The 72,089-nt window shown below is 35.4% G+C and overlaps 1 protein-coding gene across 1 annotated transcript; it reads right to left on the bottom strand.

The window, feature by feature from the left end:
* Positions 1 to 25,834: 25,834 nt before the first annotated feature.
* LOC149571058 (uncharacterized) lies at positions 25,835 to 27,790 on the bottom strand. The gene is made up of 2 exons (XM_089812629.1): positions 27,456 to 27,790; positions 25,835 to 26,643 (listed from the first exon to the last, which is right to left on the bottom strand). The coding sequence occupies exons 1-2, from the start codon at positions 27,637 to 27,639 to the stop codon at positions 26,114 to 26,116; spliced, it is 714 nt and encodes a 237-aa protein (XP_089668755.1). The 5' UTR covers positions 27,640 to 27,790; the 3' UTR covers positions 25,835 to 26,113.
* Positions 27,791 to 72,089: the final 44,299 nt, after the last annotated feature.

Raw genomic sequence — 72,089 nt, forward strand, 5'->3', positions numbered from 1 at the left:
TCTCCAAGACTCATGTGTGATGCTTGGGAAATCCTTGCGTGCCTATTTGAGTCAATCCTATGGAATTTTGGGGAAAAGGCCTTGATGTTCTTAGTAACCTTGGCAGATCCCTAACAATCCTATATCAAATAAAGTGCTCACACTACATAGTGGTACTTACTCATGAAGTACCCCATGCTCAAGCTTCTCCTACACCTCACTTTTATTTTTAGAACCCCTCTCCCTTGAACTATCACTTTTTCCGCCCTCAGAATCATTTGATTCAAAACCTTGAACATCAATTCTTATTCATTCTCATCATGATGTGATCCCTATCATAAGTTACTATCCTAGCTCTAAAATCTCTGCTATCCTCCTGACTGCAAGTTTTTTGGTCACTCTTTTTCCAACATTATTCTCCTTAGTGTCGGTATCTCCTATGATCACTTTTCATATCATAAAACACTATCATAAGTCAAGCATTAGTTATCCTATTCCACCATCATTGTTTGTCTTGCATCTTCTAGAATTTAGTATGTTGTACTATCATAGCTTGTATCCTTTTATCATATCTCGGAATATCATTGCATTCAATTTTTTATTATATATGTTATTCTCACATGCTTATCATAAATCTTAGGTGTATCTTTTAGTTTGTGTTCTTTTTAGCATATCATAAGTTTACTGTTCTTTCTTTTAGTTTACTTAAGCTTTAACATTATAGTCATTTATCATTAGATTATGATTCATTTTTGCATTATATTCATTCATCATTAGATTATTATTCATTTTAGTATTTTAGTCATTCATCATTAGATTATGATTCATTTCAGCATTATAGTCATTCATCATTAGATTATGGTTCATTTTAGCATAGTCATTCATCATTAAATTATGATTCATTTTAGCATTATAGTCATTCATCATTAGATTATGATTCATTTTAGCATTATAGTCATTCATCATTAGATTATGATTCATTTTAGCATTATAGTCATTCATCATTAGATTATGGTTTATTTTAGCATAGTAATTCATCATTAGATTATAATTCATTTTAGCATAGTCATTCATCATTAGATTATGATTCATTTTAGCATTATAGTCATTCATCATTAGATTAGGTTTCATTTTAGCATTGTAGTTCATCATTAAGTTATACTTCTTTTTTTGTATTCTCATCTTTTATTTTTGTAAATTCATTTATTTTAATCTTTCATCCATCTTTAGTTTGTGTTAACATATCCTAAATGTCTTGACATTATATTCATTTTCCATATCACAAATCTGTTGTTTATCCTTTAGTTGGTGATTCATTTTACATTTATCACTTATTTTATAGTTTGTACTTATCATCATACAATAGCATATTAGATAATCTCCAAAGAAATCAATTCTCCAAGATCACATCACATCCATCATAAGCCACATCACATCATCAGGATCATATCAAAACATATCATATCACATAAAATCTATCATATAACAAATCTCATCATCATCACTTCTACAATATCATAAGGAAAATCATGTCATCAAGGATCACATCAAATTACATCACTTTTGTGATATCATAGATAAAAATCACATCACATCATATCTGCACTATCATAGCCAAAATCACATCAAAATCATATTGTATCATGTATACAATATCATCAAAAATCACATCTTGCATCAAAAACTATCAGCACAATCATAAAATCATAGCACATATCACATCCTGCATCACCAATCGTCAGCAATATCATCAAAACATCACTGTCTATCCAATGCATATCAACCACTATACATAACATCACCAGTCCATAAACACATCTCACCAAAATTATCAAATCTATATATCAATGAAAGAATGAAAGAATAACAGTCCATCAGTGTACAATGTCCATATCATACAAATGGGCCTGAGCCCACACAAAATCTCCACGTGTCTCAAAAAAGTTGATATATACAGAGTACATAGTATCCCAAAAAGTCACCTGCTCATTGATGGTCAACCCATTATCCCTGCATCATCAGTCTCCTCCTCTACCCCTCTCCCAGCCCCTGGTGGTGGTGGTGGTGGAGGTGGTGGCCTCATCAGTCCTCCCCCTATCTCGAAGCTCTCTGCCTCCTCCCTCATCCCCTGCCACTGGCTTGGCCTTGCCCTCTGACTGTGCCCTATGCACTAGGACCTGCTAGTAGTCTCCTCCCTAGTGCTCCATCCACTCTCCCCTCTTCCCTACATCCCTGTGTGGGTACCTGCTGTCCCTGATCGCGTCGGCCACCTGTAATGCTCAATCTGCGATGCTGGCACTACGGCATGGTACCTCCCCTGATAGAATCTAGCCCTCTCCCTCAAATCCTCTATCTCTATTCACAGTCTCCGTAGCTCATCCAAACCCCCTCCCACTCCCACCTGCGCCCATAAGGTCACCACCTCCACCACCAGCATATCCCACTCCTGCTGCAGGGCATCTAGTCTCGTCTGCACCCCTTGCCGCTCCAAAGTCAAGGCATCCAACCTCCCCTCCACCCAACCCACCTCCATCTGTAGCCTCCCCACCTCCACACCTTCCCTATCTTCTTGCCTCTGGGCTGTATCCTACTCCTGTCTAAACTGGTCCCACTCTACTCAGAGCTGATCTCTCTCCTGCTGTGTGTCATAGAGCAGCTGGCTCATCACTACATGTGCCTGCTCTAGCGAGGTGTACCAGGCTGCCAATCCATCATCTCCTCTCTTGATAGATGATCCCCCTACATCTCCCCCTGCTACACTCTGTCACCCCTGTGCCTCCTCTCCTCCTCTCTCTGGCTAGGCTCCCCTCTCCTCTGCTCTCCTCTCTGGTTGAGCTCTCCTCTCCTCCCCCCCCCCTCCCCCACCCTCCTCCTCTGCCAAGCTAGCTCCTCCTCCTGTGCAATCACTATTGCTCGCTGCCGCAACCCCCTCGCCACATACCACCCCTGTCAGGTTGCTCGGGCTAGCTCCCTTGCCACCACTGCTGACCTCATTCCCTGTGCTCTCCCCACTAGTCTCGGCTGCACAAAAGTATCTCGGTACTCCTATGTGGAGCCCGCATCTACTTCCCTGCTGATCCAATCCCATTGCTATGGTTTTAGCTCTAGCCATGCCCTCAACAAACCATCCCTTCTAAAGGCTAGCCCGTACATCAATACTGGCTCAGGTGTGACCCACTGATACCAGTACGAATCTCCTAATGCCACCTACTGCCACCCAAACTATTGTAGTGCCCTGTCCGGCCTATATTGCTCTACCACATAATCTCACCTCCCGAACACAAAACATGGGGAAATAGTGTATGGGAGCTACTCTCCCTCCTCTGCCCATAGTCCTAGGTCCATGTATGGCCTCCACACCACTCTCACTATCTCATCAATGCACACTCTCCAGTAGTCCACTGAATTCGTGTGGTGGTATGTCAATGGCTCAACCCAGCTGTATGCCACTAGCTCCTCTGGCTGCCTATTTTTGCACCCCAATGGCCTAAGTACTGCAATATGCTCCCATGCCCATACCTGTAGCAGTGTAGGGAACCCAATACTCCTCCCCTGTCGGCCACCACCTTGGTATACTATCTGATGTAGGTCCTAGTATAGCTTAGCCAACATTAGAGACCCCCATGTCGCTGGGCGTCCCGCATCCACAATCTGCATCACTACTGGAATTAATGCTAGCATAACCCCTGTACCCCCTGTATTTGGGGCAATGTATCTCGAAACTAGCCCAGGCACATAGAAATAGATCCGCCTCTCCACTATCATGCGATCCAGATGCTCGTCTAGTGCAAACTGTCCCCTCTGAATCCTATGCTCCACTCCAAGCCCCACTAGTCTCTGTACGGCCACCTCTACTGTCATCTCTTTGGTCGCCATGACTGGCATCCCTTGCACTGGCAATTTGAATATGTAGTGCACATCCTCCAAAATCACCATCATCTCCCCCGTCGGTAAGTAGAACGTCGTTGTCTCATTGTGCCATCTCTAGCACAGTGCTGTGACCATCGCCATGTAGGTGCAGGTATGGGGCAACCTCGCCAGGTAGCCTAATCTGATTACCTCAATCCACGCCCAATCGGCCAGTGTCAACGTCTCTCTCGCGCAAAACACTGTTGCTCGCCACTTCCGTGACACTAATGCATCTAAGGACCACTGAACGCCACTAAAAAAAATCCAAACATCAATTTTCTATCTCCTTGTTTATCCTTGCACCCTCCCTTTCCTCAACCTTAGATTTTTCTGACTTTATTCTGCAAAACCCTTGTTCCTGCGAAATCACATTCCTGCAAAGCCTCCATACTCGCATTCCCACGAAACTATTTTTCGGTGGGATCACGGTGTTTCTTTTGGTATTACCCTTGACCTTTTACCCCAATCCCACTAGTGTGTTCCTATGGTCTCTCCAACTGTCGATCTCGTTGATCCTTTGTCTTGCGGGATTGCGTTCCTACCTTGTGCCCATAATCCCACTTTCCTGTTGTGCAAAGACCTTAACACGTGGGATCACATTCCCGATACATGAATTGTGTTCCCCTTTGCGGGGACGTGATCTTGCCTACTCTACCTCATTCTCGCATACTTTTCCACCCCGGGATCACTTTCTCGCAATTCCTTGTTTGGCTCCCTGCACACCTCTCACTTGACACTTATTTTACGGGATCACGATCTTGCTGATCCCACTCGCGTTCCCACTAGACCTGTGCCTACAGGATCGTGTTTTCGATTTTGCGAGAATGATCTACCAAATGCATACACACAAATCACAAAGAGATTTTAGACCCTATCGATCGATCGGGCGTCCCTCGTAATCGTTCTCCACCACCTTCTTGAGCGGGCATCTCATAGTCTAGTCTCTCCTTTTCTTCTCTGAAATTGGGGCAACTTTGTTGCTAAAACATCTTCTTCATGTCGTTTAGATTCAAACTTCTTTGAAATAGTGTTGTTTCAACACTATGTCAAAGAGGGGCAAAATGTAGACACCTAAATCTGATTACACCGCTTCGGTAATCCTATTTAGTTATCTTTGAAGGCATCATTAATTAAATTCTTATGTAATTAGTCCATTTCCATCCCCTAGTTGATTAATTTAATTAATCATCTATAGTCCTAATTGATAAATCAAATAAACCATTATTTATCAATTAATCCTATTCTCCTATCTAATTCCAAAAATCCCCGTTTATTAGATAAATCTATTTAATAAATCTATCCCTCAAACCTTATAACCCCTAAGCCTATCCCTAATCCCTCCATTAGTCTAATCCACCCCATCCACCCATACTAACCTAGCTTAGTCACTAACTTACCCACCCTCATAAATTCCATCCACTTGCCCATCTCTAATCTAATCCTAACCCAAGCCTAATCTATTCCCTAATAATTTGCACATTCCTAAGCAAGCTTAAGACTTTCCTAAACCAAGCCAAAGTCTCCTCTCAAAAATATCCCACCCACCTAGTCATAAAGGAAGTCCACTATCCCTTAAATGTCCTTAAATGCTCTTACAAGCACTTATGAGGGCCATTTAAAGCCTTGAGCCTCCTTTGTTGACTCATCCATGCCCTTTCCTCCACCCACTCTCCCTGTGACATGTGTCACTCTTTGATTGGCTGTAAGGAAGCACAATCCATGTGCTTTCCTCTCATTCAATCTAAGCCCTCCTTAACCATTTCCCCATCCTTGCATCTTAGCCCTCCATCCCTCAAGCCTCTTGCCTATAAATAGGATCCTCTCCCAAGCCAAATGATCACAATCCATAACCTTAAAGTTACTATGCCATTTTGAGAAGCCAAATTCATACCAATTTCAAATATCCACACCAAAACTCACCTAAATTCCACCATTGAAGCAATTTGAAGCTTGAGCATACATCCCAAATCCACAAATAGACACATCCCTACATCAAGTAATCATCCTCATTGAGAGAGCCTATCCATGGCTCATATTCTCATTTAAGGACCTCACTTTGTCTCTCTTGAAGTTTATAATGATTTTGTTGGTTAATGCTTTGGTTTTTAAATAGATTAGTATTTCTTGCTAACATATCAGTGTATACACTAATAAACCAAAGTCGGTTTCCCTCTAATGAGTTTTTTAATATTAATATTATTATAGCAAAGGAGGGAAATTATAGCAAATTTTTCCCACCAAAAGTCATTCTAGAATATCAGATATCTGATTTTACTGGCACCAATTTCTGGCATATCCCTATCCTTACAGACCCGACAACATCAATTTTTCAGTTCTTTTTTCATAGATTTTGCAAAAAGTCGCATTTTTGGGCCCAACTAATCGAAATTTTTTTGAAAATATAACCTTAGGTGTTCAAATTTTTCATATGAATGGGGAGTAGCAGTCGTCGAAAGGATAAACACAAAAAGAAGATATCCAATGAAGACATTGCGGCATATAGGGAAATGGACAAAATGGAACTCTGAAGAAAAAGACAAGGTATGCTAAATATCAGTCAAGTTGATGATGAATTAATCGAAGGTGAAATCATAGAGTCAAATAATGAATATGTACAATTGGGGAATTAAAATGTACCTATTGAAAATGATAATGCCGAAATTGAAAATTTAGAGAATGAAAATTTTGAAGACGAAATGCTACCAAGTCATAATCCAAATTGCATAATTGACCATGTCGAACATGGAAATGCATAGGAACCTAATGCACAAGAACCTTACATATCTCCTAATTATAATCGACATGAAGGTTCTAAAACACCAAAATGGATAATTGAAATTGAAGAAATGATTATTACTAGTTTGGAAGGAAAAAAATTAGAAAGAAACATTCAGTTATGGGTTTCAAGACTATATCAAATGTTTTTTGGCAACAAGACAGTGGTAGAGCAATGTCAACTTTTCATGCACTTATTAAAGATGCAAAAGATGAGACCTATACTTTCCAAATTGAAGATTCGTGTCAATAAAAAGTTGAAAAGAAATGCCATTATTGTGAAGAATCTTTTCAATGCTCTCAATAGCATTGGGAAAAATAGTAGAGAGAAGGATAACATAGCTGCTCGAAGGGTTATTACAACCTCTTTGGTAAGTCATCATCTCAGAAAGGGTAGATATATGAGACAAAATGGAACTCTGAAGAAAAAGACAAGGTATGCTAAATATCAGTCAAGTTGATGATGAATTAATCGAAGGTGAAATCATAGAGTCAAATAATGAATATGTACAGCTGGGGAATGAAAATGTACCTATTGAAAATGATAATGCCGAAATTGAAAATTTAGAGAATGAAAATTTTGAAGATGAAATGCTACCAAGTCATAATCCAAATTGCATAATTGACCATGTCGAACATGGCAATGCATAGGAACCTAATGCACAAGAACCTTACATATTTTCTAATTATAATCAACATGAAGGTTCTAAAACACCAAAATGGATAATTGAAATTGAAGAAATGATTATTACTAGTTTGGAAGGAAAAAAATTAGAAAGAACCATTCGGTTATGGGTCTCAAGACTATATCAGACATTTTTCGGCAACAAGACAGTGGTAGAGCAATGTCAACTTTTCATGCACTTATTAAAGATGCAAAAGATGAGACCTATACTTTCCAAATTGAAGATTCGTGTCAATAAAAAGTTGAAAAGAAATGCCATTATTGTGAAGAATCTTTTCAATGCTCTCAATAGCATTGGGAAAAATAGTAGAGAGAAGGATAACAAAGCTGCTCGAAGGGTTATTACAACCTCTTTGGTAAGTCATCATCTCAGAAAGGGTAGATATATGAGACAAACTTGTATTGATTTGAAACTAAATCGTAGTACTTTGAGAAGAGCACTTAGTCAACGAGAGAAAATTGATGATCCTCTTCAAAATGAAACATGGGCATTTGGTGGGAGACTTCCACGTTTTGATAAGAAGCTATCTGACGATGTGAAGGAATAAATTACACAATTTTGGCACTCTTACTCACGAGTATCACCCAATGCTAAAGATGTGTTAAAGTTGAGAATTGGCATCAGAGACTACACGCCACATCCTAAACACTATTTGGAGGTAAGTCAAACTATGTTGTTCAAACAATTTAGAGAGAGTCATTCAAGTCTTCATATATCATAAAGGGCTTTTGAATCTTTGAAGCCATTTTATTGTGTGCCACTCAAAATTTGAAATACATGTTGCAAATATCATGTTGAGTTATCTATGCACCATGAACTATTATGCTCCATCCATTCTACTTTGCATAGTAAAGAAATGTTGGAGGATTGTTGGCCTAGTGGGCTTCCAAAATCATCAAGAAACTTGCTAGATCAACTCTTATGTCATAGAGTTGATTGTTGTTCCTTTTATAAAAATGCTTGCTTAAATGAGAAGTGTTCAGAATGTGGTGGCTTATCCAAGTTTGACACATGTTTCCATGAAGGGTGCGAACAAGATCTTGGAAAGACAATAGTGAAAAAAAGGTATATGAAATGGTGAAATACACATTGAAGAGTGGGGGTGAGAGCTCTAGATGTGAATTGGTTGGAAAAGATATCAATGTGGCTAGTTTTATTTTAGATTTCAAGGCGAATCTTTTTTACAAGTATGCAAGACATAGTCACAGGTCTTAGTGGTTGGATCAACAATTTAGAATGTGTAAGGAGACTTTTCCCATTGGCACTATTATATCAGTTGTTGATTTGCTAAGAACTACACATTGAAACTTCAAAATGAGACACAATCTTAGTATTACAACTCCATTTAGATTGCTATTTTTGTTCACATAACATATAGACATGCCCCTGATAGTGCAGAAGATAGTCGAAAGATTATTAGACAGTATCATTTTTATATGAGTGATGATAGATCTCACTCTCATGAGTTTGTGCAACATTGTTTTGAGAATTATTTTGATTTCTTACATGAGCATGCAATTGCTATGGATAGACATATCATTTGGTCAGATAACTGTACAGGTCAATTCAAGAATGCTTGCATGTTTTATTGGTTGTGTAGGATGCACGTAGAGAGAGGGGTGCCTCATATTTGGAGGTTTTTTGAGTCTGGCCATGGAAAAGGGGAACATGATGGAGCAGGGGCATGTGTGAAGAGAGCTCTAGTTAAGGAGCAACTGAAGATTTCAACAACAGAGCTTATTGATGCTCGTCGCATTGTTGATTGGTGTAGTTTAGCATTATCATAGGGGGGGCTCTTGATTCAGTGGTACGCAAGTTTTTTTGGTTGGTTGAGGAAGGGTCCACATCTGATAGATCAGATTGTTCTATAGTGAGAGACTCATCAAAAATGCATTCATTCTGGAGCTCTGATTCTAGTACATGGACCATTTGGACATGACAGCTAGCTTATAAATTGTCCTCATTGTTTTCAGTGTGATTGCGATCACTGTGAGTCAAGTGAGTGGGTGGACACATGGGCTCCACATTATCTTACTCCATTGTCTATCATACCCTCTATAAAAAATAATGACATGGAAAGTTTACTTGAGCATAACCATCTATTAGATCTACTTCAGCCAAGACATGTCTTTGCATTGGTTGCACCACATGAGAATGATGAGAAATTTGATTATTGGTTAGCCCATTGTGTAAAAGGTAAACAAAAACTTGCACAACTAATCACAGATGATGATGGATTCACATATCCTACTGGTTCAGTGGTTGTTGCTGGAACATGGCTGCGGACATACATGCTTAGAAGGAATGGAATTCTTACATTCGAAGACTATCAGAAGTACAAAGTAATTCTCATATATTCGCATCTTATTATAGCAACAAATGTAAAGTTAATGAAGCATCAAGGAAGACCAAAAATAAAAGAACTTTTTACTATTGCTAATGCTGATCATAAAGCCTTGTTGGAGACCCTAAAACAAAGAGAGGACCCTATTGGAACACTCGACTAGGTATATTTACTTATTATGTTATTTTCTTCATAATGATTTAATGAATTGATGATTATCTTGTTTAATACATTAAGTTGCTAATGTTTTTATGATATTGGAATGTAGGTACATCATGAAGAGTTGGAGGGGGGTGGTATTGGGGAGAATTTCAAAGATTTATGATGTATTATGATGTAAAATGGGAAATTTTTTTGTATAGATTATTTTTGTAATAATGAAAAAGGCAGGTTAAATTAGTTGCACATTCTAATTTGTATTTTGGTAGGTTCTTTGTAAGGAATTATAAGAGGAAGATATTGAACAAGTTCTTGCAAATCATATTTGCATGTGATACAAGGCTATAAGGACAATTTTAAGAGCATTTATAACTATATCAAAGATAATTGCTTGTGAATATCTTATTACAAGTTTGGCTTTTTCTTTATTTGACATAAAGCTAACATTATGATTATTAAAACTATTTTTATCAAACTAATCAAATAAGAAAAATCTAGAAAGTAAGGATGAACAATTAGAATACTATGTGATTTGATTTTTAAAAAAATTTGATGTAATTCTTCCCAAATTTAATTTGAAAAAGATTCATTATTGCAATTGTCTATAGTTTTTTGGGCCTTATTGAAATGACCATGTCCATTACATGTATGACACCAAACATTCAATACTCTCTTGATATAAGGTTATCTCTCATGCTAAGATTGCTAAGTAAGATCATGAAATGATTTTAAGGTTCCTTTAATTGTGGATATTCACTTAGTGAAATAATGTGATTTTCTAGTAATCACTTGGGTGACTTACACTATTGAGTTGAGTACTTTCACTAACTCACCACACAAGGCACTCCTACCATCAACAAGGGGCTAATGATCTAGTTTATATTCGAATTGAGAAAGTGCATCCATAATTCTTTCATCCAACAAAACTAATACTAAACAACATGAAATGAAATTTAAAGCTAAGTGAGGAAATAAGGATCATTATGCAATAATGCAAACTTGATGCATGACATCTTGGGTTCTTTGGCAATCCTGCATTCTAGCAAGGTGGTTGGTGAGTGCTCCCACGAAATCATTCACCCATCCTAACTTGTGTCAAAACTTCATTACAACAATTTTCCATGCAATACACAATAATAAAAAGTAGAGCAAATTTGGCATTTAATTGACAACAATTCTCCAACAGCATTGGTTTACAAATGAGAGGGTTAGGGATTTAAATAGGAGCCCCAATTACAATGAACTAACAAGATTGATTCGAAAAAAATGATCTAGATTAATCCATTACAAGCTCTAATTAGGGGAACCAAAAATAGCTCTTAGGAATTTGTTATCATTCTAGGACTTCTTTCTTTTGGATAGGTGGACTTCACAATGCTTGAACCCTTGATATTTCCACCTTCATCGTTTGTAATTCTTCTTTTTCATCTTCATCTTTGGGTTTGATCCTTGGAGCAATCTCTTGCATGCATTAACATCTTCCATGGCATATTAAATCCATTTCCTTGCACAACTTGATCGTCATTGGCATCACTCCATTGATGGAAATCTTATCTTTGCATTGTTTTGTGCCCTCAACCTCAAACTTTGCTTTATGTCCTTGTTCATGCTCCTAAGCTCACTTTGGTGGTAGATCCTTGAATATTCTTGGTGTACTTGTTTGATCCTTATAGAAAATTGATGTAAATAGAGACAAGTTGATCTCCTTGTAAGATAGTTTTTGTTCTTCAAACATTTAAGTTTTTGACCAAGTGTAAAGTTGACTTGCATTGGAAGACATGAATTCCTATGAATTGAATCCTTGAACTTGTCCATGGACCTCTTTAAATCCAAACTTGGCCCATATTTGTGACTAGTGAAGGTTTGGTCTTGGGATAATTCCTTCAGCTTGATCCTTGAATTTTCTTTCCTTTGTTCCACTTTCAAAGTGTATTATCTTGAAGTATTTTCCTTTGAACTCAAATGCTTTTGACGAGTCCCCTTTCATTGCTTTCCTTGGCCTTGAGCTTGAGCTCGTGTTTCACCTTGCTTCGTTCTCTTCCTTATGGCTATCCTTGATTTTCCTTAAAGAGGGTAGTGTTTGTGAGTTGATTCATGTTTATGGTGATAAAACATAGATGTCTGAATTTTGAATTAGTCAAACATTAATGAAATACAGGGAACACTAATGCAAAGCACCTAATCATTTTTCTTTTCTTGATGTAATAAGGTCTAGGGATATATCTAATGATCTCCCTGTGACCATCCACATTTGTAACGGACACACGACCCCATGGTGCAACTATAAGCCTTGGCCATCAATTGGTCCAATAAAGTGGATTTTTGGTAAATTCCATGTTTTTTAGGTAAGTCTAGATGTTTATAACATTATTAGGGTACCTAGGAGTTTTTAGAGTCCATTTGCAACAAAACTTGTCTTCGCGCAAAAATTTCAAAAAGTTGCTTAGCAACTTTTGCAATTTTCTTAACAACTTTTCAAAATCTAACTTCTAATGGCTAGAACTATTCAAATCGTCAGTGCTATTAGCTCTAGGTGGGTGGGTGAACCTTAGTGAGACCCTTGTTCTGGCCACAGAGACCATCCATCGTCCGCAGCCACCCCGTACCAAGGAGTCCTTAAGGTTCTCTAAGTGCATTTTGAGGTCGATCTTCCGAGGGTCATAACTCGGAGCTCATGAGGGCTATCGATGAACTTTCAAATGCTATAGGACAGTGATGTTGAGGCCTAAAATAACCTATCTCATTTTCAAGAGATCACATTCCATTTGGATTCGGCATAGCAATCTCGCTCGATGCCAAAACTCACAGTGTGCCTCAATTCATAGGTGCACCATAGAATAACTTTGAAACCGCTGATCTTGGCATCGAATCGTCAGTGCCATTAACTCTGGGTGGGTGGGTGAACCCTAGTCACACCCTTGTTCCAACCACAGAGACCATCCGTCATTCGCGGCCACCCCGTACCAAGAGTCTCCAAGGTGCTCTAAGTGCATTTTGAGGTCGATCTTCCGAGGGTCTTAACTTGGAGCTCACGAGGACTATTAATGAACTGTCAAATTCTATAGGATGGTGATGCTAAGACCTAAAATTACCTATCTCATTTTTGAGAGATCACATTTCGTTTGAATTCGGCACAATGATCTCGCTCGATGCCAAAACTCACAGTGTGCCTCAGTTCATAGGTGCACCACAGTGCAACTCTGAAATCGCTGATCTTGGCATCGAATCATCAATGCCATTAGCTCCAGGTGAGCAGGTGAACCCTAGTGACACCCTTGTTTCATCCACGGAGACCATCCATTGTCCGCGGCCACCCCGTACTAAGGAGTCCCCAAGGTTCTCTAAGTGTGTTTTGAGGTCGATCTTTCAAGGGTCATAACTCAGAGCTCATGAGGGCTATCGATGAATTATCGAATGCTACAGGACGGTGATGTTGAGGCCTAAAATAACCTATCTCATTTTCAAGAGAGCACATTCCATTTGGATTCGGCACAACGATCTTGCTCGATGCCAAAATTTACAGTGTGCCTCAGTTCATAGGTGCACCATAGCATAACTTAGAAACCGCTAATCTTGGCATTGAATCGTCAGTGCCATTAGCTCCAGGTGGGTGGGTGAACCCTAGTCACACCCTTGGTCCAGCCATGGAGACCATCCATCATCCCCATCCACCTTGTACCAAGGAGTCTCCAAGGTGCTCTAAGTGCATTTCGAGGTCAATCTTTCGAGGGTCATAACTTAGAGCTCATGAGGACTATCCATGAATTGTCGAATGCTATAGGATGATGATGCTGAGACCTAAAATTACCTATCTCATTTTTGATAGATCACATTTCATTTGGATTTGGCACAGTGATCTCGCTCGATGCCAAAACTCAGAGTGTGCCTCAGTTCATAGGTGCACCACAACGCAACTTTGAAACCGCTGATCTTGGCATTGAATCGTCAATGCCATTAGCTCCAGGTGGGCGGGTGAACCCTAGTGACACCCTTGTTCTAGCCATGGAGACCATCCATCATCTGCAGCCACCCCGTACCGAGGAGTCCCCAAGGTTCTCTAAGTGCATTTTGAGGTCGATCTTCCAAGGGTCATAACTCGAAGCTCGTGAGGGCTATCAATGAACTATCAAATGCTACAGGACGGTGATGTTGAGGCCTAAAATAACCTATCTCATTTTCAAGATATCACATTCTGTTTGGATTCGGCACAACGATCTCGCTTAATGCCGAAACTCACAGTATGCCTCAGTTCATAGGTGCACCACAGCATAACTTTGAAACTGCTAATCTTGGCATCGAATCATTAGCGCCATTAGCTCTGGGTGGATGGGTGAACCCTATTCATAACCTTGTTCTAGCCATAGAGACCATCCATCATCTGCGACCACCTCGTACCAAGGAGTCTCTAAGGGGCTCTTAGTGCATTTCGAGGTCAATCTTCTGAGGGTCAAACTAGGAGCTCATGAGGACTATCGATGAACTGTCAAATGCTACAAGATGATGATGCTCAGACCTAAAATTATCTATCTCATTTTTGAGAGATCACATTCCATTTGGATTCAGCACAATGATCTCGCTCGATGCCAAAACTCACAGTGTGCGTCAGTTCATGGGTGCACCACAGTGCAACTTTGAAATCGTTGATCTTGGCATCGAATCATCAGTACCATTAGCTCTGGGTGGACAGGTGAGCCCTAGTGACACCCTTGTTTCATCCATAGAGACCATCCATCGTCCGCGACCATCCCGTATCGAGGAGTCCCTAAGGTTCTCTAAGTGTGTTTTGAGGTTGATCTTCCGAGGGTAATAACTCAGAGCTCGTGAAGGCTATCGATGAATTGTTGAATGCTATAGGACAGTGATGTTGAGGCCTAAAATAACCTATCTCATTTTTGAGAGATCAAATTTTGTTTAGATTCGGCAAAGCGATCTCACTCAATGCCAAAACTCACAGTGTGCCTCAGTTCATAGGTACACCACAGCGTAACTTTGAAACTGCTAATCTTGGCATCGAATCATCAATGCCATTAGCTCCAGGTGGATGGGTGAACCCTAGTCATACCCTTGTTCTAGCCATAGAGACCATCCATCATCCGCGGCCACCCCGTACCAAGGAGTCTCCAAGGTGCTCTAAGTGCATTTCGAGGTCAATCTTTCGAGGGTCATAACTGGGAGTTCGTGAGGACTATCGATAAACTATCGAATGCTATAGGACAATGATGCTGAGACCTAAAATGACCTATCTCATTTTTGAGAGATCACATTCTATTTGGATTCGGCACAATGATCTTGCTCGATGCCAAAACTCACAGTGTGCCTTAGTTCATAGGTGCACCACAATGCAACTTTGAAACTGCTGATCTTGGCATCGAATCATCAGCACCATTAGCTCTGTTTGGGTGGGTGAACCCTATTCACACTCTTGTTTTGGCCATGGAGACCATTCATCATCCACAGCCACCCCGTACCGAGGAGTCCCCAAGGTTCTTTAAGTGCATTTTGAGGTCGATCTTCCGAGGGTCATAACTTGAAACTCGTGAGGGCTATCAATGAACTGTTGAATGCTATAAGATTATGACGTTGAAGCCTAAAATAACCTATCTCATTTTTGAGAGATCACATTCTGTTTGGATTCGGCACAACGATCTCGCTCGATGCCAAAAATTGCAGTGTGCCTCAGTTCATAGGTGCACCACAGCGTAAATATGAAACCGCTGATCTTGGCATCGAATCGTTAGCGCCATTAGCTCCGAGTGGGTGGGTGAACCCTAGTCACATCCTTGTTCCAGCCATGGAGACCATCCATCATCCGCGGCCACCCCGTACCAAGGAGTCTCCAAGGTGCTCTAAGTGCATTTCGAGGTCGATCTTTCAAGGTACTTATATGTCTTCAGTTCCTATTATTATCTGTATAAGTCATACATCTTTTTTATGTTATTACAGTTTATGTTTAAAAGAAAAAATATATGTTAAAAGCATTTGGTTAGCTTAACCACTCAGAATAAGACTTTTCCAATGCCAAGGACGTTGAGAATAAATATTGAATTCATATGATATGAATTCATATGGAATGTGTTGTGTATAATTGGAAGTTATTTAATTCATTGTGTCATTGTTTTGGGTTACTTATATGATTATTTTTAGAAAGCTCTTAAATTAGCACTAATATGCATTGAAGAATGATTAAAGGAATATGAATTGAGGAATACTCACTATAAGAATTTTATGAACGATAAAGGGAGAAACTCTTACCCACATTCATAGTGATGAAGATCTCTCAGATTCGGGAATAAATGAACATTCATTCCTACTACTTTAGTTAATCTCGAGAGTTTTGTTTTTAATGTTCAACTAAATCATCTCATATATTAAAACTTTCAATTTCTCCACTTGCTAAGATTTTCAAATAAATCCTTGAAATATGGGCATCAATAATATGAATCATATAATATTTACAAACCATTACTCATATAATATGAATCAATAATAAAATTTTGAACTGTAATATACAATTTATTAATAATGAACATATCAAAATAGACCAGCGTATCCATAGACAAAGAACTCAAATATATATCAAAATACATGGATCCATATACAAAGTGTGGCTGATCATGCCATCAAAATGTGTATAATATCAATGTTTCTATATACAATGTGGCATATGCCATCTCAAAATGTCTCATGATGCATCCTACAATAACTATACTATCCTAGGGTGCTGGTGGATGATCAAAATGCAACCTCTTCACCGCACTAGGTAGATCAGATGCCTCCTACATAAAAAAAAAAAAAGAAAACCCAAAGTTAGACTACTAAATTTATATGATTCTTTGTATCTAACATTGAATTACTCAAATGCATAATGATCTTTTTTGTAATAAAAATTTATACTAACAAAATTTCATAATAAATACCTCTCTTGTCGACCTCCTACGCCGGTCAAGAGTCCTCTCATATGCCCTCAGCAAAGTTTCTACCTCTCTGCTTGTGGGTTGTATATGTTCAAATTATACATTTGTCAAATGAATCTACAATTTAAACTATAACATTATAATTCATAGCATGCTAAATTTATAACATATTTAATCATGAATTCAAACTACAACTTACTATTGTAGGCTCCTCCTCAAGAGAGAGTGCCTGCATCATCAAATCTACATAACTCTCTCGTCGGACCTCATGTGCACTAGGAGTCTCCTATGAGATACAAAATAGCAGTTGTTAATATCATGGAAATTAGTTTTGAATTTATTTATGAAGATAAGGATAATAAAAAATAAATGATACTTATACATATAGTGGGGCTCCCAGTATGAATGGAAATCCCTGATGGTCTACGATGCAGAATCTTTACATGCTCATCGCCAGTAGCCATGCCCTATATACAATAAAGAATGTAATTAAATGAGATTACCACAAACATGTTACAAGAATGCATCGATATTTAATCAAATAGAAAACACCTAATTACCTTTCCTTTGTCAATGCGCGTTGGCTCACCATCCGCACTTTGTCCTCCTGGGACAGCTGCTACTTGCAAGATAAAAGAAAGTTTAGCAACCATATATGCTACAATATCAAATAAATAAAAAATGCGAACACAACATAATGTACTGTAGATGTCTCAAGGCCAAATGAAATGGTCGAGAGCGTGGCATCATCAATCTATCTGAGCTCCTCCTCGGTCATCAACTAAACATGAATGAAGATCACATACATATAAAAGTCAATATGGCTTAAAAATTAAAATTACTCTATTATAAAAATTAACTTTAAATCGCATATGTCATAACAAAAAAATGTATACATGTACCGACACTGAAGGAGTCCATGCCTCTACATTCCCCTCCTCTCTCACATTAGGGTCTATAGCCTTTGCACGTGTGTCTGGTGTATCCTCGCCTAATACAAAATGATACTCAAGAAGATCACCTATGGGACCCAGGAAAATATTCTTGCATGTAATTCAAGTGTGAGGCACACAAACATGTGATGAGCTAGTCGATGATGAACTGGCACCATCATCATCAACACAAGGAGGCAGGATTGACCTAGCCTGAGATATCATTAGGCTACTCAGCCTATGAATGGCTCTGATGGTTTGAGAGCTAGCCTCTATCATAATATCTGGATGCTGCACTCGAGGAGGAGGGGAGATATCAGTGGGGGGGACAAAAGTGCCAGCTTTCTTCCACTGGGAAGAGGTTCTATCTTGAGGAGCTCCTAGTCCTAAGCCCATGTTGGGCTTCATGCTCCAATAGTTCACTTTAAGTTTGAACACAAATTTTGCATATAATTTTCTAAGGAAATAAAATGGTATGTCTAAATTGCCATGTGGAGGGATATCAAAGACCATCCACCAACAATCCCAAAAGTTTTCATGTATGGCATCATTTGTGAACCATTTAATGGATAGTTTGGATTTTTTTGGGTTGACTGGTAAACCTGTTTTTGGGTTTGCAAAAAGGCTAGCCAAAACTTCTTTGGTTATGTTGAGGGTCACAATCTCATCATAGTCCAAACCATCATCAAACATCGCATGCATTTCATCATGCCAACAAAGAGCGGCATTTTGTTGGTTTGTAAGGGTTTTAATGTTATCCACTATAGTGTTTAACGTGGATAACATAGGAGCCAATGCAGGTACATTATTATATGTTTTATGCAAACCTCTCAGCTCGGTGAGATTCTCATTTATCAATTGCTCAATTCGAGGAGGGCTTTGAGGGGGTAGAGGATCATTTGGTGGACAGTTTTGTGGGGGTACTGGATCGTTTGGTGGGGGGTTACGAGGAATATTATTCTATGCCTCAGTGTCATCATTCTGATCAGCCATTCCTATTGAATTGCAAAACGTAATATGTATTAAAAAAACCCCTTAATTTTAACCATTTTTTTCAAAAAAACCCTAGATTCAACTAAAACAAACAAAATTATGCTAAAATCTATTCAATATAGATTAAAAATGAATTAAAAAAAAAAAAAAAAAAAAAAACTTACTTGGATATCTAATATCCGATATAGAATCCAATATCTGATGTAGAACCCAATATCGGTCGCGCCTGGCCTCAAAATCCCAAAAATACAAGGTCGCGGGTCTGTGTTTTTTTTAAAAAAATATATGTGATGGCAGGGATCAGATATCTGATATTATATCGGATATCTGATTCAATATCAAATATTCGATATAATATCGGATATCCAATACATTGGATATGATATTTTATAACGCAAATCTCATATTTTATAGCGCAAATCATTTTACATAACATATGATATTTTATATTACATTATATTATATTTTACATTATGTTATATTATTATATTATTATAATATAATATTATTATTATAGTATAATAATTATATTATATTATATTATATTATAATGTATTATATTATATTATACTATAATAAGGTAATATTTTTATATTATTATAATATAATAATAATAATATTATATTAGGCTCCCTAGCATATCAAATTTTTGATATGTTTTTGGATATCCGATAATATCAGATATCTGATAAGGCTTGGCCTTACCTTCCAAGTTTGGTACTTGGATAGGTGGAAAAAAGTCAGAGCGGATTTTGAAGCGCTTTTAGACATCTTCAAACTCTATTTTTTTCACATCTCCACTTTTTGGCACACCATGATCTCGCACATACCTTGTCCAACTTCATTACATATATAGCATCTATCTTTGAATTCATGTCTTATCTCTTTGGATGAATCATCTTGCTTAGGTTCTTCAACTTGCTCTATTGTTTTAATTTTATCAAATTTCTTTGTCAATTCAATTTTCTCAACTTCATCAGACCACTTGAACTTTTCTTTAGGGATTTTTGCTACAGGATCTGGTTTTATCCTAATCTCATCTTTCTTTGTTGACTTCTCTCCAAGAAGATATCCAAGGCATTTCTTGTCATTAGAAGGTCTTTGATGAAATATTTGTTCATCAATTTTCTCAGAGCTTACGTAGAGTTTCTCTAACTATTATTTTTCTTTTGTCAACCCTCCTTTCATAATGTTGTTCTATTTTTCCAACTCTATAGAATCTAATTCAAATTTCACTTGACTCAACTAGGATTCAAGGTGTGCATTCTCATATTTTAGATCAAGTTCACTCTTGTTATCACTAGTCTTGAGACTCAACTTTAGTTCAACAATTTTCAACTCATGTTTCAAGATCTCATTCTCTTCCTTGAGATTTTTTGCATCATCAATAACACCAATCTACTATAAAGGTTCCTTGTCAGATTTCATATCATCAATTTCATCTTTTAGTTTACTAATGTAAACTTTTGCATCTTTGTATCTATCTTTCAAGTTATCTTTCTCTTCAGTAAGAAGGTCAATCTATTCAAGAACTTCTTCAAGATTCTTCTTCAACTATTCCATATTCACCAAGATCTTACTTAAGTTGTTAAGCCTTTTCAAAGTAACTAAGCTCTAATACCAATTGTTAGAAATAGATAATACTGAGAGGGGGGGGGAATCAGTATTCTACAAAATTTTTCCCACAACTGATTATTGTTAATTACTTTATAACTTGTATATGAAAGTAAACCAACAATGTTTAATAGTAAATATAACCATACACATAGAGAACTCATAACACTATTATTTGTTAACTAGGGAAACCTTGGCCAAGGGAAAACCCCAGTGGGGATGACACCCACTAGATGATTCACTAAGCAATAGGATCCGATTAAGGATATTGACCTTGTTAAGAGTCTATGAAGTACATATAGTGTCTTGAGTCCTTGTTAGAGGACTAGGCCTTATTAGAAGCCTCAACCTTGTTAGGAGTTGGTAGATCAATTAAAATGTATGCAAGAAGAGCCCACTGCCCTAACATGCAATTATACAATTTAGTTCCTTCACAAAATAGATATGCAAACAATACTTGCTTCTTGTTATAATTTGCACTTGTTCTGATCTAACATTAGATTTCACATTACATAAGACTTACAGATGATTCTCACAATAGTTTTCATGTCACATCTACTCATGCAACTTCCACAGTCTCTACACATCACATACATTCACTATAGAACTCACTTTCACCACTTATCTGCACAACATAAGATCTTTACTTATATCTTGTGCATTCACAAATTATTGCTCAATCGGCTTCCATGTCTTCACATGCTTGACATAATATAAAATAATATCCATATAGTTGGCTTAACATGAATTAGCAACTATTTTGAAACCAAAACAATTCCTAAAGCTGTATAACACTATTTTGTGCTATACTCTATTTTGCACTGTTAAATACCAACATAGTTAAACTTAATGTAACTTATGTTGTACTGATTGTACATACATGCACACTGGTACTCATTTCCATGAACTTATCACAAAGATTTCCTCAACTGTGCATAAGCTAATTCTTTGTGTATCATTTGCATTGTTAAGATCTATTCATTGTACTACTACAAACTATCTAATACTTAGACAATTTTCTATCTCTAAATTCATAATTGAAATGTTGAGTATATGTTTCCATAAATGACAACCATCAAGACATCTAACTGACCATATTGCCAACAGTTGTCAAGTTTGTGTGTGTTGTCAATCATGAAGTGGTTTGTTGTCAATCTAATTAGCAATCATTTAAGAATGTTGTTGGGTCAAGTTGTTGTATAAATTTGAATCTATTATTCAATAAAATTAAGCTAGAAGTTCATTCTTTCTTTCTCTGTTTTGTTTCTATTGTTTTATTTTTCCAATATGGTACCAGAGCTATCATCCTTTTAAGTTTTTTCTGTTAGAGAATAAGTTGTTAAGAAGATGAGGCTTGGAGAAGAACCATTAGATGATTATGTTTTCATTGAAAAAATTATTTGGTTTTGAAGAGATTAATGCTTTGAAAAATAGGAAAATATGTGGTAGAGGCTAAATGTATGCTCACATAGTTTGAGGTGCTATAGGATTGGAGAAGCTATACCTTTACGAGGGTTATGAGGCATTCCATGTGGATATGGTGTGTCCAATAGTTTGAGGAGATTTAAAAGTCTAGAATCTTGGAATCGTACCTTTACAAGGGTTATGAGACATTTTATGTGGAGATGGTGTGTCCAATGGTGTTTCAAAGTTGGATGATAGTCACATAACTATGAGAAAGTCTTACTCCTCTATGAAATATTTTTAAAGTATAATTTCTACATAACGTTTCTTTTAGTTGTCACATTAAGTGGGGGTGTTGGAGATAATGTTCCAATAGTAGTCAATAATAATTGTTGCACATGTGGTAAACCTTGTTGAGTTGCTACAACACAAGTTTAGTTTAGGTATGAGTCAAAGAGTTCTAGTTTGAATCAAGTTCTTATTGTAGATGTGCTTGAGTTAGGTATCCATAAGTTTTAGTTAGTTGTCAAGTTTGTGTGTGTTGTCAATAATGAAGTTGTTTGTTATCAATATAATTAGCAGCCATTTAGGAATGTTGTTGGTTCAAGCTATTGTATAAATTTGCATCTAACATTCAATAAAATTAAGCTGGAAGTTCTTTGTTTGTTTATTTTGTTTTCATTGTTCTATTTTTTCAATAGGGGCATGGCACCTTAAAGAAATAATCCAAAGTTGATGGATATTCAGAGCACTTCTCAAGGCAACATGATAGTGTGGACAATGCAAAACACTTTTGGTATAGAAATTTCAAACACCCTGAAACACTTTTCATTCATGACTGGGGCCAAGATTGAAGAAACTGAGACTATACTAGCTAGAACCTTCCATGATTACATTGATATCAAGAAACTATATGAGGATGAGCTAAAAAAGAGTTATGTATATAGTCAGAAAATAACTGAGATGGAGTCAAAGGATAGGGAGCAATAAGCTGAAGTGGAATCCTTAAAAGAATAGCTTAGTGCAGCAAAACATAGCAAAATAGAAATCAGGTGTGAGCAACTAGCAAAGACCACTCAAGAGATATCAACTCAAACAATTGAGCAAGTGTAGAGTGATATTGAGCCATAGAGAAAGAGTATAGATGTTAAAGCTCCACATCAAGGTGGTGAAATAAGAACTAGTGTTCTAAAGGGTATGATAAGCCATAGGATAGACACATTAAAAAAGATCTTTCAACATGCACAGATCTTTCAACATGCACATAACCTTTTCATTTCTCTACAAAGTGTTGAGCATTTATGCAATGAAGCACTATCATGGCTATCGTCTATTTTTAATCAATGGGGGCCATACATTCAAATTCTTTGAAAGATTAATTTTGTTGATGGAAAAGAAGCCCGACCTACTAGATAAAGTTTTCACAGTAAAGGAAAGTTTAGAGACAATAAAAGAATTAATAGGTTTCTTTACTGGTAAGCTGTAAATTGTACATAATAATGAAAATTCTGGCAAGGGGGATTGATTCTTACATACCACCAATTTTGGATGCTGAAAGTAAATTGAAAGATTGGCAGGAGTAATCAAATTCTTTTGACTCAATACCAACTCTAATAGGAGTAACAACCACATTTTATAGCGATATAGATGATATTGCTTTCAATGATTTGATTGATTCTCTTTTCAAAGTAGAAATTGACATGAATAGGTTTGTACCGTATCAAAAGACATAACAAATGCTAGATGGAATAAGGCACTTAGTGATCAAGATGATGAGAAGCACTAAATGGCCAATGAAAAGAGAGATTTATGTGTGTGAAGCAGCTGGAGAAATTAAAGCTTTGCACATGGGAAGCAGTTAGAGATCATAACTGGATGGCAGAAGAGACAAGACAAGAGAAAGATAGTGAGTGTGGTAGGTTGTTAAAGTTGCACACATGCTTATCTTGGAGACACCTGAAGAGAAATTACCATCTACCAGTTTTGCAACTACTTCCTATCTTTTGTCCAAGTACAAATAATGTTTGTAAAAACAAAATATCTGAATTATCTTTATATTTATTTTTAATGAAATTTTGACAAGTGTCCTCCCATCTGAAGCTTGTTCCAATCATTGTCTTATAAAAGGATTTCCAAGACGTGGAGTAGCGGTTTGAATTCTATTTTCTTTTAGTGCTTATGCTATTTTACAGTTGGTCCACATTTTGTGTTAATTGTATGTTGTTTCAAATTTATATTTTAAAAGATCATAGTGATAAGAATGAACCATCTATTATATTCTGAGTTACATTTTGAGTTTTGTATAAGATAAATCTATCATTCTCAAGGAAATTAATATAAAGAGAGGAATTACTAAGTATCTGTGACTTGAGTTTATGTCTCCTTTTTCATATTCTAGATGAGACTAAATGAGCAAGGTTCATTTTAGTTTAATGCAGCTTGGATAGGTTGTATGTCAATTAATTGTTGCTTTTAATTCAAGCAATCAAGTAAATGCTTCTATGAATTGACAGGCTTTCTAAGTATGTGGGAAAGATATCATAAGAATGGGGATTAGGGTTAACAGTTGATATATTTAATTACAAGTCAATTGAATAGAGCAAAATTTACTGATATGACCATGTGTAGCAATGGATAAGCCATTGGTCATCAATTCAGATACAAATTGAAGTAGTCATTTAGTTGCATAATTCAATTTTAAATCAAAATCAATTATCTTAAAGTTTGTGAGAATGAATTAGATGTTGGTCTTTCACTTATTGTGATAACTTTTGAGCTTATGGTTGGCTACTATAAATCAATAGTTGATTTCAATTTTAAGAAGATATTAGACCATTTTCTGCTGTGAGGGATGAATAATGGGTAAAGTGAGTCAATGAATGATATAATCCCTAGGTATACCCTCCTTGGCCTATAGAGCCTAAAGTGTGGAAAGGTCATATGCTTTGTTAAGTTGGTCTAGATCCATAATAGGTTTTGTTGAAGATGGGAAAAAGCTAATCCCTAGGTTTCTACCTTTATTTTGTATCCGAGAGCTATTTTAGATCTATAACTTTAAAACACCAACAAAATGGTGACTCCGCTGGGGAGTTGCATGAAGAAGCTCATTATTTGAAATACTGGAGTTTCTAGTATAAAGTTGTACATCTACAGTCACTTTTTTAGTCATGTTGTGCCCATGCTTGTATGGATTTCTTTTTAGTGACAAACCTTAAGAATCTAAAAAAATTCAGTATAGCAGAGAGTGAATGACATGAGTTGTGTTTGAGTAGTGCCTTGTTTTCAAATCAAAGTCTAACCCAAGTGAGGATAGACTTAACAAACTCCATTAGGGAGTTGAAGGAGGGTGTCAAAGGGCAAAGAGACAAGGTGTGTAAATCTCATTTCCACACCCATGGACAAAACAACATCTTTATTATAACTAAAAGCAAAGAAAATCATGATGAGGTTGCAAGCAAAAAGATAAATCTCCACCATACTAAAACAAGCAAGTTCTAGTGCTTAGAGGTTTAGGAGTGTAATGTTGGAAGAGAAAACCACAAGCAATTAAATCTTCCAATAAGTGTCAACTTCTCAAAATAAGAAATGTAATCTAGATCATCATTTTCTAATCCACCTTTGGAACAAAAGTGGCACAAGGGAGGCATTCTTCCAACTGAGTAGGAAGTTCCTTAAAGGGCTTGCAAAGAAAAACAACGAAGAAATGTTTTAGCATAGAGTTAACAGACACATTCCTAGTAAGAGGAAATTGGTGGGGTTTTTGGGGAAGGAGGAAATCTTAAGTTTGAGATATCCATAACAAGTTTTTATATGGTAGATCCATTAGCAAGAGGGAGCATTCAAAGCAAGCCAATACTCTCAATATGCTGGACGAAAGACTTAAAAAGCATTCGAAGAGAGCCAATACTCCCAATATACTGAACGAAAGACTTACATTTTACAATACATTGTATTTAAGAATTATTATTATCGAATAGATATTTCATCAACAATTTACTTTTTTTTGAAACTACAAGACACACAAATTCTTTTATTTCCCTAAATTAAAGTTAAGATGCAAGCCCATTCCATCCGATTTTCCCTAAAACAAGTAATAAATTACTTGGGCTACAATATACAAAACTATTTCTGAGAAAAAGCACAAATTTGATGCTTTAATCATTAGAGTTTATTTTATATAGGGGAATCTCAGGAGTTTTTCTGCCAGTGCTAATCTGTTTATAGTAATATGAAATCACTAGGGGTAACTGCAAAAGCCTAGAATTCAGGCCCCTTTTTCTCGGAAGCTCAATCACTTTCTCTAATTCCAAATTCGAATAGTGGAATCATTGACCACTACATGTTAATTTCTATGGGTTACACTACAAGATTTTCTCTTCTTAACCGCCATATATTCCGCATAACTTAATCTGCGAAATTGTGAGTAAAAGTGGGTTTTTGGGCTCCCAATGTGAGCTCCAATTCCACCTCAACCTTCACCTCACTATTCTGCATATACAAAGCTTCGACTTTTGGATTGAACGACTGTAACGTATTAGAATTCATCTCGTCATCTGGTTGTTGAGATGAAGAACAGCATTTCTCTTTTCCATTCAGCGTTTTCATCATATCAATACCCCCACTTGAAGTCATCTGAATCTGATCAAGAAGTTGAGCTTCTTTTGATTTGGGTTTTCTTCGAGGATTAATACACTTGAATTTGCAGCTCGCCTTCACTTTGTTCAGCCCGCTGGCTGTGCCGTGCATTGTTTGTTGCTCCTCGTTTGTCATAACACAAGAATTCATATGGAGTGGATTTGGAATGTTTCCCTGCAAAATACTCTCCACTCCTGCCTGGCATAGCGCCCAATTGCCAGACCAGAGGAGACCCACTGATCCATGGATCGGATTCATTATTCTTCCACAAGCTTCGTATAGTAGAGACCTGAATAAAGCTGAACATACCCACAAACACACAAAGTCTCAGCTAAAGAAAAACTTGGGCAATTAACATTTTAAAGAACAGATGATGATGTAGTTATAATTCATTTCCATTTGATTGTGGGTGAGTTTTTTTTATTAATGTTTCACAATGGATCACAAAATTTTAGGTTAAGATAAACACACAATCAAATCTAGAAATGATAACTATTGTAAAATCTTAAGATATGATTCTTATAACTAATCAGATCTTGATAACAAATGTTAAAAATATGATGACCGTGTTGGCTTCTCTATTCATGATGTATGAATTTTTCTATCAATATTTTGAATCACATTCTATAAACTATTTATATTTTTGTTATCCTTGAATTGTCTAACATTCAAATGACATCAATTTACTTCCTTTATCTTGATCATTCATCACTAATCAGAAACATAAAAATGAGAAAAGATCTCAAACACTAACATGTGTCTTATTCAACAAGAACCTTTCAGGATGCCACTGCATGTGTATTTTTTACCATCAATGTATATTTCCCATCATACTCCATGAATTCAAGGATACAATAGATAATCATGATGTTGGATCATGGAGTTGATCCAAAATGTTGATGGTAAAACACATACACACAATCACATCCAAAAATATTATGAATTGTCGAAATCAGAATTTATTGATTTTTCTTATTCTTAGACTATTTAACATGTTGATGATAGAATTTCATGATCAAAAAATTCTTTGATTCTAAAAGATCTCGCACACAATCAAATCTAGAAACAACAACTATTAGAAGAAATGTAAGAGATGATGATTGCAACTAACCAGGCCTTGAACATTGAGGGCCGTTGCTGATGAGGTTGATTAGGCCCGTTCGGCCATAGAATTTGGCGAGGAAGGCAGTGGCATTTGCCTGAGATTGTGCGGTGTTGATCCATTCAAGGCATGGCCTCAGTACGCACGACTCACTGCAGCCTTTTCTCAATACTCGGCAGCCATTGCAGCTCATTCTGCTTCACTGGTTCTATTTGTATGATCATAAGAAGAATACCAAAACAACACAACCATGAACAAAAACACTATCTTATTATTGTTGACTTAGAGGTAGTTTGGAGCACATGAAATGAGAATTTTAGTATGAGATATTTCAGAGGGAATGCGAATATATGTGATGTAGAGCTCTGTTTTGTAGTTTGTCGTTATTCCCCGCATGTTGTGATATTTATTTGGGTATATTAGAAATAGAAAGCACGAGAAATGTACGAAGGGTGTTTGAAGACACGAAATGATTGTGGCCGTGTATCTGGGCATGGTGGTGGTGGTGGTGGTAATGAATGATGTTTGTTGTTTATGTTGGGTTCCTCAAACAGCACGATGATCCCACTTGTAGCTTGGATCGGATCCTTCACATTTCTTGCCGCGTTTTCCCCTTACCAAATCCCGCATGGAATTCACTTTCCCTTTAAAGCAACCGGACAACAGATCTCTCTTTCACAGTCTTTACGTTTTTCCATGAGGAAATCGTTTTGTTCGAGAGTAAATTTAAATCACCCTCGACAAGCCATTCTACTTTACTATGATTCATCAAACATGTACCGATTCCGTCAAAGTCATCTAGGGGTCGAACCTGGCCCAAACACGTCTCCGGGGGTTTGAACTTTGGTGGATGGCAATTTCACCAATCAATTGAGCTACAACCAATTGAGATATATGCTACCTCATAATGTTGTAATCAGCTTGTAAAGGCAGAGATGCCGATATCTATGTAATCCGGTTGTTTCCATCAGAAAAAAAAGAAGAAGAAGCATGAATCGATTCTCCCACATTACGTTTTAGGATCACAAACATTGTTTTTTTTTTTTTGTTTTACATCCATATATCCCAATTTTTATTCAAGTGAGAATCAAATCCAAGATTGTGGAGAACTAGGGGAAGAGACTAGACTAATTTTGCGCATCTAAAACTTCTAATTAACATGTTGAAATTTGTTGATCTTTTTGGTTAGTTTCTATAAGTGATTGAAAAGCTTAAAGCTAAGGTTTAGGTGTTTCCACATTTACAACGCCCTCTAAACAAGTCGTAGAGAGCAAAGTGGTCGAATAGTGTCATTTCAAAACGTTTGTCCGACAGAAACTATTATGTTCACCCCTGATAGTCGCTCACCAAAAATTAACAGTACTTTTTGCACAAATGGACCAATCAGCAACCAAGAAAGCTAAAAAATGATCAACTATTAGTATATGTGTTGTTGGCTATTAGTAAGGTTTGGGTGTTTCCACATTTACAAAGCTCTCTATAGAAGTCGTAGAGTGCATAGTGGTCGAAAAGTGTCATTTCAAAATGTTCCCCTGACAGAACCCATAATGTTCACCTCCAATAGTCACTCACCCAAACAAAATAATACTTTTTGCACAAATGGACCAATTAGCAACCAAGAAAGTTAGAAATTGGCCAACTATAAGTACATTTGTGATATCGTATGGCTAATGGGTCTCTTCCCCTACCCACATTCTAAAGCCAACTCATCTACCCATGCAGATAAGGATTATAAACATTATTGTTAGGGTGAGATTGTTTGTGTTTTTATGTAAATGACTTTTAATTAGATTCAATTTATCAAAGTTCATGATCTTTAGTAAAAGAGACATAGGTGTCATTTATGTTTCAATGGTTATTCATTAGAACACTTTTTTATTAAAAATATGCCAAGGGTTATTTACTATACTAATAGTCATTCACTTGTATATCTAATAGTTAGAAGAAAAAAATATTAATTAGAGGAATTATATACAACTTTATTTGACTAGATTTGTGCCTACGTATAAGATCAATTGCACAAATTTTGTGGTGGTCTAATTGAATCGTTAATAAGGCAAATAGAGATTATGTATCAAATGTTACCCTCAAATAACTATTTGACCCTTAGCACACAAAATATATTCTCATATGGGCTTAGCCTCTCTCCTAGTGTATGTGATTTTTGATCTAAATTATGCAAAATTGTTTTACATCAACATTTTGAAACACACTTGATCATCTAACATCTTTCTTATACAATTCTCTTTATCGACTAGACCTTAGACGATAATGTTGATGCAAAAGATCCTACATAATTCTAATAGAAGACAATTCATTAAAAACATAAAAGTCCATAGTCCTTGAAGTTCAAAGTAATTATTTATTTTAGCTTGGACTACATTATTTTTAGTGTTTAGTGTTGAGGATTAAATTCTATCATTCATCGTCAAGGAATGTAAGCACAAGGAAATAGAAGTAAGAGATAATACTTGTACAATAAGGAAAAAATAAGGAAGAGAGGTGGAAGAGAAGAAAGATATTATATTTCTAGTATAATTTATTTTCAATTTATTTACAAATAATTTGAACTTCAAATTTTTAATCAATGAGATATTCTTTCAATCCTTAACAATTAATTCAACTTCACTAATAAATTATTCATTTAACTTTTTTGAAGAAGAAATGAGATTGTGATATTGCTATCACAATTCAATTGTGTAGTTTTTTATTCAAACTCATTGACCCATATTGATGGGTTTGAGTGAACCATTGCTCATAAAACATGGTTCAATAAGTTTGACTCAAAAAATCACGTTGTTGAATTGTGGTAGTAGTATCACAATTTGACGTGATGTGAAAAGTATCTTCCACTTATCAACTAATGAACTTAAGAGACTTTCTAATGAATGGTCCATAAGGAACAACACTTTGTTGAAGGTTTCACAAATGGAGTTGCAAGTAGAGTGAGTTTAACCATGGAGGAAGCACTCGAGCTTGAGTAGTATTGGGAAGGGTGACCTCTTGGAAAGTTTGAGTGGTTCGCCTCTATAAGCATCACCTAGATGCAGTGAATGCCTAGTGTCCCATTCATTCTCATGAGAGATGGGTTCATGCAAGGTTGATGAATTTGGCTCAAAAAATTATAGAATTGAATTATGATAGAATATCACATGGAAGTAGCAATAATAGTTCTATCCACATTCAATTGTATAGTTTTTGAGTCTTATCACACTTTGACAGAAATATCAAGCTTTGACTTATTATTATTAAAAATATCTATACTATTAAATGACCATTGGAATAATCCCAATGGGGAAAGAAGTAAAATGCAAAGTTTTAAACCACCGTATCAGAAAATTCCATGGGAAAATGTGAAAGGATTGTTGAACCTTAATCACTAAGCCTAATATTCTCTTATTCCAAAACTAAAGTCGAGAGCAGCGGGAGCGGGACCCACTTGGCGAAGGCACACACGCCATTTGTTTATTCCTTTTTTCCGAAAAGAGCGAACTTCAACGTGATCGTGGAATTTTAAAAGATTCGGACGGCGGCCTCCTGGCACACGCCACTGCCGGTGGGCCCCAATTGTCGCCAGAGATTCCCCCGCGAAAAGATGTGATTGGACATCCGCCAAAGACACGTCAGCCCCACCAACCGTACTTCTCACTCTTTTCCCGCCGGCAACCTCGGACCACGTTAATCGACGCCGCTGCAAGAAATGCCAAATATTGTACCATTATTCGCGTTAAATACAATATAATTCTACCCTCTTATCTTCCCTAGGTTACCTAGCCAGGTATATTCGCCGTGTATTTTTTTCCTTTCCCCGGTTTCGGGGACCTGACGTCCCGCAAATCTCGCTTCTATGAAAATTCGGAAATTTTGTTTGAATGTTTTAACTTTAATTATAATACTAATAGTATTAAAATGTAAACTACTAATCTAATCGTAATTCATAATGGAAATGTTAATGCTAACTAAATTCTAATTAAAATGATTACTCTAAGTATAAGATGAATGGTTATGTAAAGTGTATTCTTAATGTTAATATTAACCTTTAATCTTAAACTCTAATTCGAATTTTAACTTTAAACTCTAACATTAAATCGTCACAATAATTGTAATCTTAATCTTAACAAGATCGTAATTTACATATTCTAATAATAGCTTAAGGCTTAACTATTATCATAATCAATGGACCCTTGGTCTAGTTCTAAAGTTGAAAGGAAGCGGTCAATTCTTGTTGAGTACACTCCTCTCACATCTAAAAAAAGATTACGTGGGAATTATATCGTGATGGATTTGAAAAAATGGATACTTCTTAGTCGTTGACACCTAAAGACCCTAACACTAAACCATTCCTTAATCAAAATCCTAACTTTAATCTCAATACTAACCATCATATAAGCCATTATTCTAACCATAATACTACCTTTTGTAAATCATCATCCTAATCCCTACCGTAAACTCTATGATGATTATAATACTAAGCATGATGTAATCTTAGTCCTAATTATAATCTTAACACACTTTATTTATATTTTGATTTATTTAAAGTTTTATAAATTATAGCCATTACAACTTTTTATATATGTATGTGTGTGTATGTTTGTGTATATATATGTGTCTGTATATATGTATATATCCACACACACACAGATATATGTGTGTGCGTGCGCGCGTGCATGCATACACACACATATTTTGGAAACATCAATTACATCTTAATTAAAAAATAAAATTATCTAAATATTTTATATAAATTATATATAAACAAGTTTTTCTTTTTCGATAGGGGAAAATAATTGTGAGGCTAAATTTGTGCACCTAGAATTCTTAAATTGTAAGTTAGATTTTGTGGAATTTTTTGGTGTACTTTTGTGGACAAGTGAATTGCTTAAAGCTAAGGTTTTGAGTTTGAGTATTCACGAATGCAGGGCTTGTGGAGCAAAAAGTGGTCCAAAGGTGTCATTTCAAAATGTTCACCCACTATGTTCTACACCAATAGTCGTTCACTCAAAAATGCTAGTATTTGTGGGTAAATGTCCTAGTAATCTTTATGAAATGTCCCAATAGTGATGCACAAATGGACCAATCACCAACCAAAGAAGTTGAAAATTGATAGACTATTAATTAATATACACATTTTCATTTATTGAAGCATAAGTAGGAGATATCTATAACAAAAACAATTACATTTTTATTTTTTAGACAAAGTGGACCAAACCACATATATTAGTAGACCAGAGTGGAACTTAAGATCCTATGAAAGTGAAGTCACCCCAACCCATAGGGTGTAGAGAAACAATAGCATTATTGGACCCCTATAGGTAATGGAGTGTTTCCCCCAACTTGAGAGCAAAGTAGATTCGTCATTGTATTCTTATCCCGGTTTCGAGGACTCGTACTTCCCCACAAATTTCGTTTGCATGAAATTCGGAAAATTCACAAATTGCTATTGTACGGAACGGTACCCATTCACTCCGTGACGTTTGGAATCCTCTAGAGATTCAATCTGCACCCTACGCGTGGGATTTTATTTGAAACATTGATGAAAGCAATAAAAGACAAATTTTAAAGCATATGGAATCAAAGAAACACTGTCTCGGCTGGACAAATTTTTCAAAAGCGGAAAATACCCAGGAATCCGGGATCGAAACGGACTATTTACCAGAATAAATTATAGTAACTACTAGAAGCGTCAAGTACATTTTGATAAAACAAACATGTAAATTTTCCACGTTTGCGGGCTGTTGGATTCCTCCAAAGGTTTCGAACTCGAGACGTTTCTTTTGACTAAATTTTCAGCTTTTTTTGAAGAACTTTTATTTTCCTTCGTCGGCACGTTGAATCCGAAAGTCGGGGTTCAGTGAATCAGGAAAAGGTGTTTGGGTGGGCAATTTTGAAAGATTTGTATGGAGTGTACGTAGCATTTGCCGTCTTCAGTTTGTTTTGATGTGACACAATGCCCCGCCCTTTGCACGGAGGTCACATATTTAAATGTTAAGATATCAAAAAATAATACTCATTGTCTTGGAAGTGGCTCACATCAAGGACTTCTTTATTGGTAGGGCAAGATTCTATGTTGGGTTAGAATTCTTCTCACTTCTTCCTTTCAAGATGCTTGCTTTCTTGCAAGTATCATGGATGTCAAAATCTTTTTGGGAGAGTTACTCTATTATTCAATTACAAACTAGTTTTAGAAGTTCCACAATCATTTCAACAACATTATATATAGATGCAGGGATAAGGGACTAGTAGTGGCATGGGGTTCAATAAGCTTTCATTTTTTGTCGTAGTGACCTTCAAAAATAAATAATTCTATATTTTAGTATATGTAGTTAATTTATTCAAAAATAAATTACTTTACCTTTAATGCATGTTCATTCAAAAATAAATAGTTGTCTACTATATGTATGTGTGTGTAAATGAAATGTGGTTCTCAATATTCAAGACAAAACACTTTGAATCTATTTGTGAAGTCCATAATCTAAACTAAGTTGCTAAAATTCATTTATATTTAAAGAAGTTAATATATAAAAGAGCCTAAAATAAAATGGCTCAACTATTACAATCATAAGGCATAAATTGACTAAATGTGTACATATAATTTCCCCATAGGACAAGGTATCCATGTTCTAACCAGCACCACTAGAGATGTGTCTTGTATCAATCAATGTTGAAATTCAAAAAATGTTGTGACAGAGAAGGTCAATGTCACTCCTCCATAGCTTCAACAAACATCTAGTGTTATATATATATATATATAAACTCAAAAATCTTAAATATATCCACACACACACACAGGCGTAGTGTGTGTGTTTATATATATGTATATGTGTGTATGTGTGTGTTTATATATATGTATATGTGTGTGTGTGTGTGTGTACACACACACACACACACACACACACACACACACACACACACACACACACATATGTATTTATATGTATGTATGTATGTATGTATACATACATACATATAAATACATATATGTGTGTGTTTGTGTGTGTGTACATACATACATACATATACATATACATATACATAATGTTGTGCTTCCTAGGTCAAGCCTTTATTTTTTCCAAATGTTGTGGCAACATGACATCTATTTCATTCTTGGATAAACAACATGCGATGCTTGTGCTAGATATCCATTTCACTTATTGACTATATTGAGTAGGGTGTTTTTTAGAGGTGAATATTCATAATTTTGTGAATTTAAGAAAAGATTTGCTAGTAATTTGGCTAATAATTAAGATTAAATACAACCTAAATCCTCACATTTTTATTAAATTTAGTTCTAAAATATTTAAAATCACTCAATAATTCATTTTATTAAAAAAATTAAACTTAAAGATTCGCCACAATATTCAATACATGATTAGATTAGATTCACCTAAATATTATATATTATCATGGAAATTAAAATTAATTCACCAATATTTATCATAATTATTAGTTACTTTAGGGATATATTTACCAATATTTAGTTTTCACTATTGATTTAAAATATAATGTAATTATCCTCAGAATTTCCATGAGATAAAACATGTTCAATTTTGATTTGTAATATTCCATGACAATTAACGAACTTCCTATTATTATTGAGATTTGCCAATATTTTCTACTCAAAATTTATGTTTATAAAATAACCGCCAATGTAAATAATACTTAAAACAAAAATATTTGAGAGATTCATTGATAAAAATAATTTGGCTTTTCAAAATAATGAAAGATTCGCCAATAATTTATATGTTTTTTCTGGAGGGGGGTTTCTTAAAGTTTACCCTGATATTGAGTCTTTATTTCTCTCTTCAGTCTATAAACAATGCATGCATAGTGATTATGTCATTCTTATACATATACTACAAGACCACAATGCAAGTCCTTACTTCCATTTTTGGTGTACACGTCATGAAATCATTGCACTTTTATCATTAGTGCATATATCAAACAACATTTGGCATCTTGATGTCAAGCCTACATTTCTCCTCTTGATGTAGATATCACACAATATTGTTGTCTTGTTACTCATGCATACACTATGGAAAGTTTTTCAAACCTCTACATAGTTGCAATGTAGGTGTGGCACCTATTCAAGAAGTTATCATAGTTCTACTTTAATCCACCCTTCATTATGCCAAGTTTTAATCTTGGGTTTTTATCCAATTCACCTTTCCCGTAATGTATAATCTTCATATTTCTCTTCATGTCCATCTCACCCTTTCTATCGCCATACATTTCTCCCTAACATTCATGATTGACTCACTTTATTTTTCATTTCTTGCCCCAATGCACAATTTATCCCCTTCTTTGCTAACAATAGCTCATTTATTTCCAAATATAGTCATACTCTTCAAACTCACTCATCCTCTTGAGGGAGAATCCTATCATTCAATTTTAATATTCGTTCCATCTCATTCCAACTTAGTTAAACTTAGTCTAGGATTCAAAATGCATCATATATGGCTAGGAGGGTATTTGTTTAGGGAATATCTCACAAAGAAGAAACAAGAAAAAAGGAGAGGACAAAAAAAGAAAATTGGATGATACTATGGGAGGATATTATTTTGAGATAAAACTGGCAAAATATAGAGGTTGCAAATATCATAATACCTATATTATTAAAATTATCAAGAAGGACAAGACAAACACTCTACCATTGTGGAAATCCATAAAAAAGAGGGAGAATTCCAAAATGAACTCAACAACTAACTGCCAATGATTGAAAAAGATGTCACAAATGGTTTTGAAAAATATTTTCCTTCTGAAGCCATTATTGGCAAAGAAAACATATAAGAGGAAAAAATTATTGCAGTAGGGTGTTGTGCACAAGCTAAGGGTTCATTTGGTTGCAGGTGTAGGAATTGAGAATAGGAATGCAGATTGAGAATAGGAATGACTATTCCAATAACAACTATTTTTTGAAATGGACATAAGCTCATTTTAGGGGAAAAATGGTAATATGTATTCCTATTCCCTATTCCAATTAGCACACCAAATAGAAAATAGAAAACATATTCCTAACTTCCTATTCTTATTCCAACAACGAAACAAGCCCTAAATGAAGAGGATTAGTAGTACCATTTAATAAAAAATAGTAACTAATAATTCATCTAAGTCTTAGAAAATAATAATAAATGAAGCATGAATTATTAAATGAAATAAAAGTAAATCAAAGTCTAGACCATCTAATACTCTAAAATTGGTGTTGCTTCTCTTCACTATGTTGCAATGTGACACTCAATTGTGATTCCTACAACACATAGGCTCAAAGCTTTGACAAAGTATGGTAAGATATTTGTTTACTTGATTGGTAAAAAGCTACAATATAAGTCTCATGCAAAATTATGAGATGAAATATGAGAAGTGATGAGGACTTTATATACGAATTCTAGGTTAAATGAGTGGTCAAGATTAATCTGGGAAAATCAAAACTAAGACAAGATAATTTTGAGCAAGAGAACCTATTTCGCTAACTTTCTAGATTTGAGGATTTAATTCCAATTTAACTAAAAAAGAGAAGAGTTAAAAGGGGGAGATAAGATTGAAAGATATTTCTCATTTTTGAAAGATTCAATTTACAAAAATGTAAATTAGAAGAATGGTATTTCTGCATTAGCCATCAATTTATAAATAATAGTTAGGATAAAAAATGCACTCTACTAGGTTTTGTACGACATTTTCTACAACTATTCATTTTCATGTCATTCCACATTTACTGTGGGATATAGTTTAGGTTATAATGGCCTCAGCCTTCTCCAGCCTAGCAGTTATTGTTGGTGCTAGAGCTTTTTTGTTGGCTCAAATGGCTCCTCCAAGAAATGTCCACACAGGTTCATCCCCAAGGTGTCTCATTAGGTAATTCCTCCCCTAATGTTGTACTTAATGTGAAATATTTTGATACAACCTATGCATGGCTTGAACAACATACCTTGATAGGCTATTTTATTGATCACACTACTTCTAAAAGCATTCTTTGAGAGTAGGTCTCCAAGGTTTTGACCCCTTAGGGTCTCCATCTTGACGGGGTTCAGAGTCTCTCCAAGGTTTTCTTTGGTTCCATTTTGGTAACTATTGTCACAAAAGTTTGCACCCTTGTCCAAAGTTTTTACCTAAGGACAACCTTGTGAAATATGGAAACAACCTCCAAGCTATGGGACTTGAACTGTGAGGTTGAGTCTCTGGACAAGGTTGGCTTCCTTTACTATCAAGGTGCACCTAACTATGCTTGGAGAGGACAAGGGAGAAGGAATGCATGAAAGCAAATCTACCTACTCTAACCTAAGGGGTGAAGCACCAAAATAGAGTGTTCAAACTAATCTCTTCCCATGCATGCGTTATCAAACCATCATGACACCAAAAAATATACACATCCATACTTGTTTTAATCTAATAATCACATGCAAATCAAAAATCCCAAATAAATGACATAAGGAAAGAGAGAATTCACTTATATATCATTCATAAGACAAAAGGAGATACAATCATGCAAGATTGTAGATATCCACAATACACTAATGAGAGGCAAATAGGTCTTGCACAATACATCAATGACTGAAGGAGATAAGGTAGAATGTCATACAATTCAGAGGCAAAGGGAATTTATAGTGAAATTATAGAGCAATATTAGAGAAAACAAATAAGAATCGACCCTAACAAAATTTACAAAATCTGCTTGTATAGCTTAGGCATAACTAAGATATTTCTTTTGCCTAAACCAAATTCAACCACTACCATTTAAGATTGCATAGAATAATCTTGCAAATCTAGAGAAAATCTAATCTTGGCATAGATTCAAATATAATGAAATCCAATACTTTTCCAAAATAGAGCCCTGAGAAGATAAAATGATGCCATTAAATCACTCTGACCAAGTAGATGGATAAAATTAGAGATGGTGGAGTGTTTTGTTTCATTCAATAGGCACAACATTCATTGGAAAGTGGTTGGAAATGATCATGAAGATCATATCATGCAAGAAATCCTATCTTTCTCACTTCTGGCTCGATGAAACAACAAAGTCAAAAAGTCAACTAAATTCTACAACCAAGATGGGCCACATGGGCCAATAATCTTATTTCATTTTGCCACCCCAGCAAAGTCTTCATGTGGTTGACCACCATATCACCTTGACTGAGCCACTCAACACCTACTTGGCACCCTTCAGAATAGCGAACCCCACATATTTCTCCAACATAAGATCGAAACCCAATGAAATCTGCCTTTACGACCTTACAACATCCGATGATTTCGTAAGCTCTTACTTCTTTATCTTTGGCCTTACAATCTCTCAAAATCCCCAATCTTATGACATTATGATCTGACGACATCCGCGTAACATTGTGACACTAACATTTCTCCCTTCTAATGCTACAGTTCAAGCTTTGCCACAATATTGGAGCTCAATCCCTTTCCTTTTATGATTCTACCACATCCTCCATTTCGTAATATAAAAGCACTCCTTTTCCTTTCTCTTGATGCCATGGTGGAAGCTTTGTCATAACATTGTAAATGACCCCTTTAGGGCTTTCAACCCCTCAATCAATGTAGAAACTTATGACTTTCTCTCTCCTCTTTCGATGCTACGGTTCCCTAATTTGATGACATCCTAATCTTACAAACCTAGCATAACATTACAACACTTGAGTTTCACCTTCTCGACCTCTTAACCATACTGTAGCATCGAAGGACCCCACCTTTTACTTTACCAATCCTATGACATATTGCCATATTGTGACCCCTTGAAAATTGCCCCATGATCTTATGATGGACCCCTTGTCATAGCATCTTACCCTTATGATTTGGGTTTCTTGACCATATGATACCTTGCTTTATGGTATTAAATATTGAAGTGGTTTTTTATCCTTTGAATTCAAAAGGGGTGATTTTGGCGGGAAGGCAAATTTGGTCAACAGTAACCCTGGTCAGGTTGAACATGTGTTCACCTATGGTCTTTGGTATTTTAGGTCTTCCCTTTTTGTTTTTTAGTGCTGGTCTTGAGAGTTTACTATCTTTGATGATCGTAAGCTTAAGGTCATAGTTTGGGTTGAGTTTCCTAGTCTCCCAATACCATGCTGGTCATTTTTGCAACTTATTGCACAAATTGTCAACAAGGTGATTTGCCTTGAACCTGATAATTTTTTCAATGCTCACCCTTAGTGAAGGGTTTGTGTGGAGGTCAACCTCTCTTGGGACCTCAAGGAAACTATGGATATTGAAACTGGTAATACCACCTTCACTTAGAAGGTGCTTTACCTTAATCTTCCAAACACTTGCTACCATTGCCAATTTTTTGAGCACAAGATTAAGGGTTTTCCATTGCTCAAGCACAATAAGAAACAAGCCAAAGAGGCTAAAATTGTTGAGGTTGTGAAACAAGATGAATAGATTATGATTTTTAAGAAGGGTAAAAGAAACATTACTTCTAAAAAAGGCTCCTCCCAAGATAATGGTCAGGTCACTTGTATCATAGCACCGCCAATTTCTCCAATTCATTTGCTTATGCCACCACATATTTCAAACCCCGAGTCTTTGGGGATGAAAAACTCTACTAGTTCAAAACTATGAGCCACCTAGGTTTGTGCATCACAAGTAGCTTCTATGATTTCTACACAAACCCTTTGTCATTTTCACATCCCAAATGGCCAAAGTGATCATTTTGATGGTGGTGAGAAAAGGAGGATCATTTTCCTTAGAGACCCCTCTCTTGACTCTTTCAACATATTTTACATAATAGTTTCTCCTCTCTTGGGGACAAGGATGACATGCGAGCTTTTGTATGATGCATTTTTTATCATGGAATGTGTGGGGGCTAATAGACCTCCCTTGAAAATACTATGTTTGTGATACCAGGTGTAGGCTTGGTAACTTGGATTTCCTTTACCTTCAAGAGGTTAAAATTATTGGGTTTCTTCTCAACACAGCATCTTATGTGATTTGGCCGGATAGTGACATGTTTTCTTTCCAGCATGAGGTTGGTTGAGGTGGTGTTGTTACTCTTCTGTCACCTCATTTAATTTCCTTAGTTACTTTTCATGGTATTGATCCCATGCGGAGAATGGTTTGGATTTTGCTATCTTTTTAGAATCATTCTTTTGGTATTGCTAATATTTATGCTCCCAATGATGTGGTTGATCATTCACACCTACGACATTGGATGACATGTCATCTACCACCTACCACTTGGGTTTTATGTGGGGATTGCAAATATGGTTGAGCTAGCTACTGACAAAGAAGGTCTTTTTCCTTTTTGGTGGTTAGCTAGGGAGAGAGAAGTCTAGTTTTACATGCACAACAAAATGGGCCTTTCTTATTCCAATACTAACTGCCATTTTCCTAGTGGGGTTTGGCATACTTGGTCCAAATTTTGAGCTAGATCTGATAGGGTTTTAAAAAGGTTTGATCGTGCCATGATCATAGCTCAATCTTTCTTTTCATTCTTTGAAGATAGGGAATTAATTTTCACTTTGTTGATAGATGTGGCTTTCTCTAACCATTTTTCCATCTTCTTCTCCATCATTTGAAAAATAGCTCACCCCCACACTTGCAAGACACAATTTATTCTAAACATGTCTTTATTGGCTCATACCTCCACCTCATCTCATATCTTACATATCTAGAATATTGAACCTCAACCCCAAACACATGTTGGGTGGATTCAATGGTGGAATGACACCATTGCCCGCACTGCAAGGTTCCTTCACATTTATGGTAGACAATTGACCAGGTAAAAGCAGAGGTCTTATGAGACCATCACTAAACATCTTCATATTGCCTTTGAATCTCTTTCCATGAATCCTTTAGATACAGATATGGAAATCTATCTTGCCACCCTTCATCACCAAAAGCAAGTTGCAAACATCTATGCCACCTATGGAGCTCAAATCAAGGTCTATCTCCACTAGTTGGAGGTTGGTGATCAGGTTTCAAAGGATTTTTTTTTAGGCTCTTCAAGCTCACCATTCCTCAGTGGGAATTAAGAGAATTAAGGAAGGTCAACATACTCTATGTGAGGTTACAGATATTTTCTAGGCCTTTTTATGCCAGTATGAGAAGGTTTTTACCATGCAAGGTAATTTTGTTGTGTATGACCATACCTTGTAGACTTGCATTTCAGTTACCCCTAAAAAGCTTGCACCTGAGTAACATGCATTTTTTGAGAAAATTATTACGCTTTCTGATCTTAAAGAGGCTATCTTCTCTATGGAGAATTATAAAGCTCTTAGGTGTGATGGTTTTCCCTATAAATTCTATAAAACCTTTTGGGACACCATTGGCCCTGATCTGCATAGAGTCTATCTTGAAGCCTTTCAGTCATAATCACTTAGGAGTATAATTAATAAAGGTAATCTTAAATTCATACCTATTTTTGGAGACCTTGAGGATATCTACAATTGGTGACCCATTACCCTCCTTAATGTCTCCTACAATATCATTGGTAAGGCCCTCACCCTTAAGATTTGACACCTACTGTTGTCAATTGTGCATCCTAAGAAGACTGGATTTATTAAATCCAGATATATTCTAGATAGTATTATTATAGTCTAGGGAGGCATGAAATGACCCCATTGATACAAATAGAAGCCCTTATTCCTCAAATTTTACTTTGCCAAGCTTATGATCATATTGAATGACCCTTCATCCTGGCTATGCTACTAGCTTTGGGGTTTGGACCCATTTTTCTTTAGTTAGTGCAAATTATTTTTGCAGATGCCTCTATGTTCATCACCATTAATGGGCATTAATATGAGGCTTTTGGGCTCTTTAGGTATATTCATCAAGGGTGCCTTCTTGCACCTTCCTTGTATGTGTTGGCCACTGAAGGGTTTGGTTACTTTCTTGCTAATTCCTTATCAGCAAGGCATGTGCAAGGCATTTCTCTTCTCAACTCCTTTAAGAAGTTGGTGAATGGGAACTTTATTGATGATTCCTTTCTCACTCTCCCTAAGGAGGAGGAAAACATTTCCAATGCCCTATAGTGCTTGGATACTTTTTTCCTGGCCTCTAGCTCTTCTATTCAATGGCACAAGACTTGGTGCTATAGATAACCTTTCTTGCTTGGCCGTCCTTGGCTTGCCTAGTACCAATGGAGATGATTCAACATGGGGAAGTGTTTCAATTTATTGGCATACCTTTTTCCTTTGAAGCTTCCTTGGTGGAGCTTTAGAATGCAACCTTGGCTAGGATTAAGAAGAAGCTAGAGTACTAGATTACCAAACCACTTTCATTGGCTAGAACATTCCCCATTTAGTGCTAGTTACTACCCATGTTTACTACTCCTCCTATTGGGAGCCTTTGAAGCCCTCATACCTGAGGCTTGAGTTATTGTTGCATGATTTTCTTTGGACTTTGGATGCCTCCCATCAATGGTTCCATAGAGTGGTGTGGGATTTTTGTAGTGTACCTAAGGAATCAGGGGGCCTCAGCCTACTTTCTACTTAGAACAAGGATATTTCCTCATGTTCCAAATGGGTCATTTGTGCCCTCACTAGCAATGAAGCTTGGAAAATCCTTTTGCATCACTGTATTTCTTTAGGGTTTCCAGTTAATCATCCTGCTTGAAAGGGGATAGGTTTTCAAACTCTTCTAGTCTCTCCCAAAGAAGTTCAATTTCAGGGGACCTTTGTTGTTAAAAGCATTCAAAAATCCTACGAAGCCATTAAGTCTTGGCTTCAATAGGCTTGAAATGGGTTCAGAGATGGCCTCTTTAGAAACCAACAAAATTTGTGGTGGTCTTCCTTGTTTTCTATTCAAGGGATCCCTTTGGCTAAGGTTTAGGGGTCCAGTGCGTTGAGTTTTTTCCAAACATGGAATCCAAACTCCTCATAATCTCTTTTCTAAAGTCATTATAAACCTTCACTCATGGGAAGTTATGCAAGTGCAGTTTTGTCTTTTCCATCCAGATCAATATATATTTCATCTTCTAGTTTTTGTGGTGCCCTTGCATCTATTAGACAAGTTGGGTATCAAGTTAGTTAAACCCTGGTGGAAAGACTAGAAGTGGTATCTTGCCACCCCTAAGACTAGTTATAAACCATAGTTGGGTTATCATTGGTTGGTTCCTCACTTCCCTATGGTGGATGTGCTCAACCAACACTGCATTTTCATTCTTCTCAATAGACTTGGAGTCATAGGTTCACCACTATGTACCGAGCCATCACTGAGCCAAAGATTGTGCAATTTTCTTGGCGTGTCCTTTTCTAGGAGCTATCTTTGGGACCTTAGCTTCAGCATTTGGGCGTTCCCAACTCTATATTTCCTTTTTATGGTCAACCTGAGATGTTTCTACATACTTTCTAGTTTTGCAGATGAGCCCATTAGTATTGATACTGGATTCATGACCTTTTCAAACTTTTTCACCCAAAAGCTTTTTCTTAGCATACGATCTGTTGGAAATATTCAAGACTATGCTAAGTTATTAAGAGGGGAGGGGTGAATTAGTAACTTGAAAAACTTTTTAACTCTTTATGCAATAGTCCAATTAGCATTTATTTTATCACATATAATCTCATCTAATTGCATGCATAAGAAATTGAAAACATGAAAGTATTTATAACACTTTGACACAAAGATTTGGTGACCTAGAAACCTTGCATATAGAAAGTAAAATTGGGGTGGGATGATACACAAAAACTTTAGTATTGTAGTATAAATTTAGCCTGTTAAAGCTTACATTGATCACTTCTGATGATCTACTCTATTAGGAGCAATAAGGACTGCTAGGTCCACCTTGTGAAAGGATTTATAAACATACAATGAAGTATGCACTTGGTAAAGAGATTTACAAAATATTATTAGGTCTACCTTGTTAAAGGATTTGATTGATCCACCTATTAGGATGAAATAGTAGATGATCTTTGATCTACAACTTGGTTTGTTGAATGAGATTCCTTTAAGTACTAGTCACCTTGCTGTGATAGATATGACTTTGCTGCTCCTTATACCTTTGTAGCCTTTGTAATTCACTATTTCCGCTCTTCTCTGATTATATTCACTTACATTGCATTCTCATTCACATCTTCATCATACTTGGATATGATACAATACATTACATATATACCAATCCAATTATACAAATTACAAGGTTGGTCACAATACAAGTTAACACAATTATTACAAAGTCAACCCACATGAAGACACTCGAGTTCTGAAGACTGACTTAGTGAGGTTCTGATACTCGACATCACTATCAATGCTCAACATCATCATGCACTCAATAGACATAGAAGCTTAGTCCGTATTGATCACTTCCAAGTAGTCTTGAACTTAGTCTACATTGGTGACTTGGTAGATACTGTGAAACTCATCATGTAAATTGAATCACTTGTTTACCCTAGCAAGACTCAGTAAACACTATCAGTTCAAGCTCGATATAAACTAAGTCACTTGGTTAACACTTAGTAGCTTGATTAACATTGGATTCACATCACATACACTGCAAACTCAGTGAACACTGCACAACTCAGTAACCACTAGGATTTGTCCAAGAGACTCAGTAGCAACTATAGAACTTAGAACAATTGAAATGCTTGGAAAACACTGTTAATTGTACCATAAGCTCGATAGCCATTTACAATCTGAATAAATGTGTGTCACTGATAAAAAACTTGACTAATATGTCAACAATCTCCCCCTTTGGCACTAGTGACAAAAACACTTATCAGCCAAAACTGAATTCAAAAAGTTTCTTGAATACCTTTTATCCATTACCATGTGATACTAGCTTGGTAAAGTATACTGTTTTTGAGATTTTTCAAAATTTATTTTGTAAGATATATATCTGTACATGGTAAAGTTCTTTCATACGGTATACTGTAAATCTTCTTGCTATATACAACATATCTTACTCCCCCATTGATTTTTCAACTTATTACATTTTCTCCCCCATAACATATGTCTTTCTCCCCCTTTTTACATTAATGCCAAAGATTTATTCTATTTATTTACATGGTAAAGATAAAATGAGATTAAAAAAAATGAATGTACCTTGAGAATGGTTGCCAAAGTTTTATCCCAATTGTCTTGTAGGACCTTACATGTGTGAAGTGCAATTTGTACTTCTGCTAACAATTCTATCATATGGTCCACTATGGAGAAGTTATTGTCATGGATGAGAGTTTTTGAATTTGCAATATGATTCTGTAGTGCATCCATGTTGGGAAGAATCATATTTTGTATATCTATCAATGTGGGTCTAATCCTTGCATCTTCTCTAGGAAATTCTGCTTGTATATCTGACAAATATCTTATCTTTTGGAAATGTGTAGAGCTTGAACTGGGGCCAAGTTACAACTGCTAAGTGCTAGCTTTGAGATCTTCATCTATTTTGGGAAATTTTTCCTTTATTTCCTTGGTAAACTCAAAAACATCACATAGCTTTCCAAAAAGTGATGACACATTTTTACAATATGCTTCCAAACTACCCAAAATTGTAGAAAGTTCTACTTGATAAATAGCTATTTGCTGAGCAATGTGCTCCAACACTTTATTATCAAACTTCTTTTCTGCCTTCTGCACTAGCTTATCTCGTCCCTCAGTATCTTCATTAAATTTTTGTACTGCCTCTGCTAGCTGATACAAAATTGGTTGTGAAGAATTAATCTCAATACCTATGGCCTCTACCAAAATGTTCTTTTCATCTTTAATAATTTTGAATTCTTTATCTCTCTCCTTTCTTAGTCTTTGCTATTTAGCCTTCTTTTGGAGGAGTTCACCAAATGACTACATTTGATTTGGAGTAAGCTTGGAAATGTCCCATTTTGGTATTACATTTTCCTCATCTAAATCAATTTCTTCCTCCATCTCTTTTCCTTTACCCAAAAAATTTGTGCTCAGTTGAACCTTGGGCTCAACTGTCCTTACACTTATTGCTTGTGCACATGGAATAGAAATAATAATAGACATACTAGGACTTGCTATGAAAATTGATACTATACTTATTAAGGAATATTTATAGAAATACCTAAAGAATTCAAAATTGATGTGCTAAAAAATGAAGTAGCCAACTCGGTTGAAAAAGGAAGAGTCTACAACTCGGTAGATGAAGTGGAGGTTACTTCAGTCAATGATGTGCTGAGTTGAGTGGGAGAAAAGAGTGATTAAACATTTTTATTCACACTGGTAGTCACAATCAAACTTGTTGGGGTTGTCTCCGCACTTGATGTTGTCATTGATTTTCTTGGAAAGTGAGGAAGTGAGGCAATAAATGCTATAACTGTTTTAACTGGATCAGTTTCCTCATCATCTTGCTTTGCTTCCTTAGTAGCCTCTTGTCCTTGTTCCTCTTCATCTTCTTCATCATTTTTAACATCAACTAGAAAATCACTTGGTTTGTGTAGAAGATAGATATTCTTCCAAGTGTTTGTTGCATTCTTTACAACATGTTCAATATCTTTCATCAAAATCAGACAGTTATTAAATTTTAGATTCAATTTTTCTTTATTTTTCTTCAATGACTCTTTTACCTCTACATCTGATATGCTTGGTATTAGATACCTCAATGTTTTCCCATATATGTCTTTCACAGTTTACATGGAAAATTCCCATCTTGGCTTGATTTTCTCCAATAAATCATTAGGAATTTGAGAAGCGAGTTTGTCAAGTGAGTATTTCTATTTTCCCATCTTATCCATCACCAGATCTTCAATCTACTTCTACTCTTTTGCTATCCTGATTTCATACTTTAGTGATTTAATTTTTTTTTTAAAATTCTGGCTCCTACTTCCAAATCTTTCAATCTATCTTGGAAGGTGGGTGGAGGTTTTCTGAATACAATGTCTCCTCCTTCCTTTTTAGATTTCTTCTTAGAGGACCTTCTTGTAAATATTGCAGTGGATGGCTTTTGTGGCTTGGTGATAATCACCTTGCCCTTATTCCTTAATGGCTCTTCTTTCTTAGATTCTACCTCCTCCTTCACTTCCATATCCTTTGCTTCCTCATCTTCACCTTTTCCCTCACTCAACAAAAGGGTAGAACTAGTTTTCAATTTAACAATCCTTTTCTTTCCTTTGTTGACCACTTGAGGGAGCTTTATTTCAAGTTCAATCTTGGCTTTTTATTCATCATATGTGCCAAAATATGTAGCCTTAGGATCAACTGACTCATTGAAAAGTGTTTCAATGATATGTTTGGTTTCATTAATATTAACCTCATATCCAAGAGGTTTTACCCATGCAATTCTAGGTTTAACTACCTGAATGTAAACTTTGTCAGAATCCATCATGAAAAATACATCATCCTTATAATCTTCAACTAGTTTCTTGGGGATTTGATATCTATTATTCATTTTATCTTTGAAAACATCAAAATGATTTTCCATAATACTATTGTAGTTTTCACCCATTTCAACAATATACTCCTTTATCTGATATAGCATAGGCACATTTTTTCTCCAAACAATAGTTCCTTTTGAAGGGAAGAATTTATGAACATAAAGGAATAGGAAAGTTAACAAGGAACCAAACTTACATGGGTTATTCTTTGATGTCCTTATGCTTTCCATATTCTTGTTGAATTATTTCAACAATAGCTTGACAAGGTCAAAAGATAAATTGTTCTTTACCACCTTGTATGCCAAGTCCACAACTTTACATGACACACTGTTCAACTTGCTAAAGTTGTATATCTTATGTGCAATGATGTGAATACCAAATTTTAACTCCATATCTGAAACACTACTAATTTTCATTCCTCTACCATCCCATTCTACTAGGGTTTTCCTTTCAAGTTTAGCCTAACCTAGGGTTTTTTTCATTTTGGCTTTAGCTAGCATTGGGAGACCAGTGATTTAATGAATCATCTTCTTTGTGATCAAAAACAGTTGTTCCAACCACAACTAACCATTATGCACCTGACTAAGGATAAACCTAATCCATTTAACTTGAAATTCACAGGGTATGTGAGGGATGTGAGTTGACCCTTTGGTTTCCAGTTGTTGGTGCTTGGGTTTCAAAACTCCATTAACACATAGCTTATCTAGGGCATCACCCATTTCCAAAGTGTCAATCTCTTGAATAACACATTTAAAATGAGTGTGAATATCATTGATCAAAAGTACCTTTGGAGGGATTTGCAACTGCACTCCACTCAAATCTAGGGTTTCGGTGATTGCAGGAGTGAACTTGAAATCTAGTGTCTTCTATTCTACTCCATGAACCAACATGTCAGATCCTTTCTTAACCTCGTTGCTACTAGATGCCATCTTCACTCGGTAGGGTTTGAGAGAATTCAAAAACTTTTGCTGAAAATTTACTCAAATCACATGGAATCTCTAAAGATCACATTTTTGCAATAGCACTCAAAATTTCATGGTAAAAATGACTTTGATTCCATGCCTTTTGTTAAAATTTCTCCATTAATGCTCAGTATGAAAGGTAGGTTAATTGACATCATATTGACAGACTGTCATCCACTACTTTGCATTGAATAATTAGTGAAGCCTTTGTGACTCAATAATCGTATGCATCTTCATCACTCTTGACCTTGCTTGGTAGGGTCTGTTACCCAACCTCACTCTATAGAGAAGGTAACTTGGTAGAGATTGATCCCTTTGTATCCTAAATATAGATTTGGATCATTTTGTTCTTTCAATCTGGAATTGTTTTGGATTTCTTCTTTGATAGCATAGTTCTAGTTTCTCCTTTGAGAACTTAAGTAGAAATGGTAGAGTCACCCAATTCTTGAGTGGTTTGATCATCACTATTTGAGCTTGTATCCTCGGTAGACTTTGGAACCCATTGTTGTCTCATCTATTTCCAAATGTTATCAGCCTTTTCCTTCTTCTAATCTTCAATTCTACCAATATTCATGCAATTCTTGGCAAGATGACCAAGTTCTATACAAATAAAACATCTTTTGGTAGTATGTCTTTTCCTCAAATGAAATGCTTTACACAATTTATTCCAATGTGTCCAAATTCTCCACAATAATGACATTTGCAACAAATGTTGTAGTCCCAACCAAATATTGCTTTCACAATTTGCTCTGGTGGATTCAATATCTTGGTTTTTCATTTTGATGACTTGTGTCCATGTTTCTTGCATTTGTGACATTTTCCTTCAAATCTTGGTTTCTCTTTGCATTCATTAGCCTTATGACCATGCTAATTGCAATTATAGCACTTTCCATTACATTTTTCTTTTCCATTGCTCCAAGATTTGTTTCATGTATGACCTGTCTTACCACAGTGATTGCAAGTAGGTCTTTGGTTCTTTTGAGCTCCTTGCTTGAATGCTTCTCCCTCTTCTGTATATCCAATTTTTGCTTTTCATTTTTTTCTATAGAGATTTTGCTCATTTAATTGATTCATGTCTGCTTGGGATTTCATCATTCTTTCATTAATTTGCCTCTTAGAGTTTAGATCATTCAGTAATCTTTCATTGGTTTGCCTTTTAGAATTTAGATCATTTCTTATTCTTTCATTTTCAAATCTTAGGCTCATGATTTCCTCATTTGCATTGAAGCGCTGATCAATAAGGTCTACTTACTGAAGGGATTGGTTCTGAATTTCATTGTTCCTTCCATCTATCTCTTCTTTTATCTTGTTTTTCTACTCCATGATTTCACATAGCCTTACTGACTAAATTTCTTGCTCTCTTCTTAGTTATCTTACTTCTTCTTGTAGTGAACCATTATTTTCTAGGAGTTCTTTGATTGCTTCATTGACTTCATCTGAATTTCTTGAATGAAGGTCTTCAATTCTTTCTTCAATGTAGAGATGATCATTTATTTGAATTGAGAGTTCTTTTCTTCTTTTTAGGGATTGAGAGAGTTGCTCCTTTGCTTTCTTGAGTTGGGCAATGACCATTTCCAAATCTAGCTTCTCATTGTCAATAGCTTTGTCAAGTCTAAATATCTTCATGCTCTTGATCTTTGCTCAAGCTGTTAAGATTTTCTCCTGAGAACCACAATGCTCTAATACCAATTGCTATAAATATTCAAGACTATGCTAAGTTACTAAGAGGGGAGGGGTGAATCAATAACTTCAAAAATTTTTTAACTCTTTATCCAAAAGTCCAATTAACATTGATTCTATCACATATAATCTGATCTAATTGCATGCACAAGAAACTGAAAACATGAAAGCATTCATAACACTTTGACACAAAGATTTGGTGACCTAGAAACCTTCTAAATAGAAAGTAAAACTAGGGTGGGGATGATACCCACAAACTTTAGTACTGTAGTATAAAGTTAGCTTATTAAAGCTTACATTGATCACTTCTAATGATTTTCCCTATTAGGAGCAATAAGGGCTACTAGGTCCACCTTGTGAAAGGATTTACAAACATACAATGAAGTATTCACTTAGTAAAGAGATTTACAAAAGACAGTTAGGTCTACCTTGTTAAAGGATTTGACTGATCCACTTATTACAATGAAATAGTAGATGATCTCTGATCTACAACTTGGTTTTCTAAATGAGATTCCTTCAAGTACTAATCACCTTGCTATGATAGATATGACTTTGTTGCTCCTTATACCATTGTAGCCTTTCTAATTTTCTCTTTCTACTCTTCTCTAATTATATTTACTTACATTGCATTCTCATTCACATCTTCATCATACTTGGATATGATACAATACATTACATATATACCAATCAAATTATACAAATTACAAGGTTGGCCACAATACAAGTTAACACAAATATTACAAAGTTGGCCCACATGAAGACCCTCAAGTTCTGAAGACTGACTGACTCGGTGAGGTTCTGATACTCGACATCCACTATCAATGCTTGACATCATCATGCACTCAGTAGACATCGAAGCTTGGCCTATACTGATCACTTCCAAGTAGTCCTGAACTCGGTCTACACTAGTGACTCAGTAGATACTATGAAACTTTTCATATAAATTGAATCACTTTTGTACCATGGCAAGACTTGGTAAACAATATCACTTTGAGCTTGGTATAAACCAAGTCACTTGGTTAACACTTAGTAGCTCAGTTAACACTGGACTCACATCACATACACTACAAACTCGATGAACACTACATAGCTTGGTAACCACTAGGATTTTTCCAAGGGACTTAGTAGCAATTGTAGAACTCGGCAATAACTAAAATGCTTGGCAAACATTATTAACTGTACCATAAGCTTGGTAGCCATTTACAATTTGAATAAGTGTCTATCACTAATAACAAACTTGACTGATATGTCAACTACGATCGTACTAGGGAATTTTCCTAGGCTTCACTATAAGTACTGTCAAATTTGGCATGTTTTCAGATTAGAGATTTTATTCACTATATGGAAGGACAAAAATGTTTTTTTGTTTCCTTTTAGCTCTCTTGATATAAATGTTTCAATGTAAACTAAAGCTTGTGTGTGCAATAATGTAATGATGTAGATTCAAGTACAAATTGATAAAGTGGCTATGGAGGTGGCCCACCTACAAAATATTTTAGCTCATTGGGGGATTCTCTTTTTACAATGACCAAGATTCCACCTAATGTTATTTTGGGAGATAGTACGCCTCCCTAAGATCGTAACTCGTCAACCCATCTCTCCCACACCTTAGATCACAACCTACTCGTCACTTTCCTAGTGGTGATTTTGGAGGTCCTTAGTGATTGCTTTCTCCTCTCATGAGGTATGGTCTTGGTTGGTCCCTGTTAGCTCCCCCTATTTCTCCTACTACTACATGTCCTTCCTCCAATCTAGATCCTAAGTGATCCTTCCCACAACTTGATATGGTGATCTCACCTCTGAGGTCAGAGGGAGATAAAGATGAAGAGAAGAATGATGATGTTGTTGATGGATGGGGTCCTCCCAAACCCCTCACCAACCCCATTGATGTATGAGGCCATGAAGATTGTGAACCTCCCCCTCAGCTGGCACTTCTCTTGCAGCTTAAGGGGTGCTTTCTCTATGTTTTTTGATGAATAGTTAAGTGTTTAGCCTCTAGCCATTTGAACTCTTGTGGGGTGACATTGTGTCCCCTGGACCCTTTTTTGTGAATATGTAACTTTATATTTAAATTAATAGAAAGGGACTATTCATAAAAAATAGAAGAATGGAAATATTTTGAATTTTTATTATTTTCAAAAAATTATTTTCCTAATTTTATGAGGATTTTTGAATTTAAAAAAATTATAATTGCTTCATCATTTGTTTTAAATTTATTGTGGAGATTTAATTGAATTTAAAAATTAAATTAATGAGAGATATAAAATTAAATCAAAATCAATTGAAATTAATTTGGAAGGACATTAAATGAAATAAGCAATTGAGATGAAATTAAATTATGGGGAATTTATTTAATTTGGAGGAATTGATTAAGTAATTTGAATTAATTAAAGATAAATAATCAAACTATAGGCAATTGGAAATCAAATTTAATTAACTGATAAAGATGAGTTAATTAAATAAATTGGAAATCGAATTTAATCAACCAATAAAGATATATGAATTCAAATTAAATATTTTGTTAATTTTAAGGAATTCATTATGTGATTGAAAGATTTAGTTTAAGAAGAATGAAAATGATTAATTAGTAATTAAGTAACTATAAATTAATATACAAATATTGCATTAATATTTTCTTGCATGTATGTGTCTACATTTGCCCATATCCAATACACTACAATTATGAGTATTGTGTCAAAGAATTTTAGGTATGGTGTTGCCTTAGTGATAGTAGGTGGATTGATGCCCACTTAAAAAATTAAGCAAAAATGCATATGATGAGGATTAATTTGTTGACAATGTTGAATTTCTACATGATGATGGTGATGTACTGATGATATGATTCCTATATATGATGATGTATGCATCTATTTCTATATTTTTGTAGTTTCTTTACATGAACAGATTAATCATGTATGCAAGACCTAATATGATATATTTGGGCATTGTTAGGATGTACATAGTTAGTTAGAAGAAGATTAGTAAGAGGAATGAATTGGGAGAAATGAACTATAAGAATTGACAAACTTATTCTAACAATTTAGATGATGTATTCAGTCATTATTGGTTATTTTCATCGATTACATCATCATGCCTTATTTGAAAAGAAAGACATATGAATGCACCTAGATACTGACCATCCTAATACAATTATGATCTCTAATTAAAAAAGAAAGAAAAAATAGGGCGTGTTTGGCATTGTTCCAAGGTTTTCTTAGAAGTGGATGTGCCTAATTAAAAAATGTATGATACTACTTATTACATTCACCCTAAATCATCCTTTCCCCTACAACTTTATCAAACATTCCATAAACAACAAACAAAGAAAATAGGATTATGAACCATCACAACCACTCTCACCACTCATTGGTTTCCTCAAGAAGAATAGGAATACAATCATAAAATTAAATTGATAATAGATTGACATGAATAAATTTTCCAAAAAACTTACTAATAATTGATAGAAATGCTATTGATGTTTGATTGGATGCATATATGTCTGGTTTTAGAAAAATGGACTACCCATATAAGAATGATCTGACTAATTTTGAGTGTATTCTTTGTTGTATAAGACCATCATTTGGTTGATTTGATTGATTGATACTATCTTACATTATTTATAAGAAAAGTCTCATGAGTCACTTTATGCATGCTATGATAAAGATGACTTTAGTGCAAAGGTTGCCAAATGTTTTAATTTTTTTATTCTTTTTTTCCCATCTTAGGACTCATATGTATAAGGTCTAGGTATGTGCAACATATCACATAAGTGAAGGAACTTACCACAAATGTCCCAAGCATCATTTAATGGACTAGATTGTTCTTGTCATCTCATATCTTCTTGGAAACACTTCAAAAAATCCTTCACGTTACAAACTTTGCACTTCTTGCAAGTCTATTTATCACTTGTATCTGCACATTTCCAATCCAACAAACCTCTAAATCATATAACATACATCCTTAAATAGGCATATTAGTGTTGGAAATACAATAAGGAAAGTAAACTCTGAGAGGGGAGGTGAATTAGTCCTTCAAAACTTTACCCATTAAAACATTCACCACACATCCATCTCATAATTTTTATGTAAATTGAAGTACCATACTAAACATATTCATCCATAGCATGAAATAAAATAAAATTCAACACATATATGACACAAGATATTTGGTTACAAAGAAATTCTCCAATGAGAAGGTAAAACTTTCCCTCTTTCTCGATATATACTTGATCCTCTTTAATAAGATGTATCACTTCTATCCTTTCTCTATTTTCCTCTATTCTCTCTAACTAATTAGGTAATTGATATCTCAATCACAACTCCTTAGTCACCATGAATGCCCTGTCCGTGCATGCAAACTTCTCTCTTCACTCATAAAATCTTTAGGCTTTGTCCTCCTTAAGAAGACCTAGGTGACCTAAGGTTAGGTAGGAATCAACGATTGTGATTCACCCATTGTTCCAATTGAAACATCCCTCAATATGATTGGTTATATATGCTACATAGGGATCTTCAATATAGATTCATTCTTATCATCTAGAATCACAAAACAATGCTTATTTTGGCCCAAAAATGGTTTACATGGGAGTTTGTGCCATTACAAACAACTATGTCCAAAACTGTTTATTCAGTACTTGAAGCCTCTGATGCTTGACATCCACTATATCTTCAATGTTGTAACATGACCAATGAATAACTTGACATCCACAATTCACTTGACATGTATTAACTTTCTCTTCAATGGAGTGACTTAGCAGTAACTATCTACTCAACACATACTGATGCTTAAGACATACTATATATTCTGCTCGACATGCATTGTCTGACAACTTATGCTCGACATACACTACTTACTTGGAATGCATTTTATGAATATGACTAAGTATGTAGTCACTCATATGTCAAAACCAATCTAAGATTAACAATCTTCTCCATTGACGTGAGTGGAAAAAACACTTTGTCATACATATATAAACTTAACTTGAGCATAACTCAAATAATCTATAATCTTTACTCAACTCACATACAAAATTTCAAAATATCAAAATTTTGCAAAACTGGTGACTTATCAATCACACCTCAAAACTTCATAAGTCCCCCTGAGTTGATTATTCTATGCTATATCTAAATTTGATACTCCTATTGAGTAAATTATCTTCAACTATTGGCTTACTCTATTTCTGCATTTACTCCCCTTTTCGGTATTCTCTCCTTTTCTTCAATATCCCCCTTATTACTCAGTATCCCCCCTTTTTGACACTTATGTCATGGGTGGTACATGAATAGTGTGTTTGTCCAAGAATTTTTGATGGAACTATAGTATAATCTTAAGTGTTGCATCACAATTGTTGCACACTACCTCTTTTGAACATCTAGCTTGATAGAAAGGTCTACTAGGACCTCACGAGTAGAAAGATGGGAATCTTTCTTCATCAATTTTTCTGCAAAGGCTGGTTCCTTGTACAACACCTCCATGTGTGGGGTCAATATGGCTTGAATATTTATCAAGGTAGTCCTAGTATTTTCATCTTGTTCTTGTAATGTAGCTAGATGACCTTGAGTCGATAAAAGTCTTTGAAAATGAGTCTACCTATGATGAGGAGACAACTTAAGCATATTACCTATTGTCTTTAAATCTCCCTAAAGTCAGTCAATAGCTCCTTGTGCTTCTTGTATGAACAAAATCACATCACAAAGCTTTGTGTATAGAGAAAATATATTCTCTAACACCTTTTTCACATCTTCCATCTTGGTTGCTAAGTCAACCTATCTTAGTGAAATGGCACTATAAATCTTTTCTTAGACCATTCTAGAAGTTTAGTGTTTGTGCCTAGGTCTGCATCACTGGTCTTATCCACTATATCCACTAGTTGCTCAATAATAGGTTTATTCTCATTAGGTGCTAGGAGACTGAATGCATCAAGAAATATGTCTTTTATGTCATATAAAACTTGTCTTTTCTTATTCTCCCTTCTGAGTAACTCTTGGTTCTTCTTTCTTGCTAGAGCTTCTTGTAATATGCTCATCTCTTCTATGATGATTGTTGCTACATCAAAATTTGGAAGTTAAATCGCCTCATCTAAGTTGAAATCTCCATAATATGTTCCTTTTCCAACATTAGATGTATCAAGACTAGGCCTAGATTATTGCAATGGTGTAGCATCTACACTCAACCTATGAAGAGTTTGACTAGGAATAGGAGATGCAAAGATTGGTGGAGGTAACCAATGTCTAAATTGCTATCTGTTCCCATGGTTTCATAGCCAAAAAATGACTCTTCAGTCTTATCCTTCTCCTTCATTTTGTCTTCTTCACCTTGTATCTATGAGTTAGGTGAAGGATTTCTTTCCTAACCTATTTGGACTTGTGCCCCATCCTACTCAACTATCAATAGTATTTGCATTGAAGCATTTGGCACTAATATGCTGACATTTGATGTCACTGTGTCCTTTATTTGATATACCACAATGGAAATTGAAACATGAGTGTTAGTGGTGACACCCAATAGTGCTTTTGGACCTCTTGTCTTTGTAGAAGTAAGGGGTACACTAGATGTGTTTGTTGTCTTCTCCCCTACCGATACCTTGTCAATCTCATCTATACTAATTAATATTAGATTAGTGTAGAGTTTAGTAGCTAAATTAGAATCATGTAGTATCCTTTTCAAATCATCCTTTGTCAAAGGATTGATATTCAACATTATGTTATCAGAAACATCCTTTATCTTAATAATTTCTTGTTGACTTCCTTGGTCCACATGAGGGGGACTGGCACTCGGCATATGTACCTTAGGTACATTCTGATCTTGTTGCTAGTCTTGTTCAACTATAGCCTCTATATCTTCTTCCTTATTTATGCCTCCCTCATGTTCAACTTTGATAGATCCATCCTTGGTAATCTCTACTACCTCTTGTTCATCTTTTTCCTCACCTACCTCCTCACATGCTTGCTCAATTGCATTTTCTGTTGTCAACCCATTTATAACTTTCCATATCTAGGTTCTTTATTTGATAACCTCCTCAATATTATTTTATAAAATGTTGAAAGATCTATATTTGGGAGAAAATCTCGCATTTTATCTTTTAATGGCCTTAGTCATAGATGACTTATTCAAATCTGACATTACTCTAGCTAGAGTAGTCTCCTTTATATTCCTTTTAGTTGTTAAACTACATTGCCATCTTTGCTCAACATTGTCATATAGACTTTTGGGTAAAGAGTTGGAAAGCTCAATAGGCGTGTTCTTGAATGTGGCCATCATCTTGTATATAGATTCCTCAACCTTATTCATTTCTACCTTTCCAAGTTTTTCAAACTCAACATGTGTGAACCCTGACAAATCTACATTGTTCTTGATATTATCATACAAGTTGTCTAAATTAGAAGAGGGACTGTGGCTTACCACATGGAATCGACTATTTTCATCTTATTTGGTTTTATCCTCATCTAATTCATATAAATCTATATAATTCCTCCTCTTTGTTTGATCTAGCTAACTTTGCTCTGTAGTAGCAGTAGTTCTTTTGCCTTTGGGTTTGTGAGCTTCATTTTTCCTCTTTGTAGTAACCTTTGTGCTAGCCCTGGTAACAGGTACTACTAGCTTTTGTTGTATTGGCTTCACAACCTTCTTTGGTTTCCTTACTATAGGCTCCTTGGCTTTCCTCTTCTTCTTTTCTTTAGGTTAAGGTGCTTCATTAGCTTCTTCTCCCTCAAAACCTTCATCATGTTCCACTTCCTCTTCTTCTTGGTCCTCTCCTTGACCTTGTGTTAGCAAAAAAGGGGCTTGGGTAGGTTGTTCATCTTAATCCTCTTCCTCCTCCTCATCTTCTTCTTCTCCCCCTTCACCAAATATTTCCTTTGGCTTCTTTACAATTTTTTTTTTCTTCCTCACTACATAAGTTGTCTTCAAATATATTGTAATTCTTGAGTTGGCTTCCTCATAGTTTCCAAATGAGGTTGCACTCTTATCTACTTCTTCTGCTAATAGTGATGTGATGGCTATTGATGCCTCATCCACATTAATTTCATAGGGAAATGACCTGAGCCATCTGACCCTAGGAACAACTGCTTGTACATATGTATAATGAACATCAACTAGAAAACAAACATCATCATAATATTTCTCTAATAGTGACATGTGTATCCTCAGTCTTGGCTTCATAAACTTCTTAAAGTCTTCACAATAGCTTGTCATGACTAACTCAAATTTGTCCCCAAGTTACTCTATGAAATCTCCAATCTAAATTGCAATTGACCTATTGGTCTTCCAAGCAACTTTTCCAAATGAAGGAAATGTGTTCTACACATAAAAGAATATGCAAACTAGTAAAGAACCAAATTTGCATTGTGCACTCTTTGTCTTTCTTATGGCTCCCAAGTTTTCTAATAATTTTTGGAGTTGTAACTCAATAAGGTCATAAGAGTGATTCTTCTTCACTATCTTATAGCCTAAATCCATAGGCATACAAGACACACTAGAACTTGTGAGCAATTATTCTCACTACAAATGCATTTAGGGGGTCTGGAATTGTGTCTATTGTCATCCCTCTTTTGTTCCATATAGCTCCTATATTCTTCTCAATTACCTCCTTAGCATCATTTCACATGGTCTTTGGTCTATCTAGGGTAGGATACCCTAATAATCATTGAATGATCCTTTTTTTGACCTTGGTAGGGCCATTTTCCAACCATACAGAGTGATCATGTATTTGGCTAAGTACTATCTTAATTCATTCTATTTTGAATATTGTTGGAAAATCTAGCGCATGAGTTAACCCTTCTCTCTCTATAATTTTATTTTCCTCCTTCAACACTCCGTCAACACATAGCTTGTTATAAAATTGTTTTATTCCCATGTCTCCAATACTTCCAACCTTACAAGTGTAACAACATCTTACATCTTGTATCATCAAAACCTGTGGTGGTATCATCAATAATGCACCAGTTGGATCTCCCTTGTATGCAATGTCAAGAATAACTCAAAAAGGTGGTTGTTTAATCTCATTGATTATCAATTGAAAATTCAAAACCTCTTTTCCTTCCTTCTAAACAACACTAGATGAACTAGATGCCATTTAAGATAACTAGGGTTTGCAATAATTTAGACATTATCACTCAGCACATGATAAATACCTTATGAATATGATGATTGGTGACAAGTAGTAGTTGAATCCAATTCACAAATGCTTGAATCCTTTTCCTTAGTTTTCCTTATGCTCTTCATGCTCTCTTTGATCTTGAATGAATGTAAATGAGTTGAAAATCAACCATATAATCCTTAAAAATAAAAAAATAAATGCTTAGTGCTTACAAAATTATAAGCTTGGCTATCATAGCAATTTCAGCTCACTCAATTTACACATAATTTCTATTATGCTCGGCAACCAAAATGAGGTTGACCAATACTATCACCCTTAATAGCTCAGCATCAACTAAAATTTCATTTCCACTCGGCAACACTGTGAAACTTTTCATGCTTGATAGCAACATGAAAACTAAATAAACTTATAGATTTCTTCCAGGTTCTAACCAATACATTGCATCTTAATTCATGCATATGCATTTTTTCAGAACTTATATTCTTGGAACTAATGTAAAATATATTGTTGCAATATTAGTCCTACATACCTTTTGATTGCCTAGTTGGGGGTGATGTGATGACTTGATCCATTGGATGAAGTGATCTCATTTGAACTTGATGTGCTACAATCTTCATTTTTCTTCCATGTCTTGTTCATCTACACTTTGACTTTCTCAACATCAACCTTTTCTTTTCCTTTGTTGAATTCACTACTAGGTACCTTTGACCTTATTGGATAGTTCTTGCTGATGTGACTAGTCTTCAAAAAACTAAAACATGTAGTTTGACTCAACAATATGCTATAATCACTTCTAAAATGTTTTCTAATGCAATTATCAACAACATGTCCATACTCTTTACAATAGTGACAATTACACCTTGTATTATAATCCTAATTTTAAGGTTTTTCATTATGTTGTCCCTTTTTTTGGTTGTTTGATGTGCACTTGGCATTAGATCTGCATTCATATGCTTTATGTCCATACTTGTTGTACTTATGATAGTAACCTATCAATTTATGCTTAGGGTCATAATTTGCATTGTTTCTCATGCAAACATTTGTTGTATGACCTAACTTTCCACATTTATGACAAGTGGGTTTGTAGTTCTTGCCTTTGTTTCCTTTTTGTTCAACACTTTTAGATGACCCTCATTCCTTAGTATTGGTGTATCCCAATCTAGTAGTATCATTGTTAGATCTAGGAGATCTCATCAATTTCTTGAAGTACTTGATGGCTTCACTTGGTCTATTGAAACTTTTAGCAAATTATTTTCTCTCTTCTTAGATCATTTACCAATTATTCATTCTGTAACTTCAAGGTTGTGATCTCAATGTCCTTACCATTCAATTCATGATTGGCAATCATCACTTGATTCATTGTTTCTAGTTGCATGTTAGCAATGCTTTGTACCTCTAATGTCTTATCTTCCAATTTGTTGGTTAGTATCCTTTTTTCATCTTCAATCATGAATTTTTCTTCCCCAACTTTCTTTTTTTACTCAGTCACCTCACATAACAATACTGATTGGACTTCTTGTACTATCTTAAGATTTCTAACCTCTTCAATTAGGGTACCATTCCTTTTCATTAGATCTACAACTGTTGCATCAAATTTACTTGAGTTTCCATTTACAAAAAAAATAGTAGTCTTCCTCTTTCTAATGTATGTCATTCTCCTCAATAGCTATCTCTTTCCTTCTCTTTAATGAGTGTTTTAACTCATCTCTTTCTTCATTCAACTAATTTAGGGAAAGCTGGATTTAAATCATCTAGTTCTCAATGGCTTTTCCAAACTTATAGACTTCCATCTTCAAGATCTTTCCTCAAAGTTGCAAAGCCTTCCTTTCTAGAGAATAAGACTCTGATACCAATTCTTGGAAATACAATAGGGAAAGCAAACTCTGAGAGGTGGTGAGAGGAGGGTGAATTAGTCCTTCAACACTTTATCCATTAGAACATTCACCACATATCCATCTTATAATTTTTATGTAAATTGAAATACCATAATAAAAATATTCATCCATTGCATGAAAACAAATAACATTCAACACATATATGACACAAGATATTTGATTACTCAGAAACCCTCCAATGAGAAGGTAAAACTTGGGTGGGGATGACACCCAAAAATCTTCACTATTACAGTTGTAAAGTGTATCGAATGAAGGTTACAATGTTTGATTATAAACTATGATCTACCCTATGAAAGGTCTTCCTTATTAAAGGCTTACAAAGATTGCTAGATCTATTGGAGATAATCAAGACTAGCTAGGTTACTAAGAGGGGAGAGGTGAATTAGTAACCTCAAATTTTTTGTATCAATTCAGCATTTAACCATATAAATCATTCACCATTAATTCATCTAATCTACTACATGCATGAGAAAAGATAAACATTCATAACACATGAACATAGTATTTTGGTGACCCAGAAACCTTCCAAATAGAAAGTAAAACTGGGGTGGGGATGATACCCACAAAACTTCACTACTGCAATATAAAGTTGGCCTATTAGGGATTACATTGACCACTTCTGATGATCTACCCTGTTAAGAGTAATTTGGACTGCTAGGTCCACCTTGTTAGAGGTTTTACAAACATACAATGAAGTATGCACTCTGTTAAGAGATTTATATAAAGACTGTTAAGTCTACCCTATGAAAGGATTTAGAAAACTGATTCACCTATTAGGATGAAAAGTAGATCTGACTTGCAACTTAATTTTTGAATAGATCTTGAAGTACATATCACCTCTTGTGATTGATATGTCTTTGCTTCTCTTTAATTGCCTTGCTGAATACTCTTCTCTGCTACTGATTCACATTCACTCTTCAAAAATATTGCATGTCCATTCCTTAACATACTCATGATTTATTTTCAAATGATACAATACATTACATATATACCATTCCAATAATTACAATTGCAAGGTTGGCTAAAAAACAAGTTAACAAAATATTACTGAGTCAGCCAAATAGTAGAAAACTTGGGCTCTTCAAGCTAACTTGGTGACCTTTTGATACTTGGCATCCACTACATTACTCGAAACCATCATGCAATCAGTAGAAGTAGAAGCTCAGTCCATACTAATCACACAATGTAGCTTGGAACTTGGTAACCATTGGAGACTTGGTAGATATAGTGTTACTTGGTAGATACTGAATCCTTTGTTTACCTTGCTATCACTCGGTAAACACTACATATCCATCACTTAGTAGAAACTGACTTAATATTACACAAATTGATAACTGATTAGACATAGTGAAGCTCAATGACCATTGACTATTCGGTAAATATTGTAAGCTCAGTATACACTGCTGAACTGCACATTTACTTAGTAGCTTCAAGAATGCTTGGTGTGAACTGCTTAACTGCGGAACTTACAAGGTAACCACTAAATGCTCAATATAAGTTGTAGACTAAGCGATGAGCTTAGTAAGAATTTAAAATTGAATAAATGTTGTTACTAGTGAAAAATACAATATAATGCCAACAATCTCCCTCTTTGGCATTAGTGACAAAAACACTTATGAGCCAAAAATTATGTGCACTGACATTCTGATTTTTGATTTTTCAAAATTAATCTTTGCAAAGCTACTATATATACATACCTTACATATCTCCCCCATACATATGGCATAATGTATATATAACTTTTATTTGTACATATATCAATTTATTTTCTCCATTGATTTCTCCACAAGTCTCTTACTATCTCTTTACTCCCCCTGTTCTTATTATCTCATACTCCCCCTTTTTGACAATAATGCCAAAGAGATATGAAAAATATTCAAATAGAAACATCAAAATGTGAGAGAAATTTAGAGTGTACCTTGAGAATAAGAGCCAGTGTCTTATCCCAATTATCTTGCAAAATTTTGCAGGTAGAGAGGGCCACTTGAACTTCTACAAAAAGTTTTATCATACGATCTGCTATTGAAAATTTGTTATCTTGGACCAATGTTTTTGAATATGAAATATGTTTCTAAATTGGGTCCATAACTAGGAGGATCATATTTTGGATATCAATTAGTGTAGACCTAATCCTGGCTTCCTCTCTAAGTAACTCTTCCTGAATTTAAAATTCACCTTCATGTGATGTGTTGAGCTTGAACTTGGGTCAAGCTATAACCTTTGAGCACTAGCCTTCATGTCCACATCAATCTTATTCAATTTCTCCTTTATATCCTTGGTATACTTGGTAACATCACAAAGCTTTCCAAAAAGTGATGTTACATTTGTAAAGGATTGTTCAAGGTTTCTCAAAATTGTAGATAATTCTATTTGATTTATTGCAATGTGCTAAGCAATGTGCTCAAGCACCTTATTGTCAAATTTCTTCTCTGCCTTCTCAATGAGCTTCTCTTGGACATAAGTGTCCTCATCGAACTTATTCACAACGTCTTCTAATTGTAACAAAATGTGTTGAGATGGGTCAACGTAAACACCTATAGCCTCAGTAATTATATTTGTGGCATTCTCAATTATTTTAAATTCTCTGTCTCTCTCATCTCTAAGCTATTTTTGCCTTGCTTTTTGCTCTAAAAGCTGACTAACCAATATCATTTCATTTTCTATGGCATTATCCAGATCTATCTTAGGAATAACAATTTCTTTGTCCAAGTCTATGTCTTCATCAATTGCTTTCCTAGTAAGTAGAAGTTTTAGAGGAGTCTTTGGTTTTACTTCTGTGCTTACCTCCTTGGACTTAGAAATGGAAACAATAATAGAAGTAGCTGGACTAGCAGAAAAAACTTGAATTAGACAAACTAAAGGAAAGCTAAGAGAAGTACTAGCTGTATCCAAAATTGATGTGCTTCCCAAAAATGAAGTACCAATAGGTAATGTACAAACTAGAATATTTACAATTGAAGAACTAATTGGAACAAAAATTGATGCAGTTAAGGCTGTAGTAGACAAAATTATGGAACATATTGGCAAACTTATTGTACAAGCTGTAGTAGAAGTTGACACAATTTGAGAACTAGCAGTTGTGCATACTGCTGAAGTAGATTTCTCGAGAGTTGATGAAGAGGGCTACAACTTGGTAGATGAAGTGGTAGACACTTCCATTGTAGATACCTAGAGCTATGAGGTAGCAGGTGTAGATGATAATTCAGAGGTATTGCAATCATTCCTACTAAAGCTAACTCCAACCCTAATGATGTTGCTGGCTTAGGTAGAGAGTGAGGAAGGGAAGCAATGATTTCTGTTGCAATTTTCATTGGATCATCTTCATTTTCTTCCTTGTCTTCCTCTTCAGCTTCTCCCTCTTTCTCTTCATCATCACCACTTTATGCTTGATAGTCTTCAACATCAAATGTAACACATGGAGTTTTATCATCTTCTTCATTATCACTATCACCATCATCATCTTTGATCTCTACTAGATCATCACTAGGCTTATGCAGATGATAGATGTTTTTCCACATGTTTGTTGCATCTCTAACAACATGCTCAATATCTTTGATTAAAATCAAACATGTGTGGAATCTGATCATCATTTTACCTTCATTATTTTTCATGGTTTCCTTCATTTCTGTATTTGTAAGATTAGGAAATAATTTCTTCAAAGATTGTTCATAAATATCTTTGGTTGTCTATATAGTTGATTCCCACCTTGGCTGCAATCTCACTAATAATTCCTTTGAGATTTGGGGAGCAATCTGGTCTGGGGAATACTTCCATTTTCCTATACCAGCTCCTCAATTTACATCTTCTTGGCATTAGTCCTTGTTTCAATCTTTAGGGCATTGAAGTTTGTGATGCCAGCTCCTTCTTCCATCTATTTTAGCCTTTCCTAGAAGGTAAGTGGGGGCTTGCTGAGCACAACTTCACCTTTACCTTTGCCTGTGCCTCTCCTAGTGAAAAAAATTATAGAGGCCTTTGTAGGTTTTGTAATGATTACCCTCCCTTTCTTCTTGGTTGGCTCTACCTCCTTCTCTAATTCTTGCTCTTCTCCTTCTTCTTCTTCATGATCATCATCATCATCATCCTCTCCTTTTCCCTTAGTAAGCATTAGAGGGCTAGTGGCAGTTTTCATCTTTGATATTTTCCTCTTGCCTTTGCTGATTACTTGAGATAGCTTGATTTCTAGTTCAATTCTAGCTTTTGCCTCATCATATGTGCCAAAAACTGGTTGCTTAGGGTCTACAGGCTCATTTACCAATGCTTCTACAATGTCCCTAGTTTCATCAATACTGACCTCATGAGGGAGAGGTTTCACCCATGAAACTCGGGGCTTGACTACCTGAATGTATACTCTATCATAGTCAACCATGAAACAAACATCATCTTTATAATCCTCAACAAGTTTAAGAGGAATCATGAACCTGTTGTTCATCCTTTCCTTGAAATCTTCAAAATTTGTCCATTTTTCTATCAAAGTTTACACCCATTTCTACAATAAACTCATTTATCTGGTATAAAATGGGAACATCCTTTCTCCATACAATAGATCTTTAGATGAAAAGAATTTTTGCACATAAAAGAAAAGACATGTTAACAAAGAACCAAATTTACAAGGGTTATTCTTTGATGTTCAGATGCTATCCATATTTTTGTTTAATTACTTCAGTACTAACTTTGACACGTCAAATTCCATATTTTTCTTTCTTAGCCACACCTGGCACACTGTTTAAATGACTAGAGCTACAAATCTTGTGGGAAATTACATGAATACCAAACCTTAGCTCCACATCAGAAATGGTGCTGATTTTTAAACCTCTACCATCCCACTCGGCTAGGTTTTTCCTTTGGAGTTAATCTTGACCTAGGGTTTTGGTAGATTTTGATTTGTTTAGCATGGGAAGACCAGTAATCTTGTGAATCATCTTTTTAGTTATCAACATGGACTACTCTAACCATAATTGACCATTGTGTATGTGACTAAGAATATACCTAATCCATTTTATTTGAAAACTCCTTGGCAGGTGTGAGATATGTGTCAACCCTTTTGTTTTTAAGTGCTTATGTTCAAGTTTCAATGAGCCATCAACACACATTTTCTCTAAAGAAATATCCATTTCTAAGGTTCCTATCTCATAAATAGAACACTTACAATGAGTGCAGATGTCGTTAATTAGGAGTTCCTTTGGTGGAATTTGAGATTGCACACCATTAGGGTCAAGTGCCTAAGCAACTACTAGAACTAGCTTGAAATTTGGTGCTTTCCACTCCACACCCTTAACCAACATCTTTGAACCTCTTTTTTCCTTATTGAATTTGGTGCTTCTGGATGCCATCGCTACTCAGTAAGTGAAAGAAATTTTCAAACAAATTCTTTGCTAGAAATTCACTTGAAATCGCTTGGAGTTGCTTGAGCACACTTGGAAATCTCTTAGCTCTGTGAATACTAAAGACATAGTGAAAAATGTAGTCAAATTCTGCCCTTTTTGATGAAAATTTTCCATTGATGCTAGGTACCATACTAACGTAGTGCGTGACAGATTATCATCCACTCACTGGCTCGATAGAAACTTGTGACTCGGCAATCAAACAAAAGTTCACTTTTCCCAACCTAGCTCAGTTGAGTCTGTGACTAACCTTGCTCTATATGAACTGATCTCATGTAATCCTTTTGTATCTAAAATACTAATCTGGATCTTTTTCTTTCGTCCATTTGGAACTACTTGAGATTTAGCTTGAAGATGTAGCTCTAGTTCCTCCTTTGAGGAATCTAATTGGAAAAGGTGGAGTCACCCACTTCTTGAGCGACACTAGCATCATTTGAACTATTTTGCTTGGTAGATTTAGGAATCCCACTATTATCTCATCTACTTTCTGATGTTATCAGCTTTAGCTTTCTTCTCATCTTCAACTCTTCTAGTATTCATGCAATTTTTAGCTATGTGACCAATTTCAGTGCATGTATAACATCTTATTCTTTAATCTCTCTTTCTCAAGTGATGCCTTGTGCAATCTATGCCAATGTGTCCATATTCTCCACAATAGTGACATCTACACCAAGTATTGTAATCCCAACCAAATATTGCTTTGAATTTTTTTTTAGCTAGATTGAATGGTTTGGATCTGCATTTAGATGCCTTGTGACCTTGTTTCTTGCATTTCTGACATTTACCCTTAAATTTTGGTTTCTCCTTACATTCATTAGCTTTATGACCATGTTTACTACAATTGTAGCATTTTCCATTGAATTTTTCTTTTCCATTGCTCCAACATTTGTTTGATGTATGAACCAACTCCCCATAATGGTTGCAAGTAGGTCTTTGCTTCCTTTGGGCACCTTGTTTGGAAGATTCACCTTCATCTTTGTAACCAAGTCTTGCTTTACCTTTTTGCCTATGAAGATTCTGCTCACTTTCTTGATTCAATTGATCCATGTCTGCTTGGGATTTCATCATCCTTTCACTGAGTTGCTTTTTAGAGATTAGATCAGATTTCAATCTTTCATTGATCTATCTTTCAGTGATTAGATCATTCCTTATGCTTTCATTTTTAGATCTCAGATTAATGAATTCCTCATTTGCATTGGAGAGTTGATTGATAAGACTTTCTTGCTGAAGGGATTGGTTTGCATTGTTCCTTGCCTCCAAGTCTTCACTTGCCTTATTTCTTTGTTCCAAGATTTCACACATTCTTATTGACTAAACTTCTTGTTCTCTTTTCAATTTTCTTACCTCTTCTTGTACAGAGCCATTCTTTCCTAGGATTTCTTTGATTTCCTCATTAGCTTCATCTAAACTACTTGATAGGAAAAATTCTTCAATCTTTTCTTCAACATATTGATGGTCATTCATTTTTCTTGCAAGTTCCTTCCTTCTTTTTAGAGATTGGGAAAGATGCTCTTTTTCTTCCTTGAGTTGAGGTATGGCCATTTCAGAATCTAGCTTCTCATTCTCAATAGCTTTTTCAAGTCTAAATATCTCCATTTTCCTTGATCTTTGCTCAAGATGTCAAACTTTATCTTGAGAACCACAAAGCTCTGATACCAATTATTGGAAATAATCAAGACTAGCTAGGTTACTGAGAGGGGAGGGGTGAATCAGTAACCTCAAAAAATTTAAATCAATTAAGCATTTATCCATATAAATCATTCACCATTCATTCATCTAATCCAGTGCATGCATGAGAAAAGATAAACATTCATAACACATGAACACAATGTTTTGGTGACCCAAAAACCTTTCAAATAGAAAGTAAAACTGGGGTGGGGATGATACCCACAAAACTTCACTACTGCAGTATAAATTTGGCCAGTTAGGGCTTACATTAACCACTTTTGATGATTTGCCTAGTTAAGAGTAATTTGGGCTACTAGGTTCACCTTGTTAGAGGTTTTACAAACATAAAATGAAGTATGCACTCTATTAAGAGATTTATACAAAGACTGTTAAGTTTACTATGTTAAAGGATTTAGAAAACTGATTCACCTATTAGGATGAAAAGTAGATTTGACTTACAACTTGATTACTAAATAGATCTTGAAGTTTAGGTCACCTCTTGTGACTGATATGTCTTTGCTGCTCCTTAATTGCCTTGCTAAATACTCTGCTCTGCTACTAATTCACATTCACTCTTCAAAAACATTGCATGTCCATTCCTTAACATACTCATAATTATTTTGCAAATGATACAATACATTACGTATATACCATTCCAATAATTACAATTGTAAGGTCGACTAAACCATAAGTAAACAAAATATTACTGAGTCGGCCAAATAGTAGAAAACTCAGGCGCTTCAAGCTAACTTGGTGACCTTCTGATACTCGATGTCCAATGCATTACTTGACATCATCATGCACTTAGTAGAAGTAGAAGCTTGGTCCATACTAATCACACAATGTAGCTTGGAACTTGATAACCATTGGAGACTCAGTAGATATAGTGTTACTCAGTAGATATTGAATCCTTCATTTACCTTGCTATCACCTGATAAACACTACATATCCATCACTCAGTAGAAACTGACTTCATATTATGCAAACTGATAACTCGGTAGACATAGTGAAGCTTGGTGACCATTGACTTCTCAGTGAATACTGTAAGCTCGATATACGCTGCTGAACTACACATTCACTTGGTAGCTTCAGGACTGCTCAGTGTGAACTGCTTAACTTTTGAACTTACAAGGTGATCACTAAATTATCGGTATAAGTTGTAGATTGAGCGATGAGCTTGGTAAGCATTTAGAATCAAATAAGTGTTGTTACTAATGACAAATAAAATATAATGCCAACAAGATCTTACCATGTTAAAAGGATTTCAACACCTTGTTAGAAGTGTGGTTGGTTAAAGGACTTCAACTTACAATGAAGTAAGCACCATGTTAAAGGATTTACAAAAGCCTTCTAGGACTACTTGGTTAAGAGATTTTATTGATTCACTTAGTATAATGTCTCAACCTTGATCCTTTGGTTAGCACCTCTCTACTAGATATCATATCACCTTTTTCCTAATGTATACTTGATCCTCTTTGATAAGATGTATCACTTCTACCCTTTCTCTTCTTTCCTCCATTCTCTTTGATTGATTCTACAATTCATATCTCAATCACAACTCCTTAGTCACCATGAATTCTTTGTCTATCTATGAAAACTTCTTTTTTCAGTCATAAACTCTTTAGGGGCTGTCCTCCTTAAGAAGACCTAGGTGACCTAAGGTTAGGTAGGAATCAACTATTGTGATTCACCCATTTTTCCACTTAAAGTAACACTCAATTTGATTGGTTGCATGTACTCCCTTGGGATCCTCAATATATATTCATTCTTATCATCTATAATCACAAAAAAATCCTTAAGTTGGCACAAAAATGGTTTACGTAGGAGTTTGTACCATTACAAACAACTATGTCCAAAACTATTTACTTGAAACTTGAAGCCTCTGATGCTCGACATCCATTATATCTTCAATGTTGCAACAAAAACTCTGAATGACTTGACATCTACTATTCACTTAGAATCTAAATCACTTGTCATGTATTAACTTTCTCATCATTGGAGTGACTTGACACTAACTGTCTGCTCGACACATACTGGTGCTTGGCACATACTATATATTCTACTCGACATGCATTATTTGACAACTTATGCTTGACATACACTACTTACTCAGCATGCACTTTATGAATATGACTAAGTGTGTAGTCACTCATATGTCAAAACTTATCCAAGATTAACAATCTCCCCATTGTTTGTTGCTTAATCACAATCATAGATGTTAGGGTTTATGATCAGATCCAAAACATTCAATGAATATGTCTACCTTCTTGTTCTTCTTCTCTTCTCAACACTTCTAGAAGCATCTTCTCAAATATTAGCCTTTGATCACTCAATTAATCCTTTCCTTCCATTGAATAATATAGCTCATCAATCCTCATCATCAATTTTTTTTTTTAATTCCAAGGTTTCAACTACATCGGCCACAAATATTGATTCTTTCATAAACTATTCTTTTGCTGCCACTTAGTCATCACAATATTCTTCTACTTGGTCTTAACTCGATCCTCAGTTATCACTAAATTATGTCACTTGGTCACCACTATACAAATTGTTCGATACTCTCACTTAGAAATCTCTATCACTTGGCCAATATAGATACTCAGCCAACACTATTCTACTCAACAATGCTTAAGTTCTTATTCTTCTACTTCAATTCCTTTATTGACTATGCAACAATGATACTCAGTAAAACTTGTAGTAAAGCTTTCAATATCAAACTTCTTTTATCTTCAAATGATATGTCTTCTTAATGAATAAAAAAAGCATTATCTTGTCAAGTACTAACTTATCAAGTGCCCATTGTAATTCCTTCTCACTCACACATCTCAACTCAACCTTTCACTAGGTCATCTCATGATCTCTTCATTTCAAATCATCTTCATCAATCAAATAGATATGAGACTCTATACTATTAGTAAATTTATCTCCAATAGGTTTTACACTTTTCTTACCAATAGGTTTGACATTGATGACAATATAAAAATTGTTCCAATCGGTCTCTCAACAATTGTAGCTCAAACAATTTCCAAGTAAAAGAACTTTTTAAATTTTTGATAATATTTCATCCTTCTAGATTTAAAAACTTCTTTAAAATATTTAATTTTATAAAGATTCCATTATTGCCCCAAAAAAAAAAAAAAAAAAAAAAAAAACCTCTCATTTCATTAGGGCATTTTGTTAGAAATAGGTAATACTGAGAGCAAGATGAATCATTATTCTACAAAATTTTGCCCAAAACTGAATTTTATTAATTTCCTTGTAACATGCATATGAAAGTAAACCAATAATGTTGAATATTAAAAGAAACCATGCACAAAGAGAATTTACAACACCATATTTTGTTAATTAGGTAAACCCTAGCCATGGGAAAACCCTGGTGTGGATGATACCCACAAAACTATCCAATAAACAAAAGTGTCCTTTTAAGGATGTTAAGCCTATTAGGAGTCTATAAAATACATATAGTGTCTCAGTCCTTGTTAGTGGACTAGGTCCTATTGAAAGCCTCAACCCTGTTAGGATTTGGTATTATAATTATAATTTATATGATATGAGCCCACTGCCCAAACATGCAATATATAATAAAGTTCCTTTACACAAAGAGTAGAATATAAAAACTTCTTTCCTTTTTTCTGTTTTTCTTCACAATATTCTGATCATACATTAGATTTCGTACCATATTTAGTTTGCATAACATGG

The sequence above is a fragment of the Cupressus sempervirens genome, chromosome 2 (genome assembly GCF_028749045.1).
Source record: "Cupressus sempervirens isolate cs-2001-9-10 chromosome 2, ASM2874904v1, whole genome shotgun sequence".
Lineage (NCBI taxonomy): Eukaryota > Viridiplantae > Streptophyta > Pinopsida > Cupressales > Cupressaceae > Cupressus > Cupressus sempervirens.

Excerpts from the sequence above, each read along its gene's own strand:
- LOC149571058 (XM_089812629.1), bottom strand. The coding sequence starts at position 27,639 with ATGAGCTGCAATGGCTGCCGAGTATTGAGAAAAGGCTGCAGTGAGTCG. Across the intron at positions 26,644-27,455 it reads CCCTCAATGTTCAAGGCCTG|CTTTATTCAGGTCTCTACTA; the intron begins GTTAGTTGCAAT and ends GGGTATGTTCAG.